The sequence below is a fragment of the Periplaneta americana genome, chromosome 17, assembly GCF_040183065.1.
Source record: "Periplaneta americana isolate PAMFEO1 chromosome 17, P.americana_PAMFEO1_priV1, whole genome shotgun sequence".
Classification (NCBI taxonomy): domain Eukaryota; kingdom Metazoa; phylum Arthropoda; class Insecta; order Blattodea; family Blattidae; genus Periplaneta; species Periplaneta americana.
This window is the reverse complement of record NC_091133.1, coordinates 114580983-114653071: the sequence shown is the minus strand read 5'-3', so window position 1 is coordinate 114653071 and position 72089 is coordinate 114580983.

Genomic DNA, 72089 nt, shown 5'->3' with positions numbered 1-72089 from the left:
GCATGTCTGAGCAATTTTATCTTTTCGGGTCGGGCAGAAGTGAAGATTGAATTTACAGTACGTAAGGTCTCTTTTATAGAGTAGGTACAGAATTATTTCAACATGAGTTACTGATACGAAGTACGAACCTGGTAATTGGAATTACGTACAATAGTCTATAGTGCGATAATATGCACATTAGAACTGAAGCCTGTATCGAAATGAACGGCCACCATTTTCAAAAATGTGTTTAAATATCCATATTATGATTATTTTTTAATTTAATTTCATTCTCTATAGTGTACGCTAATGTGCTGTAGACAGTATAATATACACTGCATAATGAATACGTCTACATGGACAGCTCAGTTCGTGAGTAAAACACTCATTGTTAATACTGTACTGTATTTTGATTAAATAAACCTAATGAAAATTATCAAACTCAAAATCGCGATATTTCCTACTTTACGTAAATGGATGAACCACTTTTCTTCCCTCCTATACCTAGTAAAGTGATTTGTTTGTATATTACACCAATATCATCGAACTCCAGTCATGGAAGGGGGTAGCAAACGGTGTTTCCGGTTCTTGATCGTTGATCCAAAAGTATAGCCAGGTTAATATTAGAAATGTTAGTAAAAATAAAATGATGTCCCTGTACAAAACGTTTTGGAGATCATATTTTTAAAATTGCAAATGCAATTTATTTTGCATTGAAAATTTAGAGCAATATTATTAAAAAGCCTTGGCAAAACTGCACTGAAAGGGTAAGAAAGTAAGAAATGCACTGTAATGGGTCTATTTCAGTAGGTCTATAGTTTTATGTTATGAAGAATGGTTTCCATAGCAACAAGTTTCTGTGTGGGAATTCCAACTTCCAAGGGCTAATGCCAATAGCTGTAAATACATACAACAAAAAACACGATCGTGCAAAAAAAGATTATCACATAGTCTTATAGTATAGAAGATATGTCGAAAATGATCTACGTGCTATAACTTTGATATTAGGCGCCGCTTGCTGGAGATCACTACAATAAAATCTGACTCGTCGTGAGAGGTGGTTCTAGGCACGGGGTTGATATCACCCCATTACAGAGTACGTGTTTGCAATTTTCCTGGTTTTACAGCTTGCAACACATTATGTAGTAAAAGTTGTGGAAACTTTTAAATGTCTCACTGCAGCACTGTTAGCACCAAGGCCAAGGTCGGGCGTCGCGGGGGTCTTTCGTTTTGGGTGGACGATCCCAGCGACACCAGAATAAACACGCCGCAGAAATATGCAGCTTTTCACGAAGTCGGTGCGCTGTTAAAACCTTTCCTTACGTGTTGGTTCTCGTATTTGCACAACTAGCTATGACACGAACTTACTTCTCTCCCTTACACATTTCAAGTGGTTCATTTTTGTGTTCTAAGTTGCTTTGTAGCGCTGTTCAATGTTGTTTTATTTTCAATTCTTCGGGCGAAGTTCTACTGCAGAAACTAACTGAAGGGCTCTCTGCAAGTTCCAGTATTTGTTTATACAGGATGTTAAAAAAAGTATCTGATATTTTAGGAGGTGATAGGATGCATCAAAACAAGAACAAATGTGTAATAAAATGGGTCCTACAACACATACTTTCTGAGATCTGAACACTTGTTCATAGGAGGTGCTCAATGTGACGTCCATTTATGGCAATGCATTTTTCTGCCTTACATTACAGCAGGCTATAGTCCGACCATCGGATCTGTGCCCCCGTAAGATATGCGAACTGAACCTTAATTCCTTTTCAGCCTCGGCAATTCATTTCTCTCCCTGTATTCCTATTTCTCTCTTTTCTGTGCCTCTCCCTTTCTCTCCCCCACTACTCACAATTTTGAGCCTTCTTGCGGGACAGTTTATTTGCACTTGCAGTCCAGTGTTATCAACTCAACATGAATACTGTAGCACGGAGTGGGGAAAGAAATATTATTCAGCAAGTAATAGCATTTTGCGATGAAGAGAAACAAACAGGTCAATATTTGTTTCCTATAAATCAGGCAACGAAAAGAGCAGCTGCGATCACAGGTAAGGCTTATTGTATTTCAATTGATTACGTTTTAAAATTACTTACTTAACTAATACTAATATAATAAAACTTTTTTATGTAATTTATATAGGCAGGTCAGAGCGCCTAATAAAGAAAATCAGGAAAGAGGGAGTCTGTGCACGAGATGAAAAGCTAGAGTCACTGGGAAGAACAGACCAAGGGAACTTTCATTCTTGTAAATGATATGAACCGATGTATTTTAAGAAGAAAGATACAAGAATTTTATACGATGCAGAAAGAATTTCCGACATCGGAGAAATTATTGAAGGTTGCGAGAAAAGCAATAAATTTCCAAGGAGGGAGATAAACGCTACGGAAAGTGATTCGAGACATGGGATTTAGATTTAAAAAATGTAGAAACACAAGATGTATTTTGATTGAAAGAACTGCTTAAATTAAATTATGAATAAGTAATAATTAACCTTACATTATTATAAGCAATATTCAAGAGACATGACACTGTTTGACGGAAGTTTGGCAACATCCCTATTCGGCAAGGTTCGTGGCCTGCTGTTTGACGTAGTGGGAGAGAAACGGGTGGAATGGGGTGAGTACAGGCGTGAACGTTTCCAAGAACGACGACAGCGCTGAAGGGGCACAGATCCAATGGTGCGACAATACCAAGATAATCTTACCGTAGTTGACACCCCTGGCATGGAATACTGATACGTCGCAAGGAATACTGAAAATAAAAGTTTGGTTGCGGATATGAGTGGGGTTCAGCAGAGATGGTGTTGTGAATTTTCGTAATCAGCATGTGTGGGCTGATGAAAATTCCCATGCACTTGAAGGAACAAGGCATCAGCACCGATTCTCAATCAACGTATGGGTAGGCGTTCTTGGCGATAGATTAAGGGCCATACGTGCTACCACAGAGATTAACTGGGGCTCGTTATTAGGGTTTTCTAATTAATGTATTGCCTACCTTGCTGGAGTATGTGCTATGTCAGCAAAGACTACAGATGTGGTTCATGCATGATGGCACACCAGCACATTTTTTTCGTAATGAGCGTGAACACCTGACGCTGACATTTCAGGACCGCTGGATTGATTGGGGAGGCCCACACCTTGGCCTGCTCGTTCCACAAATCTAAACCCCCTAGACTTTTGGTTATCAAGAACAACCAGGTCAATTTCAAATAGTACGTGATTCCTTACGCCGAAGGGCAGAGGAATGCATTGCCATGAATGGACGTCACATTGAGCACCTCCTATGAACAAATTTCCAGATCTCAGAAAGTATGTGTTGTAGAAACCATGTTTATTAGACTTTTTTTCTTGTTTTGATGCATACTATCACCTCCTAAAATATTAGATACTTTTTTCTTAACACACTGTATTTTATCTCCTCAAATTACAGACTGTAATAAATGAGTGAAAGATAAAATGAAGCTCCTATATACCTAGAACATACCCTGAAAAAGAAATAATGTCAGTTAAAATTTAAATTTTTTAGAACGTTTTTTTTTTTTCCCCACAACTTTGTAAAAGTGGAGCTATCTCGTTTTTGCAGGGAGCCCTTCAATTTCATTTCTATTACTATCATATTACCGCACACAGTGTACAGTGATCGCAAAGTATAAATTAGTTTATAGCAAACGCTGATTCCATAAATACATTTTTCATTCATTCACTGTTGTGCCAAAGGGCAGGTCTTTCACTGCAGACCCAGCTTTCTCCAGTCTTTCCCATCTTCCTCTATCTCCTCATATGATCCATAAGTTATATCTTAATGTCTTCTATCATCTGGTATCTTCTTTTGTCTCGAACTCTTCTCCCGTTCACCATTCCTTCCAGTGAATCCTTCAATAAGTAGTTCCTTCTCAGCCAATTCCTTTTTCTCTTCCTGACCAGTTTCAGCATCATTCTTTCTTCACCCACTCTTTCCAACACAGCTTCATTTCTTATTCTGTCTGTCCATTTCACACGCCTCCCATCTTCTCAATATCCACATTTCAAATGCTTCTAGTCGCTTCTCTTCACTTCGCCATAATGTCTATGTTTCTGCCCCCATACAATGCTACACTCCACACAAAGCACTTCACTAGTCTCTTCCTTAGTTCTTTTTCCAGAGGTCCGCAGGATATGCTACTTTTTCTATTAAAAGCTTTCTTTGTCATTGCTATCCTCCTTTTGACTTCTTGGCAGCAGCTCATGTTACTGCTTATAGTACACTCAAAGTATTTGAAGCTGTCCACTTGCTCTACTGCCTCATTTAGAATTCGCACGTTTACCTTCTTTATTTTTCTTCCGATAACAATGGTATTCTTTTTTTTTTTTTGCATTTATCTTCATCCCATATTGCTCCCAGCTGTCTTTTAGCTATAGTAGCATATACCTCAATGTCGTCTGTTCTTCTCATAGCTAAGTATAAACTCAAATATTGCTAAATATATTATTCTTAAAATATGAATGGGTAAATAATGTCGGAGGGTGACAGATTGATAAATACTTTCATTGAGTCTCTTACTAATGAGTGACGTCCACACCTGTGGAGTAACGGTCAGCGCGTCTGGCCGCGAAACCAGGTGGCCCGGGTTCGAATCCCGGTCGGGGCAAGTTACCTGGTTGAGGTTTTTTCCGGGGTTTTCCCTCAACCCAATACGAGCAAATGCTGGGTAACTTTCGGTGCTGGACCCCGGACTCATTTCACCGGCATTATCACCTTCATATCATTCAGACGCTAAATAACCTAGATGTTGATACAGCGTCGTAAAATAACCAAATAAAATAAAAAAAATAATGAGTGACTTAATGGGTTGAAAACTAAATAAGTGAACAATAATAAAAGTTGTATTATGAATTTGTAGAAATTTGACTTCCTAAGAACTTCTACACTGTAATCGTAGAGGGAGATTATATGTATTGGAGGACATTTAGGAAGATGAAATACACTCTTCTTGAAAAGCGCAACAGGGGGTCTAATCCTTTAAGTATGATCGCCTCATTATGCTTGACTTTGGGAAGTTCAACTTCTGAACTGCAATAAAGGGTAATCATTAATAAGAAAACTAGAGTTAATTATGGTAATGCTGTAACAAAACTGAGTCCCTAACAATACTCGTTAAAAGAAATTTGTAGCCACTCAACAACTTAGAAGGCAATGAAGGGGAATTGATAATATTCGTTGTCTTCTTTCGTGCGAGGGTGAAGTGAAATGTTATAAAACTACGCATGAGCTACTTACAAACATCCTGGAAATAAAAAGTGAGCACGTCATTCAATGCTCATTTGCTGTGGCTCTGTGTTAGTGAAATTGAGAACAGACCATGTTTGATTTATGGGAAATACGAGACGTTTAAATTTAATGCATGTGAAACGTTGCACGCTTGTAACATGTCGCCAGTGTTGCAGAAAGTCAGTAAACATAGATCTTTTGATATCAAAGCTCTTAGCTTATATCTTATTTCTTTACTTTTTACATTAATTTAGGATATAGCCTATTTTTAATTTATCACCAGGTTGTGGAGTGTAACAGCATGTAAAGTCTACGTTACAAATATGTCTGAAATATGCAAATTAGATGACGTATAAAAATCGGCACGGAAAAGTACAATGATGTAAGTAAAGAAAGAAAGGAAGGAAGAAAGGAAGGAAGAAAGAAAGGAAAGAAGAAAGGAAGAAAAGAAGAAAGAAAGAAAGGAAGAAAGAAAGGAAGGAAGAAAGAAAGGAAAGAAGAAAGGAAGAAAGAAAGGAAGGAAGAAAGGAAGGAAGGAAGAAAGGAAGGAAAAAAGAAGAAAGAAAGAAAGAAAGAAAGGAAAAAGAAGAAGGAAAGAAGGAAAGGAAGAAAGAAAGAAAGGAAGGATGAAAGGAAGAAAGGAAGAAAGAAAGAAAGGAAAAAAGAAGAAAGAAAGAAGGAAAGGAAGAAAGAAAGAAAGGAAGGATGAAAGGAAGAAAGGAAGAAAGAAAGAAGGAAAGGAAGAAAGGAAGAAAGAAGGAAAGGAAGAAAGGAAGGATGAAAGGAAGAAAGGAAGAAAGAAAGGAAGAAAGGATGAAAGGAAGAAAGGAAGAAAGAAAGGAAGAAAGAAAGGAAAAAAGAAGAAAGAAAGGAAGGAAGAAAGGAAGAAAGGAAGAAGGAAAAGAAGGAAGAAAGAAAGAAAGAAAGAAAGAAAGAAAGAAAGAAGGAAAGGAAGGAAGAAAGAAAGAAAGAAAGGAAGGAAGAAAGGAAGAAGGAAAGGAAGAAAGAAAGAAAGGAAGAAAGGAAGGAAAGAAGAAAGGAAGAAAGAAAGAAAGAAAGGATGAAAGGAAGAAAGAAAGAAAGAAAGAAAGGAAGGAAGGAAGAAAGGAAGGAAGGAAAGAAGAAAGGAAGGAAAGAAGAAAGGAAGAAAGGAAGAAAGAAAGAAAGAAAGAAAGGAAGGAAGGACGGGAGAGAGAGAAAGAGACAAAGTAAGAAAGGAACTACTTGAACAGAAATAGTAGCAGGAAAATAAATTGGCATCTGTAGTCCCGTCGCTCTTATTTCCGGCAGCCAATCACGTTGCAGGTCGGCTACATTTAAACGTGTGCGTCTTGTCATTCGCTATTGATGATGTAATGAATTTCCTATGGCTCCATAAATACTTAATATAATCGCCTGCCATTTTGGCTCTTTCGTTGGCGTTCGCAGAAATCACACGAGGACGTTATTTGCCGCTCAATTATTTGCTCAATTACAGTGCGTTTGATTTATTATCATAGGAGCTACGACATGATAATGTTTAACGGTGAAGCAAATAGATTCCTCGTCTGGTAGCTCGGCAAGGAAAGAACAAAAATGACGAACGATACTACCTACCGAGACTTTATAGAGCCTTCACTTCCTAAGACGTAAGCAAAGAGGAGGAGTCACACCGGAAATAACAGCGGCACGACTGTAGTCTCCAACATTTTGGCCTGCATTTAATTTTTCCATTCTCCTGCTTCTATTTCTGTACAAGTATTTCTCTACTTATGTCATTGCACTTCCCCTTGACGAGTTTTTTATATGTCAGTAAATATTCATACTTTAAATACAATTGTAACGTAGGCGTTACAAGCTGTTACGCTCTACAAGGTAGTAATAAATCAGAAATATACCCTAAACTTTTGGTAGGGGCTATATATCACGAAAAGTAGTTACTGCTTGGAAGTGTGGAAGGTATGTTGAAGAAGTGCGTGATATCTGCGTGGCACTGTAGAAACAAACGCAGCACACGCTGAGATGGGAGGATTGATCGCCCCTTCAGGTTTCGCTCTGCATTAATTACTGTTCATTGATTGTCTGCCTCAGACTGGGTCATGTTTCGACTCCGGGATGACGCAGCGTCCTCCGAGACGCTGCTGGTTCGGTGAGCGCGCTGAAAGTGGGACGCGGTGCCGGCACAACAAAACAGTCTGAACACGGAGCGGGACGAGTGCCTTGCAAGCCTCCACAGGCTTCTGCGCTCTCCACAGGGTGATGCAGGAGGAATAGCAAATATTTCAGTGGGTGGTACACTGCTCCGTCGATTTAGTAGAATGCGTTTGAGCCGTGGCGAAAATGCGACTCACGAGCACATTGTGGCTCGCAATGATAGCTATGCGCTTCCTACCTCCCCCAACCCCCATCCTCTCACTCACTGGAGTCGAACTCCGTTCCATTTGTATTTGTCTCTGACCTGCGAGTGGCGTATCGTCGCAATGTCTCTCTCGAAACCATGTACCTCTACAAAAATGAAAGTTTCAAGTAGGATGGGAGGACGCACTTTTTTGCTGCCAATATGGTGAGAATATTAAATGTATGATTTGTTCATAAGTATTTTTTTAATTGGGTTATTTTACGACGCTGTATCAACATCTAGGTTATTTAGAATCTGAATGATATGAAGGTGATAATGCCGGTGAAATGAATCCGGGGTCCAACACCGAAAGTTACCCAGCATTTGCTCGTATTGGGTTGAGGGAAAACCACGGAAAAAACCTCAACCAGATAACTTGCCCCGACCGGGATTCGAACCCGGGCCACCTGGTTTCGCGGCCAAACGTGCTGACCGTTCACAAGTATTACGAGGAAAACGGTTGTATAACATAAAACGGCATTATACTACATGTCATTCATGAAACATTAAAAGGTTAAGTGCTATTATTATTATTATTATTATTATTATTATTATTATTATTATTATTATTATTATTATTATTATTATTTCTATCCTTTTTAGCAGATGTACGAATAATGCGGTTAGGTCTTCAAATTAAACTCACAGATTTACAATGCAGACCTAATGTTACAATCAAAGCTAGATGTAAGGACATGACAAATGTTCAACTTTTCAAGTCTTTGCCAAAAAATAAATATCCGAAGCTTCGTTCTTTCGCTTGGTCTGTTGAAGCCATGTTCGCTACAACTTACTTTTGTGAAATATTATTTTCAACAATGAAATTAGTAAACACCTCAATTAGATTACGACTGACAGACAAATACCTTCGTGATCAACTACGACTGGCAGTAAGTGACAATTCCTGATTTTGAAACTCTGTCACAGAGACATTCTGAAGACAGTTAATTTTAAGTTGTGATGTGTTCTATGTTTTCTTGTTCATTTCTTTCTTCGTTAGACGTACTAAACATTAGTTTGTAAACTTATACTCTACAAAATTATATTTAAGTGCTTGACATAAGGAAAATGAAAATCCATTAATAAGTCAGACAGTTGCTTCACTTCCCCTTCGGGTGTCCGCCTCCATCCATAGGTGCTATGCACGTTGCAGGTTACACAGTGGCTCGGCGCATGATTACATTTTCGCCACGGCTGGTCTAAAGCATGGGTGTTCAAACGCCAATAGAACCAGGAGATATTGCACGTCAAGCATGCTCTGCTAAGGACAATAACTTTCCATATAAACTAGGAAAAACGACCTTAAAGAATATGCGCTGCGGGTTGCTTACGCCAGGGGTTACCTCGTACGAGTTACAAATTGGACATCTATGGTCTAAAGAAAGCAGCAAAACCGTAATGCGATTGTTGTTATGACGATAATCCAAGCGCCCGCATATCGGTAAGGCAAACCGAGCCAGGTGGCTCATGCGTTCAATACAGTACTCGCATTCGGGAGATCCGCGGTTCAAATCTCGGGACCGACCAACCTGACTGGGGTTTTTCGTGATTTTCCACAGTTATTTAGGCAGATACCGAGTTGGAAGTTTTATTTTATTTTATTTTTTTTTATTTTAGTAGGTTATTTCACGACGCTTTATCAACATCTAAGGTTATTCAGCATCTGAATGAGATGAAGGTGATAATGCAGGTGAAATGAACCCGGGGTCCAGCACCAAAAGTTACCCAGCATTCGCTCATATCAGGGTGAGGGAAAACTCCGGAAAAAACCTCAACCAAGTAACTTGCCCCAACCGGGAATCGAACCCGGGCCACCTGGTTCGCGGCCAGACGCGCTAACCGTTACTCCATAGGTGTGGACGAAGTTTCATTGCCAAGTCCATTTCCCTTCCTCTCCCCTGTAGAAAAAGAATTTAAATTTCATATAATGTCATATTCATCCTCATCATCTCATTTTATAGGCATATTCAGGTCAAGACATATTATTTTCGCCGTCCGCTTGCAGAAGGGGCGTTCCTCTCCGAAACCGTCTCTGGGTTCTGAGCCTTTCCAATATCTCTGCCAGGATCCATTCCTTAAGAGTTAGTTACAGCTTACAACAGTAAAATTTTTGGAAATATTCAACATTTTTTCCTCCATTATTGTATCTTGTACAATAATGAAAATTGGTATGTGTAAAACAGTGTCCTTCTACTATATGAAAAAATATATATATATATATTTTTACGATTTAAATATATATATATATATTTTTTTTTTTTTCAAAATTCAAAATGTGCAATTTACTGTGCAGTGATGAAGTTTTTCCCTCGTAACTCATAAACTTGTTAATGTTTCATGTTCTCTCTCTTTTATTTTATTGCTGAAACTCTTGTTTACAACATCATGCTCTTTCAACTACATTCCTCAATAAATAATATATTTTTTTTATTTTGTGTTAGAAGAAAATACTGATATTTGACCAGTTTATAAAATTAATTTATTTTTTATCAGACAATCTGTCAAAGGTAGAGAAGTGATCTTGCATCATATTGTAGATATGACATGCATTAATACACACGAGAAATTTCATCACACAATATTGGATAGTTTTTTAGTTATATGGGAAACGCTTCATCACTGCAATGTGATGTATCCAATTTTCGATGGGTGTGGGGATACAGCAGCTGTTTGAAACTTACACATAACAAATTGTATGAACGAACAACATTGACTGTGTACAACGGAACAGTGACCTCAAACTGGCCGTAAACTGTAAACAGATCATTTGCGCTCCAAGTCTACTTCTTGGGACGCGTGAGGTTATGTTGATGAGCAAACACGACAGATCCACTGGCTGACTGTAGTAAAGGAAGGAGCCTTTCAGCGGCGGCTGATTGACTGAGGCAAGAGAGGCCGGGCCTCAGTCACTTGGCTTAACTGAAGTCAAATTTTGTTTTTATGTAGTGTATTAGTTATTTGAATAAAGCATATATCGCTGTAAAAGCATTTGAAAACTTTGTGATGTAGATAGACCTGTTTTGCAGTAAAATTTGTTCCTGAGGCCAGGATCGCTCGTGCCGGGTCTGCTTCTGGATTTTCGTTTGTCTTCGCGGGCTTTTGACGTTGCGCTTTAAACGTTGTAACTGAGGCACAATTCGTCTGGCCTGGTCAGGTTTCACTCCTCTGAACTATGGGCCGGCCTCAAGGGTAGAATGGGGTGGGAATAGGGTGACTTGTCTTCCTAAATAGGCCATAAATAACAAACATTCCAGCTCTTTGGCAGGCAGAGACCCACACTATTCTCTCCTCTTATGTCTTAGTTTATGACTTAAGCGAGGGTGTTGATCTATTGTGCTTCGTGTAGTGAATCTGGGCCAATGTTGTTATGTATTTCGGGTAAATATAAACAGAAACAAATGCCAGAAATAATGCCGGTGTAGTTAATTCATTGTTAGAGTGTCCTTTTTCGAGAAAAAATATTATTGAAAGAAAGGAAGTTTTAAATAAAAAGAATAAAAAGAGAGCCGACCGAGATACCTACAACATCCCTGACAATTTTTTGACAGATAATCTTAAAACGCGAATTTCTATTACATCCTGGTATGGGCAACATAAATGGTTAAGTGGTAATGTGGTGCAAAAAAAACTTCTCTGTTGGGCTTGTTTGTTGCTGTCAAAGGAAGAAAATAAAAAGAAAAGAAAGAAAGGGAAATTTCAACACATAATATGGGTTGCTTCATCACACTGAAACAATCACTGAAACTTGCAGCATAACAGCTTATTTGGTGAGTGAAATTATTATTTTTTACTAGCCGTACCCGTGCGCTCCGCTGCACCCGTTAGAAATAAATATAAAGTAATTACATAATTAAAATAAGACATTTGATCCAGGGAACATTCGTGTTTGATAGAAGAATAAATCGTTTAATATGTTACTTAATTTAAATTGCATCCAAATAATTAAAATGCGATCTTTTTGGTCCAGAGACCACTTATTGGTGCAATGACAATTCCTTTAACATGTTTCTAATTTTTATTACATGCAACCATAGTTTAATGAACATTGACATCATTTAGATATAATGTGTAAACTTTATTTTACTTGTTACAGGTTTCCATTGAATTATGGTAATAACTTAATTTTAACCCTTGTTTTCTACGTATTCAGTAAATGGCGTTTGGCCCACTATGGTTCTGAACCCTTCAAATAACTAAAATTATATTATATTATATTATATTACATTACATATATTATATTATATTATATTATATTATATTATATTATATTATATTATATTATATTATATCAGAAGTTACTGTAATAACATTATAGCATTATGTCCATCTAGAGAAACTACACTTTCCAATGGTGAAATAATAATTAATTATACAAATCGGTTAATTTAGCTTCCGATATTACTTCATACAAACACAGAAACATTCTTTGTAGGCTATCTTTCATAGCTTTCGATTGTTGCTGTCCAAGGTCCCATATAGACGAAGTCATTTGTTTTTTATTTCATTATACGGCCTTAGATGACAGTTATTTTAATTTTAAAACTCATTTATCTCATTAAATATCAGTCCTATCAAAATTTTTCAAGGAATAAAACTTATCGAAAATTATTTTTAAAGAAACTTTTGTTATGTAACATTTTTCACAAAAATCAATAATAAGCGAGATATTTCGATTTATTTAATTCAGACCCCCTTATAACCCCCTTTTTAAATAATGTATTTTGAATGCCATATAGACTAAAATCTAAGTTACAACGAACATAATTTATATTCCAATTTTCATCGAAATCCGTTCATCCATTATCGCGTGAAAAGGTAACAAACATACAGACAGATAGACAGACATACAAACAAAAATTTCAAAAAAGCGATTTTCAGGGTGGTTAACTATATATGTTAGGACAAATTATTTTTGGAAAATCGAAAATTACCAGAAAAATTTCGGCTACAGATTTATTATTAGTATAGATTACTAGTAATAATAATAATAGACTAATAATAATAATAATAATAATAATAATAATAATAATACAGTAATAATGATATTAATAGTATAACAACAATAATAATTAATATCATAAATAAAAATTTTCTATCGGAGGCACTTAAAATAGTTGCATGTGGCCTCACCGAGGATTTGGATCACCGGCCGCTACTGGAGTCTTTGCGTATTACTTCTTCTGTACGACAATATACAGTGGAACTCCACAAATAGACGCTCACTCTCGCATACTTCGCGATACAAGGTAAAGGTCTGCGCCCACCGACGCGGGACGCGGGAGCGGTAGCGAATGCGAAACCGACGCGAATTATTGTACCTACAGCGGGATATGATTCCACTCACACCGCAGCGACACAATCCCGCCTAGATGGCGGGACTGCAGCGTTCTACTCGCAGTTCGCTGCAAGCAGCGTTTTTCCCGCGTCCCGCATTCATTTTGGCAATGGCGACTGAACAGAGAGTGCGTTAGGAGCGACATTACAATTTCTGCCGCTAGGTTCGCCTCGCAAATGATGAATAATTTCATTACTAAACACTGTGTATCGTGAAAATTCTTTAATTAATTTTGCATTACTCATCGAGTACGAAGATTATAAACATGCCAAGAATATTTCAGTTTTATTTGAGATTTATTGATGACTTGTTAAATAATAATATACAGATTTTCAGTGTGATTTAATTAAATTTACAATTTTGTTTCTCGTAAGTCTGGATTTGTTAAATTAAAAATGTCGCTTTCAAACTACATTCTTCATCTGGTTCATTTACTTTGGAAAATTGATTGTTTTCACTTATGTGTTTTTCCTTCAGATTTCGTTCTCTCTAATTCATTTTAATTGTGAAAGTGAACTACCGGTGTCTTCTACTTCCATACATTATTATTATTATTATTATTATTATTATTATTATTATTATTATTATTATTAAACAGTAGTTATTGATGCAATAATAATAATGATTTACATAAAATGTTATTAAGCAAGGAAGAACAAGAATTGATATTGCAAAAAAAAAAATTAATATAATGCAATAATTATCAACAAGTAGATATAACAAAATAAATATGTTATCATTTTAACATACGTAATCAAGACAATCATGGATTGAATACCACTGTATTAGAGGATGCGTGTTAAAGAAAACTTTACAAATTTTTCACGATCAGTGAAAGCAAAGACTTTATACTAACAAGACGAACGCTAGGAGCGCCACATGCAAGATGTCTCCCTATAACATCGTGCGAAACACTCTACGATATACGTCTTGTTAGTATAAATCTCTTTGGTGAAAGCCACAGAGGGCGCAGTAATGAATGAGAATATATTGCATGAAAAAATAATAAATAATTGATTAAATGGCGATCTTACGCATGTTAATTATGTAAGCATGTGCCGCTTAAAGCTGTTTCGGTGCTATTCGACACCATCCTCGGAGCAGTAGTAGTATTCGTAGTAGCTGTATTCGTAGTAGCAGTAGTAGTATTCGCAGTAGTAGTAGTAGCATTCGTAATAGCAGTAGTACTATTCGGAGTAGTAGTAATAGTATTCGTAGTAGCAGTAGTAGCATTCGTAGTAGCAATAGTAGCATTCGTAGTAGCAGTATTCGTACTAGCAGTAGTAGCAGTATTCGTAGTAGCAGTAGTAGCATTCGTAGTAGCAGTATTCGTAGTAGCAGTAGTAGCATTCGATCGTAGTAGCAGTAGTAGCATTCGTTCGTAGTAGCAGTAGTAGCATTCGTTCGTAGTAGCAGTAGTAGCATTCGATCGTAGTAGCAGTAGTAGCATTCGTTCGTAGTAGCAGTAGTAGCATTCGATCGTAGTAGCAGTAGTAGCATTCGATCGTAGTAGCAGTAGTAGCATTCGATCGTAGTAGCAGTAGTAGCATTCGTTCGTAGTAGCAGTAGTAGCATTCGATCGTAGTAGCAGTAGTAGCATTCGTTCGTAGTAGCAGTAGTAGCATTCGATCGTAGTAGCAGTAGTAGCATTCGTTCGTAGTAGCAGTAGTAGCATTCGTTCGTAGTAGCAGTAGTAGCATTCGTTCGTAGTAGCAGTAGCAGCATTCGTTCGTAGTAGCAGTAGTAGCATTCGTTCGTAGTAGCAGTAGCAGCATTCGATCGTAGTAGCAGTAGCAGCATTCGTTCGTAGTAGCAGTAGTAGCATTCGTTCGTAGTAGCAGTAAAAGCATTCGTTCGTAGTAGCAGTAGTAACATTCGTTCGTAGTAGCGTTCGTAGTAGCAGTAGTAGCATTCGTTCGTAGTAGCAGTAGTAGCATTCGATCGTAGTAGCAGTAGTAGCATTCGTTCGTAGTAGCAGTAGTAGTATTCGTTCGTAGTAGCAGTAGTAGCATTCGTTCGTAGTAGCAGTAGAAGCATTCGTTCGTAGTAGCAGTAGTAGCATTCGTTCGTAGTAGCAGTAGAAGCATTCGTTCGTAGTAGCAGTAGTAGCATTCGTTCGTAGTAGCAGTAGTAGCAGTAGTAGCATTCGTTCGTAGTAGCAGTAGCAGCATTCGTTCGTAGTAGCAGTAGTAGCATTCGTTCGTAGTAGCAGTAGTAGCATTCGTTCGTAGTAGCAGTAGTAGCATTCGTTGGTAGTAGCAGTAGTAGCATTCGTTCGTAGTAGCAGTAGTAGCATTCGTTCGTAGTAGCAGTAGTAGCATTCGATCGTAGTAGCGTTCGTAGTAGCAGTAGTAGCATTCGTTCGTAGTAGCAGTAGTAGCATTCGATCGTAGTAGCAGTAGTAGCATTCGTTCGTAGTAGCAGTAGTAGCAGTAGTAGCATTCGTTCGTAGTAGCAGTAGCAGCATTCGTTCGTAGTAGCAGTAGTAGCATTCGATCGTAGTAGCAGTAGTAGCATTCGTTCGTAGTAGCAGTAGTAGCATTCGTTCGTAGTAGCAGTAGTAGCATTCGATCGTAGTAGCAGTAGTAGCATTCGTTCGTAGTAGCGTTCGTAGTAGCAGTAGTAGCATTCGTTCGTAGTAGCGTTCGTAGTAGCAGTAGTAGCATTCGATCGTAGTAGCAGTAGTAGCATTCGTTCGTAGTAGCGTTCGTAGTAGCAGTAGTAGCATTCGTTCGTAGTAGCAGTAGTAGCATTCGATCGTAGTAGCAGTAGCAGCATTCGTTCGTAGTAGCAGTAGTAGTATTCGTTCGTAGTAGCAGTAGTAGCATTCGTTCGTAGTAGCAGTAGAAGCATTCGTTCGTAGTAGCAGTAGTAGCATTCGTTCGTAGTAGCAGTAGAAGCATTCGTTCGTAGTAGCAGTAGTAGCATTCGTTCGTAGTAGCAGTAGTAGCATTCGTTCGTAGTAGCAGTAGCAGCATTCGTTCGTAGTAGCAGTAGTAGCATTCGTTCGTAGTAGCAGTAGTAGCATTCGTTCGTAGTAGCAGTAGTAGCATTCGTTCGTAGTAGCAGTAGTAGCATTCGTTCGTAGTAGCAGTAGTAGCATTCGATCGTAGTAGCGTTCGTAGTAGCAGTAGTAGCATTCGTTCGTAGTAGCAGTAGTAGCATTCGATCGTAGTAGCAGTAGTAGCATTCGTTCGTAGTAGCGTTCGTAGTAGCAGTAGTAGCATTCGTTCGTAGTAGCAGTAGTAGCATTCGTTCGTAGTAGCAGTAGCAGCATTCGTTCGTAGTAGCAGTAGTAGCATTCGTTCGTAGTAGCAGTAGTAGTATTCGTTCGTAGTAGCAGTAGTAGCATTCGTTCGTAGTAGCAGTAGCAGTATTCATAGTAGCAGCATTCGTAGTAGCAGTAGTAGCATTCGTTCGTAGTAGCAGTAGTAGCATTCGATCGTAGTAGCAGTAGTAGCATTCGTTCGTAGTAGCAGTAGTAGCATTCGATCGTAGTAGCAGTAGTAGCATTCGTTCGTAGTAGCAGTAGTAGCAGTAGTAGCATTCGTTCGTAGTAGCAGTAGCAGCATTCGTTCGTAGTAGCAGTAGTAGCATTCGTTCGTAGTAGCAGTAGTAGCATTCGATCGTAGTAGCGTTCGTAGTAGCAGTAGTAGCATTCATTCGTAGTAGCAGTAGTAGCAGTATTCGTAGTAGCAGTAGTAGCATTCGTTCGTAGTAGCAGTAGTAGCATTCGTTCGTAGTAGCAGTAGTAGCATTCGATCGTAGTAGCGTTCGTAGTAGCAGTAGTAGCATTCGTTCGTAGTAGCAGTAGTAGCATTCGATCGTAGTAGCAGTAGTAGCATTCGTTCGTAGTAGCAGTAGTAGCAGTAGTAGCATTCGTTCGTAGTACCAGTAGCAGCATTCGTTCGTAGTAGCAGTAGTAGCATTCGATCGTAGTAGCAGTAGTAGCATTCGTTCGTAGTAGCAGTAGTAGCAGTAGTAGCATTCGTTCGTAGTAGCAGTAGCAGCATTCGTTCGTAGTAGCAGTAGTAGCATTCGTTCTTAGTAGCAGTAGTAGCATTCGATCGTAGTAGCGTTCGTAGTAGCAGTAGTAGCATTCGTTCGTAGTAGCAGTAGTAGCATTCGTTCGTAGTAGCAGTAGTAGCATTCGATCGTAGTAGCGTTCGTAGTAGCAGTAGTAGCATTCGTTCGTAGTAGCAGTAGTAGCATTCGATCGTAGTAGCGTTCGTAGTAGCAGTAGTAGCATTCGTTCGTAGTAGCAGTAGTAGCATTCGATCGTAGTAGCAGTAGTAGCATTCGTTCGTAGTAGCAGTAGTAGCAGTAGTTGCATTCGTTCGTAGTAGCAGTAGCAGCATTCGTTCGTAGTAGCAGTAGTAGCATTCGATCGTAGTAGCGTTCGTAGTAGCAGTAGTAGCATTCGTTCGTAGTAGCGTTCGTAGTAGCAGTAGTAGCATTCGTTCGTAGTAGCGTTCGTAGTAGCAGTAGTAGCATTCGTTCGTAGTAGCGTTCGTAGTAGCAGTAGTAGCATTCGTTCGTAGTAGCGTTCGTAGTAGCAGTAGTAGCATTCGTTCGTAGTAGCAGTAGCAGCATTCGTTCGTAGTAGCAGTAGTAGCAGTAGTAGCATTCGTTCGTAGTAGCGTTCGTAGTAGCAGTAGTAGCATTCGTTCTTAGTAGCGTTCGTAGTAGCAGTAGTAGCATTCGTTCGTAGTAGCAGTAGTAGCATTCGTTCGTAGTAGCGTTCGTAGTAGCAGTAGTAGCATTCGTTCGTAGTAGCGTTCGTAGTAGCAGTAGTAGCATTCGTTCGTAGTAGCGTTCGTAGTAGCAGTAGTAGCATTCGTTCGTAGTAGCGTTCGTAGTAGCAGTAGTAGCATTCGATCGTAGTAGCGTTCGTAGTAGCAGTAGTAGCATTCGTTCGTAGTAGCAGTAGTAGCATTCGATCGTAGTAGCAGTAGTAGCATTCGTTCGTAGTAGCAGTAGTAGCAGTAGTAGCATTCGTTCGTAGTACCAGTAGCAGCATTCGTTCGTAGTAGCAGTAGTAGCATTCGTTCGTAGTAGCAGTAGTAGCATTCGATCGTAGTAGCGTTCGTAGTAGCAGTAGTAGCATTCGTTCGTAGTAGCAGTAGTAGCATTCGATCGTAGTAGCAGTAGTAGCATTCGTTCGTAGTAGCAGTAGTAGCATTCGTTCGTAGTAGCAGTAGCAGCATTCGTTCGTAGTAGCAGTAGTAGCATTCGATCGTATTAGCAGTAGTAGCATTCGTTCGTAGTAGCAGTAGTAGCAGTAGTAGCATTCGTTCGTAGTAGCAGTAGCAGCATTCGTTCGTAGTAGCAGTAGTAGCATTCGTTCGTAGTAGCAGTAGTAGCATTCGATCGTAGTAGCGTTCGTAGTAGCAGTAGTAGCATTCGTTCGTATTAGCAGTAGTAGCATTCGTTCGTAGTAGCAGTAGTAGCATTCGATCGTAGTAGCGTTCGTAGTAGCAGTAGTAGCATTCGTTCGTAGTAGCAGTAGTAGCATTCGATCGTAGTAGCAGTAGTAGCATTCGTTCGTAGTAGCAGTAGTAGCATTCGTTCGTAGTAGCAGTAGCAGCATTCGTTCGTAGTAGCAGTAGTAGCATTCGATCGTAGTAGCGTTCGTAGTAGCAGTAGTAGCATTCGTTCGTAGTAGCAGTAGTAGCATTCGATCGTAGTAGCGTTCGTAGTAGCAGTAGTAGCATTCGTTCGTATTAGCAGTAGTAGCATTCGTTCGTAGTAGCAGTAGTAGCATTCGATCGTAGTAGCGTTCGTAGTAGCAGTAGTAGCATTCGTTCGTAGTAGCAGTAGTAGCATTCGATCGTAGTAGCAGTAGTAGCATTCGTTCGTAGTAGCAGTAGTAGCATTCGTTCGTAGTAGCAGTAGCAGCATTCGTTCGTAGTAGCAGTAGTAGCATTCGATCGTAGTAGCGTTCGTAGTAGCAGTAGTAGCATTCGTTCGTAGTAGCGTTCGTAGTAGCAGTAGTAGCATTCGTTCGTAGTAGCGTTCGTAGTAGCAGTAGTAGCATTCGTTCGTAGTAGCGTTCGTAGTAGCAGTAGTAACATTCGTTCGTAGTAGCAGTAGAAGCATTCGTTCGTAGTAGCAGTAGTAGCATTCGTTCGTAGTAGCAGTAGTAGCATTCGTTCGTAGTAGCAGTAGTAGCATTCGTTCGTAGTAGCAGTAGTAGCATTCGTTCGTAGTAGCAGTAGCAGCATTCGTTCGTAGTAGCAGTAGTAGCATTCGTTCGTAGTAGCAGTAGTAGCATTCGTTCGTAGTAGCAGTAGCAGCATTCGTTCGTAGTAGCAGTAGTAGCATTCGTTCGTAGTAGCAGTAGCAGCATTCGTTCGTATTAGCAGTAGTAGCATTCGTTCGTAGTAGCAGTAGTAGCATTCGTTCGTAGTAGCAGTAGTAGTATTCGTAGTAGCAGTATTCGTAGTAGTAGTAGTAGTAGTAGTAGTAGTTGTAGTATTCGTAGTAATTGTGGTATTCGTAGTAGTAGTGGTATTCGTAGTAGTAGTATTCATAGTAGTAATGGTAGTAGTAGTATTCGTAGTAGTAGTGGTATTCGTAGTAGTAGTAGTATTCGTAGTAGTATTATACGTAGTAATAGTGGTATTCGTAGTAGTAGTAGTAGTAGTAGTATTCGTAGTAGTAGTATACGTAGAAATAGTGGTATTCGTAGTGGTAGTAGTATTCGTAGTAGTAGTATTCATAGTAGTAATGGTAGTAGTAGTAGTAGTAGTATTCGTAGTAGTTGTAGTATTCTTAGTAATTGTGGTATTCGTAGTAGTAGTATTCGTAGTAGCAGTAGTAGTAGTAGTAGTAGTAGTAGTAGTAGTATTCGTAGTAGTGTGCACACTTATTCTGTGTGCACAAGGTTGGAACTTTGTTTTTTCTGGACGTGAATTTGTCCAAAAGGAACGACATATTTATACGCGAACCAAGTTGACTCGTACACTTCATCACTCCCCATTTCGGGTCTTTTTTGTGGACTTCTGTCTTTCCCTCCGGAATGATGTCAGTAGAGACTCAATTTTCTTTTTGATTTCTGCTCCCTACAATAAACAACAAACATGTATCCACTGAATGATTGGAGAACAATATGAAATATACAGACACACTAAAATACACCCCAATCAAATTCTCAACACACAGATCAATTTCAGAACTCACACACTATTTGACACAACTCTTTATCACACGAACGCACCCACACAACAGGCAGCGAAGTTGAAATAGCGCCGAGATCCAGTAGGCTCTGAGGATGGTGTCAAGTAGCACCGAAACAGCTGTAAGCCGCACATGCTTACATAATTAACACGAGTAAGATCGCCATTTAATCAATTATCTATATTCAATTGTTAAAAGTTGTGTACGAAAGATTCAATATGGAAAAAATAATGTCTGTTCTGTTAACCGGAGTTTCGGTTAACAATGGTTCCACTGTGACAGCAAGAGTGTAGTACTACAGTATATGAACGAAGCTATGATCACCTTCGGCAACTGCAAGAAGCATGCTATTCGCAACTGCATCCCGCTTTGGTGTGAAGACAACGACGAATTTCGCAGCGATCGCGGGATTACAAGTTTCGCTGTCGCTCTCGCGTCCCGCGTTGGTGTGCTCAGACCAGTGCTGCTTATGATTAGGTTTCCTCCGGAGCGGTTGTTTGCGCGCTTTCAATCGGAGACCTCCGGTTACCTCCGATTGATGCCGCGCAGATTGTATATGTGCTGCGGCACAGACATACACTTTCCGCTGAGCATTCCTTTAATCGGATCAGGTAGTGATTCGAGTCCGCTGACGTCCGGGTATCTTTTAAAATAAGTTGTAATTTGTTGTTGTATATTCTCTCTTGTATGTTAATCTCTCTCTCTTTCTTCGGCTCTTTTCTTTGTTTTGTTTTGCTTGAAGTGCTACGTTAGCTTACAGATTTTTTTTCTAGTTTTGAAATTCATAGTATATGTGGAAAGGCGTATTAGTTTTATGTCATTGATCAAATTAATAACATTCAATCTAACTGCAAAACTAAAGCAGAAGTAAAGCTTTTCAGTAGCTAATGTAAACATTTATAATATGTTAGGAGAAAATACACAAACGATTAGGGAAAACACGGAAATTTTACTTGAAGCAAGTAAAGCGATCGGTTTGGAAGTAAATCCCGAAAAGACAAAGTATATGATTATGTCTCGTGACCAGAATATTGTACGAAATGGAAATATAAAAATTGGAGATTTATCCTTTGAAGAGGTGGAAAAATTCAAATATCTTGGAGCAACAGTAACAAATATAAATGACACTCGGGAGGAAATTAAACGCAGAATAAATATGGGAAATGCGTGTTATTATTCGGTTGAGAAGCTCTTATCATCCAGTCTGCTGTCCAAAAATCTGAAAGTTAGAATTTATAAAACTGTTATATTACCGGTTCTTCTGTATGGTTGTGAAACTTGGACTCTCACTTTGAGAGAGGAACATAGGTTAAGGGTGTTTGAGAATAAGGTGCTTAGGAAAATATTTGGGGCTAAGCGTGATGAAGTTACAGGAGAATGGAGAAAGTTACACAACACAGAACTGCACGCATTGTATTCTTCACCTGACATAATTAGGAACTTAAAATCCAGACGTTTGAGATGGGCAGGGCATGTAGCACGTATGAGCGAATCCAGAAATGCATATAGAGTGTTAGTTGGGAGACCGGAGGGAAAAAGACCTTTAGGGAGGCCGAGACGTAGATGGGAGGATAATATTAAAATGGATTTGAGGGAGGTGGGATATGATGATAGAGACTGGATTAATCTTGCACAGGATAGGGACCGATGGCGGGCTTATGTGAGGGCGGCAATGAACCTTTGTAAGTAAGTAAGTAAGTATGTAAACATTTATACTGTAGTTCTCCTAGAAATCCTCGTTTAATCGCGAACAGTGTTTGTCAATTATTATTCTAATCGGTTTAGTTTAACGTAAAATACATTAAGGGAGCTTTAGAATGAAACAAAACAAAACTGGGCTATCAATGGGTTAAAATTTACTGTCCAACATAATTTATTCGGATTCTTCACCGGATAGGATTGTGATTATTGTGTTAAAGGATGTCAATATTTGAAGTGCCTCTTCTAAAACGCGCCACTCTTTCTCTGCAATAAAAATATAAGCGCATATCAACTTAAGGATAATTGTAATTATATTATTACCACAAGTTTCTTTAGTTTCATTCAGAAACTCAATATTTTAACCCAAACAGTAAAATATAACTCAAGTTGTCTAAACAGCAAAATATAACTCAAGTTGTCTTTTAAATATTTCATATGTTTTTTATTGCCTCGAAAGTTACGTTTTAGAGAAATTTCAAGACTTTTGCCTGTACTGTGGGCTTTTGGGAGCAATGCAGTAAAACAATTTAAAAAGAAATCGTATCAAATGTTTTGCGTAATTATTTTCATCAAGTTCGCGATTGTGCGATCGCTTCAAATGGTCTAACAAATTCGAAGTTCTACCACCCTTAGAGTAAATTCGCCCACAAAGTTTACAATGTGCGACTTTATTATTACATTCAACTAAATTAAATAATTTCCATGCGACGGATATCCGATTTGGTGCCATTTTATTCCACTCACAACTACCGTCAGTCCGTACGCGCCGGTCGTCCTTGAGCTAACTGTCGCTTCGCTCCGAACCCCCGCATCCCTCCGTATGTCCCCTGTTCCACCTACGGTAGTACCGGAGATCACCGGTGGAGAGCTTTATTCGTAATCTCCGATTACTCCGCGGTAGTAATCAGTCCGATGCGCAGCACTGGCGCAGACCTTAAGTCAATGCATCCTGTCCCGTGCTGCACAGGGCTAACCACTCGAACCAGTGCAGTAGTGTGCAGATACTCGTACACGTTGGCAGCAAGGCAGGGAACAGAAAATGTGTACTTATGTTGAAGCAGAAGTTACAACTATTGGAACGGTTTATAAAAGATGAATCAATCAGAGCCATCCCTCAAGAATGTGACATTTCGATCAGAACAGTGCATGGGATAAAACAAAATTCATCTAAATACCAGGCAGTCTGTAGTAATTATAAGAAGCTTTGTTATTATTAGTTGATTGTAGGATGAAAACACAGCTTATTTTGTGTAATTTCCTATATCTAATCAATAAGGATGATTTATGTTCTCTCTTGAAGGGTATACACCATTTTAAAATAGTTTAATATACAAACACAACTATTACAAGAAATACTCAATAAGTTTTTGTAGCATAATTCTCTTCAGCTCTAAACAACAATAACAATAATCCAGGTTGTCGGGCACCGATAGAAAAGAAAAGATGCGACAACAAATTAATGTGGTGTATAAACAATTGAATGCTCTTTTTTTATTTATTTATCTAAACGATAACAACTCCCTGTATTAACAGGCTGCCACAAAGACAGAGCATATTGTGCAATAGGCAGTTGGAAGTATAAATAATATACATATGTTTAAGTTGAAGGGGGTCTTACAACGACAAGAAATGACTGAATAAATAAGTAGGTACTAATTAATTAGTTGAAGATCACTGTTGACCGTAGATATGGTTGCGGAGTATAAATATTGATCCTCTCAGAGCTGCAAGAACGATGTCATCAATTGCCTTCCTCTGTAGGCCGAAACGTTGCCAGGTCTGGAAGAAGAAACCGGGAATAGTTCCGCGCGCTCCAACCATAAGGCCTATTATTTCAATTTGTTGTAGACCGTATTTGTCCATGAAATACTGTATGGAACGGTACGTACATAGATGTCGTTTTTTTTTTTTTTCCATATTTACATCTTCAGGTGGGCTCTTTTGTTTTTCAAATCTAACGGTAGGATCGATGATGTAGCCATTGTTGTTATTTGGCGGGATGGCAATCATGTCTATTCTTCTTGTACTGCCATTGTCTGCCAGTCCGTGAACTTCTTCGAACACTTGAAAATTTATTGATCTAAACTGTTCGGCGATCATCGAACGAATTCTATGGTGTCGTGAGTTACGGAGTACTTCACCGTGCGGACAAGAGCCCAGGACATGTGCAAGTGTTTCTGGCTCTCTGTGACATCGCCGACAGAGGATGTTGTCCCGAGTCCTGCCCGGAAGGGAACGTACGGAAGACACGTGTGCAGCCATTTTAATAGCTTCGAGCCACTCGCTAGAGGTTAGGCCTTCACGATGTCGTATCCAGGGGTGCCACTTGAAATTTCAAATTGGGAATGGCAGAAGATGGAGGTGAAATCTAAAATGCAATTAAGCTTCCCTCTCAGTATATAAATTTACGTGTTTTTTGTTTAAATTGAATTCTATTTAATTAACTAGTTATTCAGAGTGCGAGGTTTTGAAATGAAAGCCCTGTATATAGATACATTTAGAGAGTTTTTCCTCCAGAAGTTTGTTTTATGTATCAAATGTATCACGTATATATTATACTTAATCACGGATTTGTTTTGTCACATATTTTGCATATCGTCATCGTTCTACAATAACTCCTATGTGAGATATTTATCGATTTTCAGATTTTTGCTCTATTAAATAACTTAAATAGTGATACAGCAAATAATAAAATCTCCTATGTGTAATTATATTTCTTTCTTTCGAAAATGTAAGAATTCACAATCCCCTATGTACGGCTGCCTTAGGATGAATAAATGTGTTTTTTTTTCGTCCTACTGAAAGATTGTATAAGCTTATTTTGCACATAGGAATTATTGCAGGAACAACGACGATATACTACAATATATTATTTAAAATTACTTTGTTTCGGTCCGCACGCCATAAAAAACATTGTACAGCCCTTATGTTTACCAATGTCCGCAGTACTCCGTAGAAAGACAGAGTTCGTACCTCGTCTCGCACACGGACCATTGCTGTGTCTATTTTTGGAGTTCCACTGTAATTTAAACCATACAAATAACAAGCCAGTCCAACTTAATAAGTAAATGAAGAGTAATTTTTCAAAAGAAGTAAATTATATTGGAATGAAACTTTTGTTAAGATTCAGCTTTAGTGGAACTGAGGTAAACCTGTTTGAAGCGACCTTCGCGGACCTTGCGGAGGCCAGTGCTCTGCACTTTTATGGAGAGCGACGCACGAGGGAGCATTCTAACTACGGTGCAGATTTCTGTATTGGCGCACGCGCTTCTGAAATGCGGGGGAGTCACAAGGGAAGATGTGGCAGTCCATTGCAATCCCTGTGATGTACAGTCCAGTTGGGAAAATGTAACTCAGGAGCAAGCGAAACAAAAAGAAAAGGACATCACTTTCGTTGGCGTCGTATACAGTCAAGGAATGAAATGGAGAGGTAGAATAGACCACAAGTAAGAGAATATCACGCATAATTTTTCCGGCTATTTTTTTTTTTTTTTTTGTAAACGTCAACATTTGAAAGCAGTATAACTAAACCATTCCGAGGCAATCCACAAATGATTAGGGAAAACACGGGAATTTTACTGCAAGCAAGTAAATAGATACGTTTGGAGGTAAATCCCGAAAAGACAAAGTATATGATTATGTCTCGTGACCAGAATATTGTAAGAAATGGAAATATAAAAATTGGAAATTTATCTTTTGAAGAGGTGGAGAAGTTCAAATATCTGGGAGCAACAGTAACAAATATAAATGATACTCGGGAGAAAATTAAACGCAGAATAAATATGGGAAGTGCCTGTTATTATTCGGTTAAGAAGCTTTTGTCATCTAGTCTGCAGTCTGCTGTCAAAAAATCTGAAAGTTAGAATTTATAAAACAGTTATATTACCGGTTGTTCTGTATGGTTGTGAAACTTGGACTCTCACTTTGAGAGAGGAACAGAGATTAAGGGTGTTTGAGAATAAGGTGCTTAGGAAAATACTTGGGGCTAAGAGGGATGAAGTTACAGGAGAATGGAGAAAGTTACACAACAAGAACTGCACGCATTGTATTCTTCACCTGTCATAATTAGGAACATTAAATCCAGACGTTTGAGATGGGCAGGGCATGTAGCACGTATGGGCGAATCCAAAAATGCATATAGAGTGTTAGTTCGGAGGCCGGAGGGAAAAAGACCTTTAGAGAGGCTGAGACGTGGATGGGAAGATAATATTAAAATGGATTTGAGGGAGGTGGGATATGATAGAGAATGGATTAATCTTGCTCAGGATAGGGACCAATGGCGGGCTTATGTGAGGGCGGCAATGAACCTCCGGGTTCCTTAAAAGCCAGTAAGTAATTAAGTAAGTAAGTATAACGAAACCATTCATATAAGTGACCTATGTTGCTAATGTATTTGTCCCACAGTTATTCCGCACAAACTGGGAATTCCAATGAAAAAGACTTTTTCACAAATATTTGTTTTTGTTAGTTTCTTCTCAGCCAGTGACCCAACCAATTCCTTTTCCTCTTCCTGGTCAGTTTCAGCATCATTCTTTCTTCACTCACTCTTTCCAACACAGCTTAATTTCTTATTCTGTCTGTCCACTTCACACGCTCTATTCTTCTCCATATCCACATTTCAAATGCTTCTATTCGCTTCTCTTCACTTCGCCGTAATGTCCATGTTTCTGCCCCATATACTGCCACACTCCATACAAAGCACTTCACTAGTCTCTTCCTTACTTCTTTTTCCAGAGGTTTGCAGAAGATGCTCCTTTTTCTATTAAAAGCTTCCTTGGCCATTGCTATCCTTCTTTTGACTTCCTGGCAGCAGCTCATGTTACTGTTTATAGTACACCCCAAATATTTGAATCTGTCTACTTGCTGTACTGCCTCATTTATAATTCGCAAGTTTATCTTCTCTATTTTTCTTCCTATGACCATGCTCTTCGTCGTATTTACATTTATCTTCATTCCATACTGCTTACAGCTGTCATTTAGCTCCAGTAGCATATCCTTTAGTATCATCTCCTCTTCTGCTAACAACGCCATATCATCAGCAAATCTCATGTACTTTATTCTTCTTCCTTCCTACCATCATTCCTCCATCTTGCTATCACCAATTCCATCGACACTAAATTAGATTAGATTAGATTATATTAGATTTATTTAATAATAACATAGGCGTGTACATAAAAAAATGCTACATGAAAATACCACGAAAGAACAAAGGTTGATACAGCGTCGCTACATAACCAAGCACAAAATATCTCCTCTTCCTTCTTTCTTCTTTACATCTCTTCCTTCATTTCTTTCTTTCCCTTCGCAGTTGTTCATCGTTAACAGCAGTAGCCTAACTGTGGCCCTGATGTCTGCGCAGTTCCTGCAGGTAATTGACGGGCGCTACTTCGCTGCGTCTTCTTACATCCATCCAGTAATGAACAAGGCTTTGGTTAATCACGAGCAGGGAGGCCCATTCGACAACCCGAACGTTATTAACGTTGGCATAGGAAGGCAGTCCAACAAGATGGCTTCCTCTGCCTCCCTCGTGTGATGAACCCACCCCCGCCTCGTGCAGCGGGGGAGCTACTCCCCCCACCTGGCGTCACCTTGAACTCGTTTCTCTGCACACCATCCCATATCAGCGCTCCCTGGTATCGATATTCGGAATCTGCGGATTCAAAGCTATTCGAGGAGAAAGTGGGGCATCTGAGCGCTTGTGTCATTCAAGGTCAGGCTGAAACTGTCGTTTTTCTCTTCATATCATTGCCACTCAAACCGGAAAATCTACTCCCTTTTAATACAGAAAAGTGTTCCTTCGAATATTATGGGCAATATTACCGAAATACAACTTATTATCAAGTAAATTAAGTTATATTATAAACCACCCAAGGAAAAACCTGATGTAAACAAAAAGGCGGAACACGAGACGGCGTCCACATTTGTATGAGTGTTACAATTGGCTGATGATGACGTAGAGCACAACAAGTAGTTCTAGTTAATCCATTGGATATTAAGGAATTAAAGGAAAGAAATAAAAAAATGTACTATAATATGTATTGGAAGCTATTTTTATAGAAATTGTAAGGTCTAGAAAACCATTATAACTAATAAAATCATCATATTTACTAACAGTAATAGGCCCTAATAATAATAATAATAATAATAATAATAATAATAATAATAATAATAATAATAATAATAATAATATTTATATAATCAGGCGAAGTTAAAGCCACAAGGCTTTCTCTTTCACTTGTCCAAAAACAAAAGAAGCTGATACAATTCATGTTGAATCTTTCGTACGCTACTTTTAACACTTGAATATAAATAATTGATTAAATGGCGATCTTACTCGTGTTAATTATGTAAGCATGTGCGACTTACAGCTGTTTCGGTGCTTCTTGACACCATTCTCAGAGCGTTCTGTGTCTCGGACCCCTTCTCAACTTCGTTGCCTGTTGTGTGGGTGCGTTCGTGTGATGAAGAATTGTGTCAAATAGTGTGTGTGTTCTGAAATTGATCTCTGTGTTGAGAATTTTATTAGGGTGCTAACCACACATACAATAACATAATACAGACTTGGAAATCCTACACATACAGCCCAAAAACCAAAAACTCAACACACTAGAACAATATGAAATATACAGACACACTAAAACACACTCTAATCAAATTCTCAACACACACATCAATTTCAGAACACACAAACTATTTGACACAACTCTTCATCACACGAACGCACCCATACAACAGACAGCGAAGTTGAGATGGCGCGGAGACACAGAAGGCTCTGAGGATGGTGTCACGTAGCACCGAAACAGCTGTAAGCCGCACATGCTTACATAATTAACACGAGTAAGATCGCCATTTAATCAGTTACTAATACAATTTGAAATAATACAAATATTCTTCCTACTACTATCACTCCTCCAAGCATATGTTGAACAGGGTAGGTGATGAAGGGAATCCTTGATGTACTCCTCTCTCTATTTCACTTCCTTCTGACAACCAGTGTGAATTGAATTATGTCAATAATCGCATTATAAACAAAATTCGGTTGCCTCTCTTCGCAAAGAGATTGTCAAATCTAATAAAATGTCAAAATTTTAGATTAAATAGTGGAAATTTAAATAATAGTGAAATATTGAAACAGTGAAATTGAAAGTGGATAAAACGTTGTACAATACAGTACGTATCGTAACATAACATTACCATACTCGATGGATTATCAAACTCTGCCTTCGGTCTCCTTTGACAATTTTCCCATTTTGTACTCTAGACCTAATATAATACGATATGACACTTCTACCGTAAATATTTCTAGCTTATGCTTGTGTTGAACTTTATTAATTTGTTCCATTGTCTAAACATTCAGGAACTTTAAAATTATCTATAGAAATCTCAGACCTCGAGTGGCATTTATTAGGACTATTTCGTGACTAAAATAAAAAATGTAAATAATATATCTCTAAAATTCGCTCACAAAATGTTAATAATTGTATATTTATGAATACTTAACCTATTCAGACATTGTGAAGTCGAAATAGATGAATATCGATTATTGCAATAAAGAAATTGAATGTGATTCAGTAATGTCAATTGAGAAATGCGAAATGAATGTTTAAAAATTTTCTGCGCTTTTCTCTTGTTATTATAACAGAAATATGTTTTCATTATCTGCTGAAATCATAATTTAATTTAAACATTTTATAGTATAATTACAAATAATCTGATTAATACATTAATTAAATGAACAATTTTTATGAAGGAGTGTCATTTTCTTTACATACAATGGACATGGAATTAGAAGATGAAGATGTAGTTGTGGAAGTAGGATTTCGCACTTTATTTAGTACAATGGATTCATGCTCATCGATTTACGTGGAAACAGTTGTCGACACTGACTAAACAAAAGAACGACCATGCGATAAATTGACAGTGATAAATCGAGCTGCAGAAATTAACGCGATGTATGACTGTGATTGGTTGGAATTCAACATTTCATTACACTTCATTGGCCGAAAATGGAGTGACGTCATATAAACGAAATAGTCATAGAAAATTTAGGAGATTCCTTGTTGTGGAAGTACATTAGCCTATAAGATTTTCAATATTTGTTCGGTATTGTCACTAAACTGATTTGGATTTACTTCTTTATTCTTTTCCTGTGGTTTCAGTTATTTTGTAGGAAGTGTCGTCACGCGAAAAAGAGAAATGACCGTTGTGTTATCTTTTTATTGACCTTCTTTCACAGAAGGATGTTTTATTATTATTTTGGGTCGGGATTTCTCACCGGAAGACCGCATCTACAGTTCTGCAGCGATTGTGGTTCACAGCGATTCGTCTAAGTTTTTATGCAGTTTTCAAGAATTGCATATCTTCGTTTTCTTTGTTTTATTATAGCGCTGTCTTATATTTAATCTCCTTCTTACACATTTCTTCCTCGTTGTTGTTAAAAAGTAAGCTAGCATCTCAGTTAATAATTAATCAAGCCAACCCCTCACCGAGACTGACAGAGTAACCCCAGCAAATTAAAAAGTATAGTCATATAAATAAAATACATAAAAATCTCATTGTGTGAAAGGACTAATGAAGTGCTGACTGCATGAAGGCACACATGATCGAACGTATGAACGAATGAATGAATGTAAAAATTTATTTATTTGTTATTTTACTTATTATATGTTTATTTAAAGCACAATTAAATTAGATGATGGATGAATGAATGGATAGATCATTAAACATCAGAGCGATTGATTCATGACACAATGAAAAAGAGATAAAATTAATGGATAGATGACGATAGATGGAAAAAGAGTACAGAATGGAACGAAATCATAAATAAATATTCGTACATGAATAAGTGAGAAGAGAAGCAAAAAGATGAGAACAAGAGGACGGAAGAGAGGGATAAAATAAGTAAGAACAGAAGGAGAAGGATGAGAATAAGATAACACAGAAAAGAAGGATGAGAATAAGGTAAAATAGGAGAAGAATGAGAATAACATTAAATAGAAGGAGAATGATGAGAATAAGGTAAAATAGAAGGAGAAGGATAGGAATAAGGTAAAACAGAAAAGAAATGATGAGAATAAGGTAAAATAGGAGAAGAATGAGAATAAGATTATATAGAAGGAGAAGGATGAGAATAAGGTAAAAAAGGAGAAAGATGGGAATAAGATAAAACAGAAGGAGAAGGATGAGAATAAGACAAAATAGAAGGAGAAGGATGAGAATAAGACAAAATAGAAGGAGAAGGATGAGAATAAGACAAAACAGAAGGAGAACGATGAGAATAAGACAAAATAGAAGGAGAAGGATGAGAATAAGACAAAACAGAAGGAGAACGATGAGAATAAGACAAAATAGAAGGAGAAGGATGGGAATAAGATAAAACACAAGGAGAAGGATGAGAATAAGACAAAATAGAAGGAGATGGATGAGAATAAGATAAAACAGAAGGAGAAGGATGAGAATAAGATAAAACAGAAGGAGAAGGATGAGAATAAGAGAAAACAGAAGGAGAAGGATGAGAACAAGATAAAACAGAAGGAGAAGGATGAGAATAAGATAAAAGAGAAGGAGAAGGATGAGAATAAGATAAAACAGAAGTAGAAGGATGAGAATAAGATAAAACAGAAGGAGAAGGATGAGAATAAGATAAAACAGAAGGAGAAGGATGAGAATAAGATAAAACAGAAAGAGAAGGATGAGAATAAGATAAAACATAAGGAGAAGGATGAGAATAAGATAAAAGAGAAGGAGAAGGATGAGAATAAGATAAAACAGGAGAAGGATGAGAACAAGATAAAACAGAAGACGAAGGATGAGAACAAGATAAAACAGAATGAGAGGGATGAGAATAAGATAAAACAGAAGGTGAAGGATGAGAATAAGATAAAACAGAAGGAGAAGGATAAGCATAAGATGAAACAGAATGAGAAGGATGAGAATAAGATAAAACAGAAGGAGAAGGATAAGCATAAGATAAAACAGAATGAGAAGGTGAGAATAAGATAAAACAGAAGGAGAAGGATGAGAATAAGATAAAACAGAAGGAGAAGGATGAGAATAAGATAAAACAGAAGGAGAATGATGAGAATAAGATAAAACAGAAGGAGAAGGATAAGCATAAGATGAAACAGAATGAGAAGGAGGAGAAGAAGATAAAACAGAAGGAGAAGGATGAGAATAAGATAAAACAGAAGGAGAAGGATGAGAATAAGATAAAACAGAAGGAGAAGGATGAGAATAAGATAAAACAGAAGGAGAAGGATGAGAATAAGATAAAACAGAAGGAGAAGGATAAGCATAAGATGAAACAGAATGAGAAGGATGAGAATAAGATAAAACAGAAGGAGAAGGATGAGAATAAGATAAAACAGAAGGAGAAGGATAAGCATAAGATGAAACAGAATGAGAAGGGTGAGAATAAGATAAAACAGAATGAGAAGGATGAGAATAAGATAAAACAGAAGGAGAAGGATGAGAATAAGATAAAACAGAAGGAGAAGGATAAGCATAAGATGAAACAGAATGAGAAGGATGAGAATAAGATAAAACAGAAGGAGAAGGATAAGCATAAGATAAAACAGAATGAGAAGGTGAGAATAAGATAAAACAGAAGGAGAAGGATGAGAATAAGATAAAACAGAAGGAGAAGGATAAGCATAAGATGAAACAGAATGAGAAGGATGAGAATAAGATAAAATAGAATGAGAAGGATGAGAATAAGATGAAACAGAATGAGAAGGATGAGAATAAGATAAAACAGAAGGAGAAGGATAAGCATAAGATGAAACAGAATGAGAAGGATGAGAATAAGATAAAACAGAATGAGAAGGATGAGAATAAGATAAAACAGAAGGAGAAGGATAAGCATAAGATGAAACAGAATGAGAAGGATGAGAATAAGATAAAACAGAAGGAGAAGGATGAGAATAAGATAAAACAGAAGGAGAAGGATGAGAATAAGATAAAACAGAAGGAGAAAGATGAGAATAAGAGAAAAGAAAAGGAGAAGGATGGGAATGAATGAAATGGAGAGAAGATAAGCGCATGAGGAGAATGAGTGAAAGTGGAGTAGTCAGAGAATGAGTGCAAAATTGTTGGAGGAGAATGAGTATGAGGGAGCGGGAAAAGTAGATCAAGTAGGGTTGGACATAGAAGTGGAGTTATGTAGGTGAGAACCAGGCATATGTTACCGATCGAAATATATATATACTATACCCGAGTACGTCTGAGAATGAATGGGGGTCAGGATGTGCCTCTGCGTCTGTTCAGTGATTATCAGCGATCTGCATGTTAATAAGCGAGCTATGAAGTAGCAACGCAGGCTGCATTGAACACATCAATTTCTGACTCGTTCATACATGCCTAATTGAACTCTATTAGCTTGGCTTGTTGGATTATTTAACTGTTACGTTGTGATATTGTAAACGGCGTAATGAATGACTGCATGGCAGGGCAGTGTGATTCCAGGTCTGAGGTTTCTGGAAAGGTCGGGTTGTTTTGCAGACTATTTTGGACGTCGGAAACGTGTAACGGCATGACAATTCTATCATTGTATTAAGATACTAGCGGTTTAATTAGAGACCACTCCTCTTACCAAAATTTAGAAATTGCACATTCATGAGGAGAGAAAAAGAAGCGTCAAATAGCTATAGTAAGGGTCACTTAAGAACAGTTCCTAAACAGCAAATATTGTCGGACCATCGGATCTGTGCCCCTGTAAGATATGCGAACTGAACCCTAACTCCTTCTCAGCCTCGGTAATTCATTTCTCTCCCTGCATTCCTATCTCTCTCTTTTCTATCTCCCTCCCTTTCTCTCCCCCACTACTCACAATTTTGAGCCTTTTTGCAGGACAGTTTATTTCCACTTGCAGTCCAGTGTTGTCAATTCAACATGAACTCTGTAGCAAGGAGTGGTGAAAGAAATATTATTAAGCAAGTCGTAACATTTTGCGATGAAGAGAAACAAACAGGTCAATATCTGTTTCCTATAAATAAGGCAACGAAAATAGCAGCTGCGATAACAGGTGAGGCTTATTTTATTTCAATTGATTACGTATTAAAATTACTTAACTAATACTAATACAACATGTTATGTAATTTATATAGGCAGTCAGAGCGCCTAGTAAAGAAAATCAGGAGAGAGGGAGTCTGTGCAGGAGATGAAAAGCTAGAATCACAGGGAAGAACAGATCAAGGGAGCCTTTAATTCTTGTAGATGATATGAACCTAGGCTATATATATTTTAAGAAGAAAGATATAAGAATTTTATATCGTGCAGAAAGAAGTTCCAACATTGAAGAAATTACTGAAAGTTACGAAAGAAGCAATAATTTTCAAGGTTAGATAGAAACGCTACGGAAAGTGATTCGAGACACGGGATTTAGGTTTAAAAAATGTAGAAATACAAGATGTACCTATTTTGATTGAAAGAAAAGATATTGTAGCAATTATTATTATTATTATTATTATTATTATTATTATTATTATTATTATTATTATTATTATTAGCATGGAGGCCCAGTTATTTATGACACCGTTTGACGGAAGTTTGGCAACATCCCTATTCGGCAAGGTTCGTGGCTTGTGTTTGACTTGGTGGAAGGAAAGCGGGTGGAATGGGGTGAGTACAGGCGTTAACTTTTTCAAGAACGACGACATCGCTGAAGGTGCACAGATCGGATGGTCCGACAATATTGCCGTCTTGTCAGTGTTGCCAACTGTTACCAGATATTACACAATCCTACGTACTGAATGACTTATTTACTTACCATACTTTACCTTTATGTTGGAAGGTTATTCTAAATAATTCAATAATTTGTAACATATTTTCGTAGGCAAACTATACGAGAAAGGGATCAACATGTTAGGTATTTTGTCTGGCAATATGAAATTCATTGCTTTGACTAAATAATTGATTCACGAGACCTAACCTTAAAACGTATTTTGTTTGACCACATTAAATTAATAGTGCTAACTCCGAAAACTTACCTGACTATAGTCTTGAATTATAACCACAACGCAACACATAAAATAACTATTATGTATTAATATTAATTACTTACTTACGGCTTTTAAGGAACCCGAAGGTTCATTGCCGCCCTCACATAAGCCCGCCATCGGTCCCTATACTGAGCAAGATTAGTCCAGTCCCTATCATCATATTCTACCTCCCTCAAATCCATTTTAATATTATCCTCCCATCTACGTCTCGGCGTCCCCAAAGGTCTTTTTCCCTCCAGCCTCCCAACTAACACTCTATATGCATTTCTCGATTCGTCCATACGTGCTACATGCCCTGCCCATCTCAAACGTCTGGATGTAATGTTCCTAATTGTGTTAAGTGAAGAATACAATGCGTGCAGTTCTGCGTTTCTCCATTCTCCTGTAACTTCATACCTCTTAGCTCCAAATAAGAACCTTATTCTCAAACACCCTTAATCTCTGTTCCTCTCTCAAAGTGAGAGTCCAAGTTTCACAACTATACAGAACAACCGGTAATATAACTGTTTTATAAATTCTAACTTTCAGATTTTTGGACAGCAGACTGGATGATAAGAGCTTCTCAACCGAATAATAACAGGCATTTCCCATATTTATTCTACTTTTAATTTCCTCCCGAGTGTCATTTATATTTGTTACTGTTGCTTCAAGATATTTGAATTTTTCCACCTCTTCGAAGGATAAATATCCTATTTTTATATTTCCGTTTCGTACTACGTTCTGGTCACGAGACATAATCATATACCTGTACTTTATCTTTTCGGGATTTACTTCCAAGCCTATCTCTTTATTTGCTTCAAGTAAAATCCTCGTGTTTTCGCTAATCGTTTGTGGATTTTCTTCTAACATATTCACGTTATTCGCATAGACAAGCAGCTGATGTAACCCGTTCAATTCAAAACGTTTCTCGTTTTCGTGGACTTTCCTAATTCCATAATGGCAATGAGGAAGTCATGCTGTCCGTAAACCAATGATTTGCAGAGGTTAGACAACCCTTCTTCTAGGAAGCTGTGGAAATGTTGGTGCATCGCTGGGAAAAGTGTATCAATCTGCTAGGGGATTATGTGGAAAAATTAGATAAGATTTTTTTTTCAACTATAAGTGGGTCGGGATCAACACTAGCATTACTTCGGCTGTCAAATTGCTACACTTGGATCTGCTATAGAACTACACAAATGTTAGGATCGCGGTAAATATCTGGAATCTGAGTCTGGAATTCTGGTTTGTGGACTCGTTCAAAAATTAATACTCTCCGAAATGATGTCGCTACACCTGATTCCTTGTGGGAACCGAACAGTTTCCTCCACTAGATGGACGACTCAGCTTATCGCAATCCGCTTTCATCGCCTTTTTCGTGTTCTTTTTCTCCCGCGAAATGTTCCTGTCCCATGACTAGAATAATTGATCTTCACAGCTCCTGCACTCGAATAGCATTAAGCATCGGTGTCGTTGCCGCGGAGCTAATGCCATCTAACTCATTCCCCCGCGTCTGCCTCTATGCACATTTTGGATGTTTTGCGATGCTATTCCAACTAGGTCAAAACATTACTTTGTGGTGGTTTATCTGCACTTCTACAAGTGCCAGAAACCTTTCCCCCCCTCATAAAAAACGGAACTTGACAGTTTTGTTCCTAGAATTCTCGTTTAGTTGTTGTGAGATGAATTGATTACATCTAGACTCTTACTGAAATTGTGTTACAATTATGTTAAATGGATTGTCAAGCAGTGATCTACTTTCGGAGTGCATACACATATGGTTCCAGTACATTTAGGTTGAATTTTTAATTCAATTTCCTATAAAGAATGCCGAGAATATATTTCCAAGCATAGTTCTTGTTCCCACGGTATCTGCATTCTAGATTAAACTCATTTCACTTACGTAGAACCGAAGATGACCAGTTCCTGGTCGAAAACGTTAAGTTTTTTCATGTTCGATTGATTATTATACATGGTGTTTCCGAGGTGGTGTTACAAACTTTCAGGGATGATGGGGAAGGGTACATGTATCAATTTGAGATGAGGAAACCTGGTCCGGAAATGACCGAGTCGAAAGTTATAAGCAAAAATAGTTTTGTGGAAATGGAATTGTAATTTGGCACCACGTGCCCTTCTTCCCTTAACTTTTGGAACAGTCGTGGAAAAATGATATGGGCCGGATGTCTCCTACGTGGGTACTTGTCCCGATACAATCTGTGAGCTTGTCTACTGTTCCCATTGGCTCATCTGTATTCGAAAATCATGTCTGCTTATTCCGCTCTCGTGTACTCCTCCATTTCACTAGGACTGATCGACTGGACACTGCAACTTGTACAATTTACAATTTTACTGAGCGAGAGGAAGATCGGGTTTTTGCGTCAGCGAATTAAGGGAATATTCGTGGAGAAGTTTCTGCACAAAACCGGCCCTTCTATCGCTCAGTAAAATTGTAATAAATTCTCAAAAAGAACTATCATAATATTATTAGTATCACAATATTACCAACCTTTATCCTAAATCAATTAGAAAAAATTGTTTACTTAACTTATATGAATTGCACCAACTCTTTGAAATCAATTCCTAAACATCTATTGATCAATATCTTTTTTTTACATTGTCCATTGGATTAGTTAAAACACATCTCTGATTTCATTTTCTCCATTACCATCTAAAGTCCAATGTGGTTGTCGCATTTTTGCACATTTACATTCAAAGTTTGTTGAATTTTTAGAAGTCGAGTAACAAAATCCGACAAATGCGACTGTGGTTTAAACTCTGATATTAAGTCCCTTATTCTCAACGTTTATGTAAATAGGCCTACATCATCATCATCATCATTGGCGCTACAGCCCTTGGTGGGCCTGGGCCTCCCTTAGTAATTGTCGCCATCCGTCTCTATCTTGTGTAGCAGCCTTCCAATTCTTGCACCCCAACTTTCTGGCATCCTCTTCCACTCCATCAATCCATCGCAAGTGCGGTCGACCTCGTCTTCTCTGACCTCCCGGATTTGTTATTACAATTTTTTTGCAAGGTTCACTTGGGTCCATGCGTATTACATGTCCTGCCCACCTCAATCTGCTAGTTTTAACTGTATTGATTATATTTGGCTCTCCTAGAAGTCTATATAATTCATAGTTGCATCTCCTCCTCCAGAGACCTTCCTCAAATGTTGGGCCATAGATCCTTCGCAGAATCTTAATTTCGAAAATCTCCAGTCTTTTTTCATCATTTTTGGAGATTGACCACGTTTCTGCCGCATATGTCAAAACTGGTCTCACTAATGTTTTGTAAAGAATAACTTTTACTTTCCTGGATAGAGCATGCGAACTAAAGTGATAAATAGGCCTACAAGAGTTTTCAATTCTTTCACGAAAACATAACTTAAATTGGACAGCTATGAATCATTTGACTTTTGCTCACGATAACCAAATACAATTTTTACGGCACTAAAAATTATAACTGTGTGCTTTCCTGCACTTTGATAAAACAAAATTAATCAACTTTCTCTATTAATTATTGCCAATTACATGTTAACAAAGGCATAGAAGATTGGTTTCATGTGGTAATCATCTAAATAATTGACTGTGCAATAATTGTTATGAAGGAATTGGGATCACATCAATACAACAAAAAGTGTCTACATATGCATTCAAATGCAACAACTATTGATACACAACATAAATATGGGGACGTAATTCCACGTCTGTTATTTCTGTGTTTCACCATTTGTGTTTCATTATTTGAATCTGATTATTTGATGAAACTATTGAGGGGTTGTAAATGAATTGTGCAACATCTGTAACGACGGCGCAGCCTTTTCATGACCTCTCTCAATTAATTGGACTTTACCTCTAATCGACCTTCACAGTGATCACAAAACCATGAAACACGACCCTTTAAAGGGACGAAAATGAGATTTACTGTAAGGGTTAACTTTGAGGTATATTATTGATTTTATTTTTTGGTGTACTTTTCCATATTTCAAACATTTGAAAAACTATGCAGGTTTATTGAACTGCTTATAATATATTCAACTCCGAAATGGTGGAAACCACTCAGAAATCTACTTCCGTCTTCCCCAGGGACGAGCCTACTTTTTCTGATAAGATGGGTGTGTATGGGTTAATATGAAAGTGGTTGTCGTGCTGTTGAAGGTTGTCTCTTGCTCTGTGTTACTACCCGACCAAATATATCAGTTACTTAGCTTTCTAGTATTATATTATACTGATATAATTCTCATTTATTACTGCTTTAATATTTACTTCATTTCATTAGGGCTACATGCTTGAAAAGAAAAAGAGTACAATTTCAAACTGTACACTAGGAAACTATTTTTTCTGTCATAACTTTATAGAACATCCACATCACCTCACTTCAGTGAGGAAAGTGAGACGGTATGCGCCGCTATGGAATACCACCACTGGTTTCTATGGCTAAAAGACATACCGTTAGTGAAAAATGACATACCGTCACTGAAAAAATGTGATCCGTAAAAAATTGTTTATACATTCTTTCACAGCAAAGAGTGCTGTTTTCTTCGTAGATTTAAACCAGAGCCTTCTGAAACTGTATTCAAAGCGTATTTAGACACATTTATTTGATAACTCAACCCCTGGAACGTTCAACAAGGGTAGCATTTCAAGTATAGAAGGCTATGATCTGTATCACAGTCTACTATATACAGTCACGAAGCTTGAGTTTTGAGGATGCTAGAAACAATAGACTGTCCCGGTACTATTTCGCATTGTCTGTAATGAGGCGATATTAGCGATCCTAGTGGTGAGCAACTATCTAATGTTTGCATATTTACTAAGTATTGAGTTTCGTGACTGTATATACTAGACTGTGTCTGTATCTTGTGGAAGCCATTGTTTGCAGTTTAGTGACTATGTCTTCAGATCTTATTCTTTTAAAATATTTGTCAGTGACAAATATCGTTATTTATTTATTATTCAAATAGGGTTACATATAGTACTATTTTAAGTATTCGCACTTTGAAGCTTTAACATTATTTTAAATGATAAGTCTCGTGAAGATTGCAAAAATCTAGTAAATAACTGAAGTAATTTGAAATTATTTTATTAAGAAATTTAATGTGTTGCGTACCACATATAATATTGAATGGGATTATTGTTAAATACAGTGAAACCGTTAAAAATCTTGGCATTTTTATGGATAGCGATCTAAATTGGAATACTCAAGTAACACACATTTGCAAAAAAATATTTTCTCAACTTCACTCCTTGTTTCATATGAAAGAATTTCTACCACTTATTCTAAAAAAGAATCTTATTCAGACGCTTGTAATGCCCCATTTTGATTATTGCGATTCCTTGCTAACTAATGTAAGTTCACTCTTAGCTGAGAGACTACAACGTGTTCATAATGTGTGCATACGATTCATCTGCAATACTCGTAAATTTGACCATATAACACCTTCCCTCCAGTTACTTTCATGGGTGAGTCTGAAGGAACGAAGAACAATACATTCACTGTCTCTTCTGTTTAGAATCATGCATACTTCTACTCCGAAATATCTGTTATCGCGCTTTCAATTTCTTACAACTCTTCGAAACCGACATCAAGCACTTCTTTCTATCCCTCATCATAGAACGTCTTTATACTCATCTTCCTATACTGTAGAAATACCTCGCCTCTGGAATTCGTTACCTAATGACGTCAGGGACTGCCGGACTTTATCACAATTCAAAATTAAATTGGAAAATTTTGTCTTAGTTAATGTTGTTTAGTTATTGCTAGAAGTATTGATTTGTGTTTTTTTTTCTTTTTCTTTTTTAACCAAGATTAAAATTGCAAGTTTCTTGTTTATGTTAGTTAATTAGTTAGGATACAATTAATTATGATACTTAATCACTCATTCAAAGTTTGTGTGACTGCAACCTGTGTATATTTTTGTGTGGCTTTACTTTGTTTATAGTGTTTTTTTTCTCTCTCTTTATTTCTTGTGTAGCTTTAATTTGTATATTATAGTGTATTTTTTTTTCTGTTTATTTCTATTATTGTATTTGTATTCCTGGTGTTGTGGAAGAGAAGGCCTGATGGCCTTAACTACACCAGAATAGATAGATAGATAGATAGATAGATAGATAGATAGATAGATAGATAGATAGATAGATAGATAGATAGATAGATAGATAGATAGATAGATAGATAGATAGATAGATAGATAGATAGGTAGGTAGGTAGGTAGGTAGGTAGGTAGGTAGGTAGGTAGGTAGGTAGGTAGGTAGGTAGGTAGGTAGGTAGGTAGGTAGGTAGGTAGGTAGGTAGGTAGGTAGGTAGGTAGGTAGGTAGGTAGATAGATAGATAGATAGATAGATAGATAGATAGATAGATAGATAGATAGATAGATAGATAGATAGATAGATAGATAGATAGATAGATAGATAGATAGATAGATAGATAGATAGATAGATAGATAGATAGATAGATAGATAGATAGATAGATAGATAGATAGATAGATAGATAGATAGATAGATAGATAGATAGATAGATAGATAGATAGATAGATAGATAGATAGATAGATAGATAGATAGATAGATAGATAAGCTTCAAAGACTCGCGTTACCGACTAAAGAAACAATGTATTGTAAACATTATGTAGTGTATGTTGTAAAGAGAGAGGGGGGTAGGCCTACGCCTTTTAAATCGAGGTGTACCAGAGAAAAATCTTGGGATAGCAGAACGCCTCTGGTTTTTTCTCACTTCCCTCACAGCCTCACTTTCTTCTGACCGTCTTCTGCTAGGAAAAGAAAACTATTCACATCTTTAATTATCCCTTCCAACCGGTTTACCTGTTTCGCGTAGGCGGATGCCCTGAGTTTAGAGCTGTATTATCCTCGATTTGATAATAATTATCAGGTATTTACATTTTTGTTATATGATAATTATATTTTTCTTGAAAAGCGTTAGTTTTGATAAATTAAATATGCTTTATTTGCTGCAAATAAACTGTTACAATTTTCTCTAGTCAACTCTTCTTTATTTTAAAGTACTGCCTGGGAATTCGTATTTTGTGCATTATCATTTAATTTGAAGAGTCCACTGCAAGAATGATGGATGTTATTTGGAATACATTTTGCAGGAGAAGCGACTGAAAGTTTGAAATGCTTAGCGCTCAAAGCTTATCTGTGATTTTCCGATCATTACTGGACAATGATTATCAGTGTTAATGCCATATAACTGTCTATGTACATTATATATGTCTTAAGCTATGCATTGGCAGTCTTTGTTCATTTTCGACAAGAAAGTGACATCCATCATTCTTGCAGTGTAATTTTATAAAAGCTTGTAATAATACTTTTGAAGTACTTTACACCGTTATTTTTCTTCAGTTCCATTCTTATTAACACCAACTTCTTTCTAGCTTCACCTTCACCATGTTCTCCTTCAGCTACATTATAAACTTATTTCTCAGCTCCAAATGCACTATAATTATCATTATTGTTGCGTATATTATCATTGTCTCCATCTGCATTTTCATATTCACTATCATCTTCATCATTTTTCCATATTATCTATCCCTCATCTGTCAGAGTCAATTGTAGGAATTGTGTGGTTACTCGGTATGCTTGAATCCCATGATTCCTAGCAAATACGACACGCTACAGTAGTAGGCTATCTGTTCTTTTATCGGCGACGAGTATGAGTATGCATGCTAGAGACACGAAAATACTAGGATCAACTTACATAAATTCCGCTTGCATTTGTCGGGGTTTGAAAGGACATTCTTCCGATGAACGCTGCGCTGTGCCAGTTCGGCTGAACTTTCTTACATTTTGGCACTTTACATTGCGTCATGCAACTGAGTGTCCACACCCGGTCACCTGGTGCTTAGCGCCGTACTGCTAGGGTTTCAACAGCCCCGATGTAATATGAGCTGCAAGGCCGTGCCTAATAACCCTCTCCCCAGCTCATGAAGAGGCCAGCCAGCATTTCTCTTTATAGCTCGGAGCGTTTTCTTCTGATACCAAGAGAAGAGACATGGGTTCCTCGAATCTGTATTTTGATATCCAGAAACACTCAATGATCTAGAACGAATGATCTGGAATCGAACGAGTTACATCAGCTGCTTGTTTATACTGACGACGTGAATATGTTGGCAGAAAATCCACAAACGATTAGGAAAAACACAGAACTTTTACTTGAAGCAAATAATGAGATAGGTTTGGAAGTAAATACCGAAAAGGCAAAGTATACGATTTTGTCTCGTGACCAGAACATAGTGCGAAATGGAATTATTGAAATTGAAGAAGTGGAAAAATTTAAATACATTGGAGCAACAGTAACTTAATATAAATTACACTTCAGAGGAAATTACACGCAGAATAAATATGAGAAATGCCTGTTATTATTCGGTTGAGAAGCTTTTATCATCCAGTCTGCTCTCAAAAACCTGAAAGTTATAATTTATAAAACAGTTATATTACCGGTTGTTAGGTGTGGTTGTGAAACTTGGACTCTCACTTTGAGAGAGGAACAGAGATTAAGGGTGTTGGAGAATAAGGTGCTTAGGAAAATATTTGGTGCTAAGAGGGATGAAGTTACAGGAGAATGGAGAAAGCTACACAACGCAGAACTTCACGCATTGTATTCTTCACCTGACATAATTCGGAACATTAAATCCAGACGTTTGAGATGGGCAGGACATGTAGCACGTATGGGCGAATCCAGAAATACATATAGAGTGTTAGTTGGGAGGCCAGAGGGAAAAAGACCTTTAGGGAGGCCGAGACGTAGATGGGAAGATAATATTAAAATGGATTTGAGGGAGGTGGGATATGATGATAGAGAATGGATTAATCTTGCTCAGTATAGGGACCAATGGCGGGCTTATGTGAGGGCGGCAACGAACCTCCAGGTTCCTTAAAAGCCAGTAAGTAAGTAAGTAAGTAAGTAAGTAAGTAAGTAAGTAAGAGGGATGAAGCTACAGGAGAATGGAGAAAGTTACAGGAGAATGGAGAAAGTTACACAACGCAGAGCTGCACGCATTGTATTCTTCACCTGACATAATTAGGAACATTAGATCTAGACGTTTGAGATAAACAGGGCATGTAGCACGTATGGGCGAATCCAGAAATGCATATAGAGTGTTAGTTGGGAGGCCGGAGGAGAGAAAAACACCTTTGGAGAAGTCAAGACGTAGATGAGAGGATAATATTAAAATGGATTTGAGGGAGGTGGGATATGATGCTAGGGATTGGATTAATCTTGCTCAGAATAGGGACCGATGGCGGGCTTATGTGAGAGCGGCAATGTACTTCCAGGTTCTGTAAAAGTCATTTGTAAGTAAGTTAAAATCTTAGGTCATATTGCGTGTGTAGGACCTTTGATTATTCAGCAGTAGGCGGTGAACTAGTGTTGTGATTGTATCATTTCTTATGTATCCATGTACTACCTTTGTTTTACCATTATCTTATAGTGCCCCAAATACTTTGCTCTGATTATCACAATGTATTAGGAGCTGCAAGACAATAAATATTTTTAAGAATAGAATAATGTATATGCCACTCTGTGGACATTACTTTAAATTTACTACAGGGACATCATTTTATTTTACCAACATTTTTAACATTAACCTGGCTATACTCGGAAACACTGTTGCCCCTTTCCATTACAGGAGTTTGAAGTTACTAGTGCAATATGTAAAAAAAAACATTTTAGTAGATATAGGAGGAGAGATAAGTAGTGTATCCATTTATATTGAAGGGAAATACGATATTACGATTTTCAATTTGATCATCACTTTTACGGAATTTATCAAAATACAGTAGAGTAGTAACATTTTTTTTTTGAAAAACTCAACTTTTCAGGCGGCTATGTTCGTTATGTAATGTCTACTTTATTTAGCATATTAATTATTGATGTTATCATACAATATAGAGAGTGCATTTAAATTGAGGGGGTCATAAGTAAAGGGCTGTAAGTGCACTTAAGTTACTTTTGAGAAAATGGGGTTTAAATATTTAAGCTTTCGTAAAATCGGTGAAATTTTTTATTTAAATTTTAATGTGTGATGCGATTAAAATATCCCTTTGCTACTAAAATTTTAGATACGTTTGCTTACACTGGATGCACTTAACTCATGTTATTACAAATGTCACTAGCATTCCTTTGCTTCTAGCCACCTCAATTTAAAAAAAGCTAATCTGAATTTTTAAACAAGTTGCTGAAAATGGTTGCCGTTCATTACAATGCAGGCTTCAATTCAGTACGCATATTATTAAAAACATTTTGAAGCATATTCTCTGAAATTGAATTTATCGTTTCTTGAATATAATTTTTTACTACGATATTATTAATATAGGTTCTTTCTTCTATAGAAAACTCAATCATATTTATGAAACACACTATACACTGTAGTGTTTACTTCACTGCTTGAAGACTTCGAATGCAACAGCGGCCGTAAGTTTGTGTGTCTGACGGGAGCAAGGACATTAGTGAAGGGTGAGAGTGAAGTACATTCAGAAATGCAGGTACAATAAAAATGCAAGTAAAAGTAAAATGATGTCCCTGTACATAGTTCATATTTCATTGCTTAATTTATAATTCATTATATTTTGCAGTTTAATGATAACACATATAGCAAGTAACTTTTATCGATCTCAAATTTTCATAATCTTTATAACTTGTAACTTCACTTTCTATGCATGTATACTTTTTGCTGGTTGAGTGGAAAGAAGGCCTTATGGCCTTAACTCTGTCAGCAAAATAAATTATTGTTGTTAATACTATTATTATTATTATTATTATTATTATTATTATTATTATTATTATCATCATCATAGGGAATTTGAAAGCCTGGTCAAGTATTAAAAGGTGTAATGTGTTCATATATACACTGCTTAACCAAGGATTATGTCCTACAATGATTATTAGCGTCTTTTCATGTTGAGTTTGAGTCCATAATTTCGTGTCCATATCAGTAGTGAGTCAAGGTCACAATTAATTATTTTATTTTTACAACTGCGGTTTTGTTTCCTTCTTTGTTTGTTAGTATATTTACATATCATGCGCATAACAAAGAAATGGTAATTGCACTACGTCATACAGGGAGATATGTCGTTTAGGTATGTAAGTCGTAGATAACAAATCGTATATGAATGCAATTACGCTTTTTTGTTATTTAACGACGCTGTATCAACTACTAGGTTATTTAGCGTCGATGGGATTGCTGATAGCGAGATGGTATTTGGTGAGATGAAGCCGAGGATTCGCCATAGATTACCTGACATTCTCCTTACGGTTGGGGAAAACTTCAGAAAAAACCTAACCAGATAATCAGGCCAAGCGAAAATCGACTTTCTCCATTCTTCTGTAATTTCATCCCTCTTAGCCCCAAATATTTTCCTAAGCACCTTATTCTCAAACACCCCTAACCTATGTTCCTCTCTCAAAGTGACAGTCCAAGTTTCACAACCATACAGAACAACCGATAATATAACTTTTTTTTATCAATTCTAACTTTCAGATTTTTTGACAGCAGACTGGATGATAAAGGCTTTTCAACCGAATAATAACAGGCATTTCCCATATTTATTCTGTGTTTAATTTCCTTCCGAGTACCATTTATATTTGTTACTTTTGCTCCCAGGTATTTGAATTTTTCCACCTCTTCAAAGGATAAATTTCCAATTTTTATATTGCCATTTCGTACAATATTCTGGTCACGAGACATAATCATATACTTTGTCTTTTCGGGATTTACTTCCATACGTATCTCTTCACTTGCTTCAAGTAAAATTCTCGTATTTTTCTCTAATCGTTTGTGGATTATATCCTAACATAGCCTATTCACGTCATCCGCATAGACAAGCAGCTGATGTAACCCGTTCAATTCCAAACCCTCTCTGTTATCCTGGACTTTCCTAATGGTATACTCTAGAGCAGCGTTTCTCAAACTTTTTTGAAGTGGGACCACTTTTAAAGTCAGAACAGTTCTGCGGACCACCTTACTCTTGTTCTCTTTGAAAGCACATTTATCATTTTTGTAGCATATTTTAATACCAGTATACTTATATTTTAAAACGATTAATATTCAGTACTTTGGTCCTCTGTTATGAATTACGGTGGTCTCTGGCTGGGTTATGGGCGCGGCGCCAGATGTGCAGGGAAAAGATGACGAGAAACACCACGTTCATAGTGCTTTAAATCCCTCTTTTGTTGTTGAGAGTAGAGTGGGAAGTCGGTAGACGGGTAGGGTAAAAAAATTTCATAAAATATCAGTACTGGGAGAAAAACTTAAATTCGTTTGCTATGTGTCATTTCCAAACTCTGAGATTTTAAGCTATAGTGCGATACGCAGTTCGTTTGAATTTTATTTTTTCTTCTGTCTTTTTTGAAGGACCACAAGGACAGACCTCGAGGACCACAGGTGGTCCGCGGACCGTAGTTTGAGAAACGCTGCTCTAGAGCAAAGTTAAAAAGTAAAGGTGATAGTGCATCTCCTTGCTTTAGCCCACAGTGAATTGGAAACGCATCTGACAGAAACTGACCTACACGGATTCTACTGTACGTTTCACAGAGACTCATTTTAATTAATCGAACTAGTTTCTTATATTATATTATATTATATTATATTATATTATATTATATTATATTATATTATATTATATTACTAGCCGTACCCGTGCGCTCCGCTGCACCCGTCAGAAATAAATATAAAGTAATTACATAATTAAAATAGGACATTTGATCCAGGGAACATTCGTGTTTGATAGAAGGATAAATCTTTTAATATGTTACTTAATTTAAATTGCATCCAAATAATTAAAATGCGATCATTTTGGTCCAGAGACACTCATTTGGTGCAATGACAATTCCTTTAACATGTTTCTTAATTTTTATTACATGCAACCGTAGCTTAATGAAGATTGACATCATTTAGATTTAATGTGTATATTTAATTTTACTTGTTATAGGTTTCCATTGAATTATGGTAATAACTTAATTTTAACCCTTGTTTTCTACGTATTCAGTAAATGGCGCTTGGCCCACTATGGTTCTGAACCCTTTAAATAACTTATATTATATTATATTATATTATATTATATTATATTATATTATATTATATTATATTATATTATATTATATTATATTACATCAGAAGTTACTGTAATAACATTATAGCATTATATCCATCTAGAGAAACTACACTTTCCAATGGTGAAATAATAATTAATTATACAAATCGGTTATTTTAGCTTCCGATATTACTTCATACAAACACAGAAACATTGTCTCTAGGCTATCTTTCATAGCTTTCGATTGTTGCTGTCCAAGGCCCCTTATAGGCGAATTCATTTGTTTTTTAATTCATTACACGGCCTTAGATGGCAGTTATTTAAATTTTAAAACTCATTTATCTCATTAAACATCAGCCCTATCAAAATTTTTCAGGGAATAAAACTTATCGCAAATTATTTTTAAAGAAACTTTTGTTATGTGACATTTTTCACAAAAATCAATAATAAGCGAGATATTTCGATTTATTTAATTCAGGCCCCCTCATAACCCCCTTTTCAATAATGTATTTTGAATGCCATATAGCCTAAAATCTAGGATACAACGAACTTAATTTATATTCCAATTTTCATCGAAATCCGTTCAGCCATTATCGCGTGAAAAGGTAACAAACATCCAGACAGACATACAAACAAAAATTACAAAAAAAAGCGATTTTCGGTTTCAGGGTGGTTAATTATATATGTTAGGACCAATTATTTTTGGTAAATCGAAAATTACCAGAAAAATTTCGGCAACAGATTTATTATTAGTATAGATATTATATTATATTATATTGGTGTAACATCTTAAAGGCTGTTGCTGGATTGTTGCAAATGCAAGCAATTGGTGTGTTCAATGACACGATATTCTGACAAGAATATGAGAAATGGCGTTGAACCGAGAATGCGTAAATTGTTATTGTCTCCTTGATGAAAGGCGATCCTTAAGTAGGCCCAGGGATCCTTGACAAAGACTGGAGTAATTAAGTGTGGGTCGGAAGAATGTCATGAGGTCACATGTGGGTTCAGTCGGTCATTAGCAGAGTACTGACCTTTGCTCGATGTCAGCGTTCTCCGGAGATGAATTTCTGGGAGTCACGGTGTTAGTAAACTCAACATGCCCAGGACTCCCACCTTACCACCTGCTCAGAGCATTTTGCCACGCGCGATTATTTATTTTTAATCGCTCTATCAAGTGATAGATTATTTAGTGTCAATTTAATTTTGATGGTGGGCGGTATTGGAGAGATGAGGTCGAGTATTTGTTATGGGAATACCTGAGGGTCGCCTGGGAAAACCTCTGTAAAATCCCAACAAGATAAAAGGCCCAAGAGGAATAATTCGACATACGTAAGCAAATGCGTTAAGTCTGAGATACGTTTGTGGGTTTCAGTTAATCTTGTAGACTAATAATTAGGCGTGACGCCTTTACTGATTTAATTAAGTATTATTGTTCCTTTAGCTAAATTTGAGGCAAATATTTGAGTAACTTCTTATTTTAATACTAGCCGTACCCGTGCGCTCCGCTGCACCCGTTAGAAATAAATATAAAGTAATTACATAATTAAAATAGGACATTTGATCCTGGGAACATTCGTGTTTGATAGAAGGCTAAATCGTTTAATATGTTACTTAATTTAAATTGCATCCAAATAATTAAAATGCGATCATTTTGGTCCAGAGACATTCATTTGGTGCAATGACAATTTCTTTAACATGTTTCTTAATTTTTGTTACATGCAACCATAGTTTAATGAAGATTGACATCATTTAGATTTAATGTGTATATTTAATTTTACTTGTTATAGGTTTCCATTGAATTATGGTAATAACTTAATTTTAACCCTTGTTTTCTACGTATTCAGTAAATGGCGCTTGGCCCACTATGGTTCTGAACCCTTCAAATAACTTAAATTATATTGTATAATATTACATATTATATTATAATATAATATTATATTATATTATATCAGAAGTTACTGTAATAACAGTATAGCATTATGTCCGTCTTGAGAAACTACACTTTCCAATGGTGAAATAATAATTAATTATACAAATAGGTTAATTTAGCTTCCGATATTACTTCATACAAACACAGAAACATTCTCTGTAGGCTATCTTTCATAGCTTTCGATTGTTGCTGTCCAAGGCCCCTTATAAACGAAGTCATTTGTTTTTTAATTCATTACACGGCCTTAGATGGCAGTTATTTTAATTTTAAAACTCATTTATCTCGTTAAATATCAGTCCTATCAAAATTTTTGAAGGAATAAAACTTATCACAAATTATTTTTAAAGAAACTTTTGTTATGTAACATTTTTCGCAAAAATCAATAATAAGCGAGATATTTCGATTTATTTAATTCAGGCCCCCTTCTAACCCCCCCTTTTAAATAATGTATTTTGAATGCCATATAGCCTAAAATCTAAGTTACAACGAACTTAATTTATATTCCAATTTTCATCGAAATCCGTTCAGCCATCATCGCGTGAAAAGGTAACAAACATACATACAGACAGACAGACAGACAGACATACAAACAAAAATTTCAAAAAAAAGGTTCTCGGTTTCAGGGTGGTTAATTATATATGTTAGGACCAATTATTTTTGGAATGTCGAAAATTACCAGAAAAATGTCGGCTACAGATTTATTATTAGTATAGATAACACACACATTGGAAAACGTATTGTGTCTCTTTCACGTGTTAAATTTCATGTTACTTGTTAACATGTTTCGGCCTACTATTGGCCATCATCAGAACTGGTTGGTGCTGGTCTTGGTGTTTTTTGTTTTGTTTCCTGTGGGAGTGTGTTTGTGTAGTGTAATGTAGAGTCAAAGATTGTGTGTGTTCTGAAATTGAGTTGTGTGTTGAGAATTTCATTTGGATGTGTTTTTGTGTGTTTGTATATCTCGTAATGTTCTAGTGTGTTTAGTCTTAGAATAATGTTCTTCCCGAATGAAATAATCAGTTAACAACAAATTGACGGGTGTGCAACTTAAATTAAAAATCCTACTGACAATTATTTAACAATTGGAAAATGTCTGTTGACTGTTTACAAGTTTAGTGCTGACGCTGACTCAAATGTCCTGACATCCGTTTCGTTGTGCTCTGGCGGCTCCTCTGGAAGTATTTCCTATAAAACCGGCGGCCTCTTGGTTATGAAAACGCCACCAGTTAATCGTGTGGCGGTTGGCGATACATACGAGAATTGACAACAGTACTTTCTAGAACTTGTTACTGTAGCACGAGCCGGCTTTGTTTGAAATATTAACCTGCGGAAGCTCAAATTTAAATAATTACATAAAGCAGTCCACCGCTGTGGTCTCGTCTTCGCTCCCTAACCCAGTTGGGTCGGAATTCGATTCCCCGCTTAGGACAAATTGCCTGTTTGAGGTTTTTTCGGGGGTTTTCCCTCACTCCTATGGATGAATATCAGGTAACTTTATTAGACGTATGGAACCCCATTCATTCTCGCCACTTCATTTCCTCCCTTATCATCCTTTCCTCTTCATTTCTGGTTGTTCTACTTGGTTTTCCGATCGCGCCTGCGGCGGCCCTCCGGGGCTGCTGACTCTCTCGGCCGGCCTTCGTGGATATGTCAAGATGTGGTAGTTGGTTGCAGGCAGCGGTATCCACCTCCCTTTTCGACGGGAGAGGGGGCTTACACCTCAGACAGTTTAGGAGACGAGAGAGGGGGCTTCCAACTCAGACCGTTTGAGGGGGGAAAATGTGAAGGGGGCAGTTGGTGTGGAATGGTACACGGATTTAGAATGACGACACTGTATTTATTGGCTATGTATTGTATATTTTTAGTAGAGCCATCGATGTATCTCAGTCGGCAGACTCGCTGGGCTGCTGATCCGGAGCTGCGTTCGGGTTTGGGTTGGATCCCCCTTTGGTCTCATTGAATGGTTTCTTCCGAGCCTTGGGACTGAAGCCGGATGGTCTATGGCGAGTCCTCGGCATCAACCCCTATGATTTAATTACCCCCCTTTGATTTGATTAGCTGGTTGGGTTTTTCCGAGGTTTTCCCCAACCAAAAGGCAAATGTCGGGTAATCTTTTGGTGAATCCTCGGACCTCACCTCATCTCATTACATCTCGCCAAAATATTGTAAAAAATTGCACAAATTGTAAAAATTGTAGAAAATTACTAAATTGTAAAAACTGTAAAAATTTGTAAAAATTGTAATTGTAATATTGTAAAATTTTGACTTGTTCCACATCTTAAAGCATCATTGCTCATGTAAGGTCTATGGAATGAATGAATGAATGAATGAATGAATGAATGAATGAATGAATGAATGAATGAATGAATGAATGAATGAATGAATGAATGAATGAATGAATGAATGAAGGGTGTTAGCGGTTAGGTCGGTGGGCTTGCAACTCATCCCAGTAGCGCACAATAGACCTCAGGTCGCGGTGCACAGGGATGTTTCCCTCCCTCTCTGATAGAAAGAGAAAAAATACACAAAGTCGAAATATACGCCATATTCTATCTCATTGCCACAATAGTTCAAGATTCAAAATTGGTTCTTCATTCTGCAGTATTACAAATTAAATTTCTTAAATCGTTTGTAGAACCTAAGGGAGATTTATTTCAAAAATACATGAGAAAAAGGCTCAGGAAATTAGCCAAACAAAGAAGTGTGCAAGAATACACGCGCAAGCAAATGGAAAATGCTAGGCTTAAACCTCAAGAATATGGCAAAGCACCAGAAACACTGATATCACAGAGGGAGCGGTTTCGGATAGTAAATTCTATTTCCGTAACTGATAAACTTTCATCATCTTTGTCTGAAGACTATCTGTTTATAGTGCTGTCATAAAGTGGTTTGAATTCCTGAGGCAACTTGAGGTTTTAAATCCATCAGAGATATTATCTACCGCTATAAATCTTGTCACAATATAAGAGTGATCTCTAACCGTCCCTGCAGAATGAGCTATATAGTACAGTTTGCAGTAGACATGAAAGAAAACTACAGACTGTCTTTCAAAGGAAATGTTCCTCTATGAAATCCTCACTGAACATATATTAATTTTAAAGCAATATTTCATAACGTTGACTTACTTTTAAGTATGTATTTAGTACTGATTGTGGCAAACTGTAGTGGGGAAAGGTCATTTTTAAAAATGAACTTGTTAAAAAAAAAGTCGGCTCCGTACACTCATGAAACAAAATCATCAAGCAAAGTGATTCTCATCCTGAGGGACACAGAACAGATAATGAGAACCGCGAACAAAGTAATAATAATAATACTTACTTACTTATTTACGTACTTATTTACTTACTTATTTACTTACTTATTTACTTATTTACTTACTTACTTATTTACTTACTTAATTATTTACTTACTTACGTCCTTACTTACTTATTTATTTACTTACTTACTTATTTACTTATTTACTTACATATTTACTCATTTATTTACTTATTTACTTACTTACTTACTTTCTTACTTACTTATTTACTTACTTACTTACTTCCTTACTTACTTATTTACTTACTTACTTCCTTACTTACTTATTTACTTACTTATTTACTTATTTACCTACTTATTTACTTACTTACTTATTTACTTACTTATTTGCTTACTTACTTATTTACTTACTCTCTTACTTACTTGCTTACTTATTTACTTACTTACTTCCTTACTTACTTACTTCCTTACTTACTCACTTATTTACTTACTTGCTTACTTATTTACTTACTTACTTATTTACTTACTTACTTATTCACTTACTTATTTACTTACTTACTTATTTACTTACTTACTTCCTTACTTATTTACTTACTTATTTACTTACTTACTTATTTACTTATTTACTTACTTATTTACTTATTTATTTACTTACTTACTTACTTCTTACTTACTTACTTATTTACTTACTTACTTCCTTACTTACTTATTTACTTACTTACTTATTTACTTACTTATTTGCTTACTTACTTATTTACTTACTTACTTACTCTCTTACTTACTTACTTATTTCCTTACTTACTTCCTTACTTACTCACATATTTACTTACTTATTTACTTACTTACTTATTTACTTACTTATTTACTTACTTATTTATTTACTTATTTACTTACTTACTTATTTACTTACTTATTTACTTACTTACTTCCTTCCTTACTTACTTACTGGCTTTTAAGGAACCCGGAGGTTCATTGCCGCCCTCACATAAGCCTGCCATCGGTCCCTATCCTGTGCAAGATCAATCCAGTCTCTATCATCATATCCCACCTCCCTCAAATCCATTTTAATATTATCTTCCCATCTACGTCTCGGCCTCCCCAAAGGTCTTTTTCCCTCCGGCCTCCATTAACACTCTATATGCATTTCTGGATTCACCCATATGTGCTACATGCCCTGCCCATTTCAAAGGTCTGGATTTAATGTTCCTAATTATGTCAGGTGAAGAATACAATGCCTGCAGTTCTGTGTTGTGTAACTTTCTCCAGTCTCCTGTAACTTCATCCCTCTTAGCCCCAAATATTTTCCTAAGAACCTTATTCTCAAACACCCTTAACCTATGTTCCTCTCTCAAAGTGAGAGTCCAAGTTTCACAACCATAAAGAACAACCGGTAATATAACTGTTTTAAAAATTCTAACTTTCAAATTTTTTTACAGCAGACTGGATGACAAAAGCTTCTCAACCGAATAATAACAGGCATTTCCCATATTTATTCTGTGTTTAATTTCCTCCCGAGTATCATTTATATTTGTTACCGTTGCTCCAAGATATTTGAACTTCTCCGCCTCTTCAAAAGATAAATTTCCAATTTTTATATTTCCATTTCGTACAATATTCTCGTCACGTGACATAATCATATACTTTGTCTTTTCGGGATTTACTTCCAAACCTATCTCTTTACTTGCTTCCAGTAAAATTCCCGTGTTTCCCCTAATCGTTTGTGGATTTTCTCCTAACATATTCACGTCATCCGCATAATAATAATAATAATAATAATAATAATAATAATAATAATAATAATAATAATAATAATAATAATAATAATAATAAGGCACTGTCACATAATGACTAGGGATGGAACTTCGGACACCGAATCTATGAAGTTAACTACGTAGCGTGTTATACAAGTCGTGTTGTTTACATCAACTCAGGATAGTGCAGGGAGTTCTCCTGAACACTGCTATGCTTGAATTAAAACTTTGCTCCGTACAGTTAGATTGCGTACTTTAAGTGTCACTAATTTTTTTGCTAAATTGGAGTGTGTTAAAAGAGTTCAAAGGGAATTTCGACGTGAGTATGGTGTGCGTAATGTACCTAAATGCGATTCCATAATGTTGTGGTATCGAACATTTGTAGAAACAGGTTCTGTGTTTAAAAAAACATGCAGGAGGCCGCAGGCGGAACCAGAACGAGACGCAGCTATCTCTTGGCTTGGCCCCCAAAATCCCCAGATCTAACCCCTCCTGACTTCTTCGTGTGGGGTTTTGTTAAAGACATTGTCTATTCACAGAAACCCAGGAACATTGATGATCTGAGAGTAAAAATTACTCAAGCTTTTCAACAAATTTTAACATTTCCATCCATTTATATTTACAAATGCCTAATTTTCTTGAAGCAGAATGAGAATAAATACAGTAAGAATTTAGATTATCATAATTATAATACACGAAATGCACATCTGTTCTCAATAAAAAATCATAGACTTGTGAAATATGAAAAATCACCTGCATATACTGGCATTGAGTTTTTCAATAAATTAACATTACAGATAAAATTTTTACCTTTTGCAAAATTTAAAGTGAAAGTTAAACAGATTTTAACTGATCAAATTTTTTATTCAGTAAAAGAATTCTTAAATCACAAGTTATGATGTGTGCAATACTACTTGATTATATTATTTATTTTAAATGTATTTTATTTTCTAGTGTTTTTAATTTTATTGTGTTTTTTATTTATTATGTAATGACGTGTACATCCATGTATATGGCCATGTATAGAATAAATAATCAATCAATCAATCAATCCCTCTTATATTACAATGGACTTTGGTTATATTGCATCACCGTTATGAGTTGTCCAGGGTGCGCAATGGGGGTCATGTTGAGCTCTGAGGAATCTCCCATCTTTCAGTGTTGCATGCACAAAGTTTCAACAAATAAAGTTCAGTAGTAAATGTTTTACGGTGTTTTTATTTTATCCATACCAAAACGGATCACCCTGTACATATAGCCTATATGCTTTTACAAGCACAGGCAAAGTTACATATTTTATTGGCGGCATTCTAATATACCGTGTGGCATATAATTCAGTTAACAAAATGAAAAAATTGCAATTGTTAACAAGAATTATTTGATAAATACTTCCTTAGTCTATTTTTAAAATCGTTTGATGTCTTGACGGTCTCTGACATTACTCAGTAGAGAGTTCTGACCTTCACTCAATAATTGTACAGGGACATCACTTTATTTTTACCAACATTTTTAACATTAACCTGGCTATACTCGGAAACACTGTTGCCCCCTTCCATTACAGGAGTTTGATGTTACTAGTGCAATATGTAAACAAATCATTTTACTAGGTATAGGAGGAGAGAAAAGTAGTGTGTCCATTTATGTTGTAGGGAAATACGATATTACGATTTTCAGTTTGATCATCACTTTTACGGAAATTATCAAAATACAGTAGAGTAGTAACATTTTTTTTTTTTCAGAAACTCAACTTTTCAGGCGGCTATGTTCGTTATGTAATGTCTACTTTATTTAGCATATTAATTATTGGAGTTAACATACAATATAGAGAGTGCATTTAAAGTGAGGGGGTCATAAGTAAAGGGCTGCAAGTGCACTTAAGTTACTTTTGAGAAAATGGAGCTTAAATATTTAAGCTGTCGTAAAATCGGTGAAATTTTTATTTAAATTTTAATGTGTGATGCGATTAAAATATCCCTTTGCCACTAAAATTTTAGATACTTTTGCTTACACTGGATGCACTTAACTCATGTTATTACAAATGTCACTAGCATTCCTTTGCTTCTAGCCACCTCAATTAAAAAAAAAGCTAATCTGAATTTTTAAACAAGTTGCTGAAAATGGTTGCCGTTCATTACAATGCAGGCTTCAATTCAGTACGCATATTATTAAAAACATTTTGAAGCATATTCTCTGAAATTGAATTTATCGTTTCTTGAATATAATTTTTTAGTACGATATTATTAATATAGGTTCTTTCTTCTATAGAAAACGCAATCATATTTATGAAACACACTATACACTGCAGTGTTTACTTCACTGCTTGAAGACTTCGAATGCAACAGCGGCCGTAAGTTTGTGTGTCTGACGGGAGCAAGGACATTAGTGAAGGGGTGGGAGTGAAGTACATTCAGAAATGCAGGTACAATAAAAATGCAAGTAAAAATATAATGATGTCCCTGTATAATGTTAAGCTTTCGAGTATCGTTAGTCAAATACTGACAGTGAAACTCTTCTGTGGTTGTTAGCCTCTTTATATAATATGACATTTAAAAATTCCATTGTGACATGGCAGCCGTCCAATGCAACCGCTTTGCGTATTCCCTTCTTGATATCTAATTGAAGCCTAAAGCTTTGTGTGCTTTTTCAATGCCCTTGGAATAATTCCAGAGGCCGATACAATGACAAAACTATGTAACTCTATCTGTTTTCCTCTATGCCAAATCATAAAACTGAGTGAGTAAATCTTTTCTAGCCGCGTCTGTTGCTACAGTGCTAGCGCGGGGACTCTCCATCCAGACAGGCCGGGGTTGATCCTCGGTCAGTGGGTGAAATTTGTGGTGGAAAAAATACAGAGAATGTTTCTCGGGGTTTTCCTGTTTCGCTCTTTCATTCTAAAAATACTCTCCACTTACCCTTCATTTTATTTATCATCTGTACACTGTTCTGTCGAGCCACCGGAGTGGCTCAGTCGGTTAAGGCGCTTGCCTGCCGGTCTGAAGTTGCGCTCGGGCGCGGGTTCGATCCCCGCTTGGGCTGATTACCTGGTTGGATTTTTTCCGAGGTTTTCCCCAACCGTAAGGTGAATGCCAGGCAATCTATGGCGAATCCTCGGCCTCATCTCGCCAAATACCATCTCGCTATCACCAATCTCTCTCCTGCAATCGGTAAGCATCATGTTTAGGTAGCTGGTAGAGCATGAAAGTCAAGAAATATTATGCACAGTAAAAAAACGATCATACGGGAATGAGTATTTCATCTTCATTCAGTGTTCTGCCCAAGGGCGGGTCTTTCACTGCAAACCCAGCTTTCTCCAATCTTTTCTATTTCCTGCCTTCCTCTTTGTCTCCTCATATGATCCATATAATGGATATTAAAGAGTTATTAATTAATTGTAGAAAAATGAATCTGATACAACGTTAATACAAATTAATTTTATTTGCTAGAATATATCAGTCTATAAAATACAGTAAGAAATAAATGAATGAATGAACGAATAAGCAAACAAATAATAAAATAAGTAAAGAAAGAAATAAATATTACCTTACTCTCTCGAGCAATATTCTTAATATTTGCGCTGTTTTCAAGGCGTTGAATAACATTTACTTTGTCAGAAATACTCAGACTTGAAAGTGTTTCTGACACCATGCCTTACCGGTATACGGGGGCTTGGATTCTCGTCACAACAGAGCTCGTTGTACTGTTTTGATGCTTTCTTTAGACTCAAACGCATTCTACTAAATAGGCACAGCAGTCTAATAGCAAAAATAGGTTAGAGTGATGCCTGAGGTAGTACGAATTTCCGATGTTGATCTGTAGAGCTTGAGGCTTTGCTCTCTGAGTCCGGGTTCGTCAATATTTAATGGGACTTTATCTGCAGGGCCCAGAAAGAGTGGCCCGCCTGTCAGTGTCGGACTCACGAATTCCATCCGGGCCATCCGACGGACTCAGACAATCATCGCATATATTTTTTTTATTTTATTGGGTTATTTTACGACGCTGTATCAACATCTAGGTTATTTAGCGTCTGAATGATATGAAGGTGATAATGCCGGTGAAATGAGTCCGAAAGTTACCCAGCATTTGCTCGTATTGGGTTGAGGGAAAACCCTGGAAAAAACCTCAACCAGATAACTTGCCCCGACCGGGATTCGAGCCCGGGCCATCTGGTTTCGCGGCCAGACGCGCTGACCGTTACTCCACAGGTGTGGACTCATCGCATATACAGGGTGTTTAAAAAATACGGGGCATAATTTCAGGTATTTCCCGCATGTAGACAATCAAAATAGTTCATTACAACATGTGTCCGGAAATGCTTTATTTCCGAGTTATGGCCTTCACAACATTGAAATTCACCGGAACGTTTTTCTTTCCGCAGGTCGTTGCCGTCAAAGGAGACATTAAGAGGGCACTGTGACAGTTCATTCCGAGGCGAAGGTTACATTCAGTGTTGTGTAGGCGTTAGACTGTGCGACATGTATTCAAATCAAGAGCTGGCAGAGATACACTTCATGTACGGTAAGGCGGACGGCAATGCTGCGCTGGCTCGTCGTTTGTACCAGGAGAGATACCCACAGCGACAATGTCCAGATCGGAAGACATTTGTACGTCTCCATTATCGTCTGTGCGAGTATGGAAAATTTAACTCTCCTGGTTTGGGAAGGGGACGACCAAGATCTACAACTCCAGAAGTACAGGAGGAGATTCTGGAAGCTGTGAACATGACTCCTTCTATCAGCACATGAAGGGTAGCGTTGCAAGTCAATGTTCCTCATACGACTGTCTGGAGACTGTTGAAAGAGTATAAATTGTATCCTTATCATTTGCAACGTGTACAGGCCCTGTCATCAGCAGATTACCCTGCACGAGTTAGGTTCTGTCAGTGGTTCTTGCAGCAGTGTGGTGTAAATCCGAACTTTCCTGCCTTAGTATTATTTACAGATGAAGCACAGTTCACACGAGATGGCATAACAAATTTCCACAATCAGCATGTATGGGCGTATGAAAACCCACGTGCAACTGTTCCATCTCATCACCAGGTACTGTTCTCCCTCAACATGTGGGCCGGTATCATCGGTGATCGATTAGTTGGACCCCATGTACTTGTAAACAGACTTACGAGGCAGGCGTACACAAACTTCCTGGAAAACACCATACCTCATATTTTAGAAGACACTCCACTGATCAATCGTCAACACATTCACTTCTTGTATGATGGCGCTCCTGCACACTTGAGTCGTACGGCTCGCCGGTACTTGGATCGAAGGTTTCCTGATCGATGGATAGGTAGAGGTGGCCCAATTGCTTGGCCTCCATGCTCACCTGATCTGAACCATCTCGATTTCTACTTGTGGGGCCATTTAAAATCATTGGTTTATTCGTCTCCGGTACCTGATTTGGAATCGCTTCGGAATCGAATTGTGGCATGTTCTGAGGACATATGCAATACTCTTAGAGTTTGGGATCGTGTTCGCAGGTCAATGAGACATTGCTGTGAGGTCTGTATTCAAGCAGGAGGTGGACATTTTGAACATCTTCTGTAATGACAAGGACCTGCGGAAAGAAAAACGTTCCGGTGAATTTCAATGTTGTGAAGGCCATAACTCGGAAATGAAGCATTTCCGGACACATGTTGTAATGAACTATTTTTTATTGTCTACATGTGGGAAATACATACCTGAAATTATGCCTCGTATTTTTTAAACACCCTGTATATGGCGTATAATGGGCTTAAGAAGGCCCAATTGAAAGGATTCATCCCGGATCAGCCCTCTGGGAATCAATTAATAATAATAATAATAATAATCATCATTATCATCATCATCCACAGGGATTAGGCCTTTCTACCTGTTCCGTCCTCTCAAAGAAATTGATCTCTCCATCTCTTCGTAGGTCCTCCTCTGTCTCTCTTGTCTTTGGGTTTGTGCTCTAGAATCTTTTTAGGGATACGGTATTCTGGCATTCTTTGTACGTGTTCATAATATTTTTCTTGGTATTCTTTTATTCTATTGTTTCAGTTGAATATGTTCAGTTCGTCTCTTATCGTTTCATTGTAATGTTTGTCTGTTCTTCTGTATCCAGCTACCGATCTCAAAAATCTCATTTCTGATATTTCTATTTTGTGTTTTTGGTTTTCTGTTAGGGTCCAGCATTCTGAGCCATACAAGACAGATGGGACTGCCAAGACTTTATAAAACTTCAAAATGGTTTCTTTCCTTGTTTTGTTTAATAGGGTTCTTTTAATCGTTAGACATATTTGATTAAAATTTTGTAATTTTCTTTGTTGATCTAATTCTCTTGTGTTTCCAATTTCACAGCCCAGGTATATTGTCAATCAATCAAATATTTTCTAGATTTTTTTCCCCATGTTAATGTTTGTTGGTATGTATATGTGTTAAATATTTCTATCTTTGTGTTTATTTACCAGCATCACATCGAGTTTACTACGCGTCCCATGTTACAAGACCGCTGAGCTGTGAGGTGTCCACTGACGTTATGTAGAAGGAATCGTAGGCGATTACGGTGAGCGAGACACTGAGGGAATTAAAGCAATCGTAGAGGGTTATGATGCACTCTGCTAGTTCGTGGAATCAACACCGGTCAATATTCACGCTCTGTTTCAATGTCAATAACAGATTTCATAATCAGCTGTTAGCGTAGCTTATTTTTTTCATTTTTAAATCTATGTGTGATTCTTGCGTAAATGTGTGTTTATGACAGGCATGGACATAAGGGAGGCGAGGTAAATATGATCCAGTTCACTCCGTTCACAATATTTCGGACACCACATGAACTTGGCTTCTCTTCCGTTTAGGAATATACAAAACTGCTCCGCGCAAATCTGCATATAAGGAGAACCAACCGGAGATCGCTGCAGCGTTGTACTATAGATGGCGTGTGAGAGAGAGACGGCGATATCGAAGCCAGAGGCAGGGAGAAATCAGTTTCCCGCTGCGTTAAGTATTTATCACGTTGTAGTTCCTAATACAGTCAATCAATCGCGCTCTAATTTTTATGATTGATAGATGAAGAGTAGAAAAAAATTCGACATCAAGATATTTTTTGAAAACAGAGAGAAAAAAATAGTAACTTCGAGGTGATCTGTACAAAATAGATATTTACATATTCAAAAGTTGGTAAGCAACAAACGTTTTTTTGTTTTTCACGTTATTATTTCTGTGGCCGGGAGGAAAAAGGTCTTAAGTAAAAATTTTATACTTTTCAGGAGAGCAGTAGAAAGATTGAAATTGGTGTCAATTATAGAGTTTTTTAATTAAGAGGTTTTATCTGGATATTATTTGTTTATATTTCTTCTAAACGTGCTCATGTAACAATTTTCTTGATTATTTCCAAAAATAGCTGTAATTAAGCCCTTTAAGACTAGAACCCAAACTGAGTAGAAGGGACTATGTAAACATAAGACCTTTCTCGTGTCAAAATAAATGAGAAATGTAAATTATTAGGAATGCAGAATGGGTCTTAAACAATTATAGGACTGTTTACCCTGGTGCTTAAACTTGTAAAAGGAAAGGGCATCAGTATGTGATAAATGGCTAAAATACAAGTTAGACCTTTTTAATAGGGAATCATGGAAAGTAAACATGTGATGGTTTGTAAGAAATAAAGTATTAAATATTCTTAAGTCCTTTATTCTGTGTGTGCTCGATTAAAAAAGTACTTTGGACATTTGGTAACGCTCTATAAATTCAGTAAGGAGTCTTATTTGACTTTAGCCGTTTTACCAGACTGTAGAGAATTGTCTCCGCTTTCAGAATATATAAATATCTCATTTTCACAAAAAAAAATTGACTTAAGACCTTTTTTCTTCCGGCCACAGATTTATACTTTCACTCAAAATAACTTTTTTTTCAAGAAACGCTTTGAAATATTGTTGAAAGGAATGTTGGCATGTACCAACATTATACACAAATCTCGATTAAATTCTTTTTGATGTTCTATGTCTGATTTTGATGTTGAAGATCAGTTTTGACTGTATTATTAAATACTTTTCCTGTAGTGCCTTTTGCTATTACACTGCTTTTGAAAGAAACGAGTTTTGTCTGTCCTTATATTTTTTTAACATATTGGAGTGGTTCATACAGTCCTCTCTGTAGATTGAAAACTCAAAAAAGTTTCATATCCATTGTTCAAGAATTAAAACAGAAAATCAATATCCCGAATTTAAAAGAAAACCTACAAATTAAACCAAACCCTTTAACTCTATTAAATATAGAATATAATCTAAATTTAACAGAAGAAATACTAAAATCAGAAGTAAACACTGAAATACTAAAACAATTGTCTTTAGAGACAATTAATATTAGGTACCCTCCACAAAACTGGCTTCATTTATACACTGACGGATCCTTGATCTCCAGAGAACAAGGTGCCGGAGCAGGTGTTACGTGCTGTCTCTTCTCACTTTATAGATCTCTTGGGTATGGAACAACAAGTTTTGATGGAGAAATCATTGCAATAAGTGAAAGTCTCAGGAATCTTCTATGCCACATCAATAAATTTAAAAATGCAGTTATATTGTCAAACTCCAAAGCAGCTATTCTATCAATAGTCTCTAAACACACACTTTCATCCCAAACAGCAGAAATAACTAAAATGCTCTCTCAATTAATATCACTCAATAAAAGAATTGTATTCCAATGGATACCATCCCATTGTGGAATCCTGGGAAACGAGAATGCGGATACTTTAGCAAAGAAGGGCAGCACTGCTACTTACAGACCTGTTACTAAATCTACGTATTATTCTGTGAAAAGATTTATTAAATCTACATACTTAGACTTCAACAAACAAAATTTGATAACACAATCTCAAGGGAAAAAATGGAACTCTCTGCATCAAAATCCACAGTTAATTCCCGATTTACCACGAAAATCGTCTGTAGCTGCATTTAGGTTGGCAACAGGCCATGATTGTTTGGTCAAACACCTGCATAGAATTAGAATATATCAGTCCCCTAACTGCCCATTGTGCAACTCAAACCAAGAAATGGATTCGGAACACCTCAAAATCTGTGCTTCAGTGGCTGGCCATGATAATATCTTTGAAAAATATTGGAGTGCAAGAGGTCAAATGACTTTGTTGTCAAACGCCTGGCATTAGAAAACAACAACAACAACAACATATTTTGTAACAATAAATTTGTAAAATTCGTGTTTTTTTCCTTTAATAAGAAATTTCTTTCCGCTATAAGTTCGTTCTGAAGGCAACGCTTGCTACTCTTAATTTTCGACATGTTCCTCAGTACTGTGAATTATAAAACAGCGAAGTTAGGACTAACACAAATATGCATGTATAAATAACCAAATAAATAAATAAAAATAAATAAAATATACTTGTTACTCACAGGATCTCTAGTACTAAGGACCCACGCCAAGCAGAATGAGAAAGGCGGTAATGTAATTTCTTACGAAGCAGTTGTATTCTCACCTCATGGACCATGACGTCACGTATACTCAGTGCGTTCCAAACTTCAGTCTCGCACATCGGTGACCCTAGACTGCAGTCTGATGATCATATTGTCAGTATGAGAACAGAGCTATCCCGTAAGACCTGAAGATAACATAGGACAAGCATAAGACAATGGAACTCATCTGGTCCGTATAGGATTAGAGATACATCTTCAAATGTGTCGGGAATCCATCTGGATTTGAAAACACAGAATTCTAGGCCATATCGTAAAGCAAAATTAATTACGTACAGTATGGAAATAGATCCATACTTAGTTGTCTACATCTAGTAGCAAGTGGAAGATAGCTTTGAAAAGGAGGAAGTGTGGTGCCCGATTTTAAATTGCTGCCATGTTTCATTCCAGCTGCTAAATAACAAAATCGGCGAAGCGGGAGTCAGCCCTGAATATCAGACAATAGTAGCTGTAGAGCACTTAACCTCGACATTGGGTTTAATTGAAGCTTTTGCAAACACCACGATACTGGAAGAGCTCTATTTTTTTTTTCCGATTCGTTTTGCGATGTTTGTTTGGTGGCTTATTCGTAGTAAAAGCAGTATAGTCGCAATACAATGAATGCTCTGACCTACTTATTAGAGATGGAATATTGTCACGTTGCTCACAGAGAAAATAATCCACACGATTTTATTCAATATGGTCTTATAAAATAAAATAGACAATGCTGAACCTCAGAGATTGAAACAAAAATAAGAAATCCCCTTCGGTATGTCCTGTTATAAATTCCAAATAAAATAGGTAGTGCCAAAGGCTATTTATTAGAACATAATTAATTCTACTCTCTACTACATAGGAGACGCGTCCTGAAAGTAAGTTTCCCTTGGGTCGTTTACTTACTTCTTATGGCTTTTAAGGAACATAGGGATTGGACACTTAAAAACTTTAATGAGAGACGAAAGTGAATGGAGATAATGGTTCAAAAGGAATCAGGAAGCTTAAACTATCATCCGATAAAGATGCTTTAATGAGAGACGGAAGTGAATGGAGATAATGATTCAAAAGGAATCATGAAGCTTAAACTATCATTCGATAAAGAAGCTTTAATGAGAGACGAAAGTGAATGGAAGTAATGATTCAAAAGGAATCATGAAGCTCAAACTATCACCCCATCCATCATGATGCAATATTGAGAGGTGAAAGTGAATGGAGGTAATGATTCAAAAGGAATCATGAACCTCAAAGTATCACCCCATCCATCATGATGCAATATTGAGAGATGAAAGTGAATGGAGGTAATGATTCAAAAGGAATCATGAACCTCAAAGTATCACCCCATCCATCATGATGCAATATTGAGAGATGAAAGTGAATGGAGGTAATGATTCAAAAGGAATCATGGACCTCAAAGTATCACCCCATCCATCATGATGCAATATTGAGAGACGAAAGTGAAGGGAGGTAATGATTCAAAATGAATCATGAACCTCAAAGTATCACCCCATCCATCATGATGCAATATTGAGAGATGAAAGTGAGTGGAGGTAATGATTCAAAAGGAATCAGTCACCTCAAGCAACTATCATCTTAACATGATGCAATAATGAGAAACGAAAATGGTGGTAATGATTCAAGAGAAAACGTGAACGTCAAGCTTTCATCTCATCATAATGCAATATTCAGTGACGAAAGTGAATGGAGGTAATGATTCAAGAGGTATCATGAACATCTAGGTATCATCCTACCATGATGCTATAATGATAAGTTCGACAAAGTCCTCGCGTGGAAAGAAGTTCAAAAGAAGGAAGGTATACCCTTCTCCTTTAAGACCCTTGCTACGTTAGTAAAATTATTCACTCCCTTGTGCATGGCCCATCGTGTAGAATACCCATTTCTACCACCCTTTCGTCTTCAGACTAACGATAAGGTTTTCAGACTAACAATAACCATATTTCGAAACGCCTCCTCTTTTTTAAGCGTTGTTTAACGATGCTGTATCAACTGCTAGACTGTCTATTTCCATGCAATTGGTGATAGCGACATGAGTCCGAGGATTCACCATGGTAGCACCTGACATTCGTCTTACAATTGGGGAAACTGTAGAAAAAACCAAAAAGGTAATCAATCCAAGCGGGAATCGAACTCATTCCCGAGCGCAGTCTAAGCTACGTGGGCGGCTAGTATTGGTCTCGACTATTTTTATCCAGCTCACTTTTGGTCCCGTTTAGGGCGGACAATCAAGATTCTGCTATGTTTAACAGCAACCTTTCTGGAACAATTTTCTCTTTTAATTTGGGTGTACGCAGATTTGACTGTGTTTCTTTTTGTGTGCTCTTTCAGCGTCATGACATGACGTATGCCGAATTCAATTTGGCTCGTAACCATGGTTACATAATCTCTGCTGTGAAGGAGTACTTCAATATGTATGCTAAGAATCGAAGAAAGGCTGTACAAAACAGCAGGGATGAATTTAAAGAATGGCCTGTGGGAGAAAGCTCCTCCCATAGGCCTAGAAAAGAATGTCAATTTACTCCGATTAATTCATAATTTATACCGAGTTAGTACAAAAAAAATGACACTTTCAATGTTATATAAATAAAAAATTATTAAAGTTAACAGGAATCAATTTATGATGTTTTATAAAGTAATTCTTCATGTTTACTTTGGGAACTCACAAATGCCCAATATGTACTCCTTGTGTCACACGACATCAAGAAGTCTAGTTCATCCCAAACCCGGTGTAACATAGCCTACCTGCATGACACTAGCCACAGTAATCTCACTTAAATCATTAGGGGAAGTAAACGTGTTTCAAAAACTCTCAAAGAAACAATCGCACGGTGTGAGATCGGGGCTCCTTGGTGGCCACCGTGCGAAAGCGCGGTTGTCGTCTGTTGCACGACCAATCCAGCGCTGTGGAAGTGTTTCATCCAGATAATTTATAACAGCCTGGTGCCAATCATTCTGTTGGAAGATTGAGTTCTCCCCTTCCCTATGCAGTTGACGCAGTTCCCCAACCTAACAGCGCAAAATGCATATTGATATCACAGATAGTTATCTTAGCTGCTATGCTTGCATCAGAACAACAATCAGGGCAGTAATACCAACATTGTGCCTTGTAGAAAACTTCTACAGTTCTTCGATATAACAGCGCAAAATGAATGTCAACATCACACATTTGTTTTATACAACAATGAAAATGTCTATTTCTTTTGTACTAACCCTGTATATATATAGCTACAACTATTTGCAATTCAGATCTGCTCGCGTCTTTCTGCATTCAAAGTTTATGACACTTTTATAATTTTTTTAATTGTTCTTGTCTTCCCAATCAATTTCTTCCAATTCTTTCTCCTTCATCAATCTTCTGACCTCATGTAAACACAGTGATGCTAGATGCTCTTCTAATTGTTTGTATTTTGTGAAATCCAGTAAGATATTTTGAAAGAATCATGCCATGTTTGCAGTTAATTAATTAACTCGTATTTAATTATTTTGCCAAATTAGGTCAGCTTTCAATGATAGCGTCCTTTGTTTATCTTAATAATAATAATAATAATAATAATAATAATAATAATAATAATAATAATAACAATAATAATATTATTATTATTATCATTATTATTATTATTATTATTATTATTATTATTATTATTATTATTATTATTATTGCTTTATTATTGTTACTTATAAATGGCTTTTAAGGAACCCAGAGGTTCATTGCCTGCCTCACATAAGTCCTGCATCGGTTCCTATTCTTAGCCAGATTAGTCCAGTCCGTAGCATCATACCCCACCTCCCTCAAATCCATTTTAATATTATCCTCCCATTTACGTCTCAGCCTCCCTAAAAGTCTTTTTTCCCCTCAGGTCTCCAAACTACACTCTATATGCATTTCTGGATTCACCCATATGTGCTACATGTCCTGCCTATCTCAAAAGTCTGGATTTAATGTTCCTAATTATATCCGGTGAAGAATACATTGCGTGCAATTATGCGTTGTGTAACTTTCTCCATTCTCCTGTAACTTCATGCCTCTTAGCCCCAAATATTTTCCTGAGCATCTTGTTCTCGAATATCCTTAACCTCTGTTCCTCTCTCAAAGTGAGAATCCTAGTTTCACAACCATAGAAAACAACAGGTAATATAACTGTTTTATAAATTCCAACTTTCAACCTTTTTGACAGCAGACTGGATGGAAAAATCTTCTCAACCGAATAATAATAACAAGCATTTTCCACATTTATTCTGTTTTTAATTCCCTCTCGAGTGTTATTTATATTTGTTGCTGTTGCTGCAAGATATTTGAATTTTTTCACCTTTTGAAAGGATAAATTTCCAGTTTTCATTTTCCATTTCGTACTATGAGATATAATCATATAGGCCTACTTGGTCTTTCCGGGTTTACTTCCAAACGCATGTCATTACTTGCTTCAAGTAAAATTTCCTTGTTTTCCCGTATCGTTTGTGGATTTTCTTGTTATTGTTGTACAGTAAATATTACGTAAATTTATTTTGTATTATATTATGTAATACTGCCATCTGGTATATCGTCGTTACGCCTTCAAAATCCTTTTTGTGCATTTAGAAATATTTTGCAAGAGAAAGAAAAAGCACTGCCACATTTAATTTGCGTGATTTTCGAAGCTACTTTCGGAATAATTTCATCATTTTGCACGTAATGATTGAAATTATACCAAAAATGGCTTTGAAAATCAAGGAAATTAGAAGTGACAATGCTTTCTTCTTTCTTCTGCAAATTCTTTTTAGAAGCACATAGCGGATTTTGGAGACGCAGCGACGATATGCCAATTTTCAGTTAATAATAAATAGAATACAATACAAAAAGGCATATGACTCGGTTAAGAGAGAAGTTTTATATGATATTCTTATTGAATTTGGTATTCCTAAGAAACTAGTTCGATTAATTAAAATGTGTCTCTGTGAAACGTACAGCAGAGTTCGTATGGGTCAGTTTCTGTCAGATGCTTTTCCAATTCACTGTGGGCTAAAGCAAGGAGATGCACTATCACCTTCACTTTTTAACTTTGCTCCAGAGTATGCCATTAGGAAAGTCCAGGATAACACAGAGGGTTTAGAATTGAACGGGTTACATCGGCTGCTTGTCTATGCGGATGACATGAATATGTTAGGAGAAAATCCACAAACGATTAGGGAAAACACGGGAATTTTACTTGAAGCAAGTAAAGCGATCGGTTTGGAAGTAAATCCCGAAAAGACAAAGTAAGAGGTGGAGAAGTTCAAATATTTGGGAGCAACAGTAACAAATATAAATGATACTAGGGAGGAAATTAAACATAGAATAAATATGGGAAATGCCTGTTATTATTCGGTTGAGAAACTTTTATCATCTAGTCTGCTGTCGAAAAATCTGAAAGTTAGAATTTATAAAACAGTTATATTACCGGTTGTTCTGAATGATTGTGAAACTTGGACTCTCACTTTGAGAGGGGAACAGATTAAGGGTGTTTGAGAATAAGGTGCTTAGGAAAATATTTGGGGCTAAGAGGGATGAAGTTACAGGAGAATGGAGAAAGTTACACAACACAGAACTGCACGCATTGTATTCTTCACCTGACATAATTAGGAACATAAAATCCAGACGTTTGAGATGGGTAGGGCATGTAGCACGTATGGGCGAATCCAGGAATGCATATACAGTAGAACTCCGATTATCCGTCACCCTATTAACCGATTGGTGGATTATCCGACTGTCTTTCTCTCAACCTCCTTTTTTATGCTGCAGAAAAATTATGAAGTACTGTACAGTATATTAGTACGAATTTTTTCTACCGGTTTATTGTGAACCAGTCTTTAGTGGTATGCTATAATAATTAAATATTTATACAGGGATATCATTTTATTTTTACTAACATTTCTGATATTAACCTGGCTATACCTTTGGATCAACGGTTGCTACTCCCTTCCACGACTGGAGTCGATGGCGTAATATACAAACAAATCACTTTACTAGGTATAGGAGGGAAGAAAAGTAGTTCATCCATTTACGTAGACTAGGAAATATCACGCGTTTGAGTTTTATAATTTTCATTAAGTTTTTGTTTAACCAAAACACAGTACTGTATTAACAATGTTTTTACTCACGAACTGAGCTTTCCATGCGGACGTATTCATTATGCAGTGTATATTATACTGTCTACAGCACATTAGCGTACACTATAGAGAACGAAGTTAAATTGAAAAACAATCATAATATGGATATTTAAACACATTTTTCAAAATGGTGGCGGTTCATTTTGATACAGACTCCAGTTCTAATGTGTGTAATTCCAATTACCAGTTTCGTCCTTCGTACTAGTAACTCATGTTGAAATAATTTTGTACCTACTCTGTAAAAGAGTACCGTACGTACTGTAAATTCAATCTTCACTTCTGCTCGATCCGAAAAGATAAAATTACTCACACATGCTATCTACTGTCCGTCCAAGTGGTTATGTCGCAGGATCGTAGAAAGGAGGGAAATCACGTGACAGTTAATTACTTAACGAGGCCCTTTTATTTAAGTTATTTTAATCAGTTTTATGGGTATAATATTACGTTGATGTCCAATTCCTAACAGAAATTAATGTTCTCAGAAAAGAGGTAAGACAGCCCAGTCACTAGCCTTTACAGAGAGGCGAATAGAAGCTGGTGTAGAAAACCGGAATGCGACGTAGGCAAATGGACGACAGTACCTGTGCGAAAATGATGCAATATTGAATGCTCTTTCATCATTGGAAAACGCGAACATATTTTTGGAACGTACTGTGACGGTGGGGCTACTATGACTGTATACGCGGTCTTGGATCTGTGTGGAGAACGGTTGAACTTCATTAATGGAAGGGGTGGGAGTGAAGTACATTCAAAAACTCAGGTACAATAAAAATTGAAGTAAAAATAAAATGATGTCCCTGTATAAGGTATATAGAGTTGTCAAATTGTTAGATAATTTGAAAACGATCAAATTAACTATTCCACGTTTACATTCTACAGGGCTTCCAATCTCGAGTGTTCCAACTGCCTTGAAAATTCTGTATGGAGAAGTCTATGCACAATTCCTGATATTTGGGCGATCAGATTTACACTGTAGGCCTACTTACTGCATTTAGGTCAGATGTGGTGATTGTCAGTTCGTTTTGAGTTGACGTAAGAAGTAGTTTATACAAAAGTATAAGTAGTCAAGAAGTAGTTTGTTTATAGTTTCATTTATTCTTCTGTTACAGACTTTTACCCTTACTCAGTATGGTCTACCCTTCGAGTGGCCGTATTGTCTAACTCCTATGCAAAATGTCTTCCAGAGGTGTCAAAAGAAAACGTGTTGTGCTACAAAAAAAAAAAGTGCAAGTAAGACAGTGGGTCGGGAAAAGAAAAACTATGGTTCGTCTCGTATCAGAATACGAGATTTAAATTACAACTGTGCGCAATTTAATAAAAAAAAGTATGAAGTGTATTAAGTATGTAAATCTACATCATGAGACCTATCATTCCACAGACAGCAACCATAAGAAGTTTCCTCAGCCATTAAAATCCCGTCTTTTAAAATCAGACTTATATTAGTGAATTTCTAATCTACTACCTATATAGTGCGTTAAAACAAAAGATCACAGTGGAAATTACGAAACCTTTTATGGTACCGTAAGGTTTATCCGACTTTTTCGATTAACCGTTCATTCCACCCCCTTCATTACTACGGATAATAGAGGTTCTACTGTATAGTGTTAGTTGGGAGGCCGGAGGGAAAAAGACCTTTAGGGAGGCCGAGACGTAGATGGGAGGATAATATTAAAATGGATTTGAGGGAGGTGGGATATGATGATAGAGAATGGATTAATCTTGCTCAGGATAGGGACCAATGGCGGGCTTATGTGAGGGCGGCA